The 58,259-nt window shown below is 35.4% G+C and overlaps 1 protein-coding gene and 10 long non-coding RNA genes across 26 annotated transcripts; 1 reads left to right on the top strand and 10 right to left on the bottom strand.

Annotated features, from left to right (window-relative positions):
- Positions 1-24,948: 24,948 nt before the first annotated feature.
- LOC130692775 (uncharacterized) lies at positions 24,949-26,911 on the bottom strand. 3 transcript variants are annotated; one of them, XR_009001568.2, is made up of 6 exons: positions 26,821-26,911; positions 26,644-26,752; positions 26,454-26,583; positions 26,336-26,373; positions 25,872-26,262; positions 24,949-25,788 (listed from the first exon to the last, which is right to left on the bottom strand). It is a non-coding gene; the product is annotated as an uncharacterized LOC130692775 (long non-coding RNA). The 3 variants fall into 3 exon arrangements; XR_009001569.2 differs by having other exon boundaries at positions 24,950-25,788; positions 26,336-26,352; XR_009001567.2 differs by having other exon boundaries at positions 24,950-25,788; positions 26,336-26,583.
- A 1,455-nt stretch (positions 26,912-28,366) lies between these two features.
- Positions 28,367-30,394, bottom strand: LOC130692772 (uncharacterized). 3 transcript variants are annotated; one of them, XR_009001559.1, is made up of 6 exons: positions 30,304-30,394; positions 30,128-30,236; positions 29,938-30,067; positions 29,820-29,857; positions 29,355-29,745; positions 28,367-29,271 (listed from the first exon to the last, which is right to left on the bottom strand). It is a non-coding gene; the product is annotated as an uncharacterized LOC130692772 (long non-coding RNA). The 3 variants fall into 3 exon arrangements; XR_009001560.1 differs by having other exon boundaries at positions 29,820-29,836; XR_009001558.1 differs by having other exon boundaries at positions 29,820-30,067.
- A 1,455-nt stretch (positions 30,395-31,849) lies between these two features.
- LOC130692771 (uncharacterized) lies at positions 31,850-33,876 on the bottom strand. Of its 3 annotated transcripts, none has more exons than XR_009001556.1 (6): positions 33,786-33,876; positions 33,610-33,718; positions 33,420-33,549; positions 33,302-33,339; positions 32,838-33,228; positions 31,850-32,754 (listed from the first exon to the last, which is right to left on the bottom strand). It is a non-coding gene; the product is annotated as an uncharacterized LOC130692771 (long non-coding RNA). The 3 variants fall into 3 exon arrangements; XR_009001557.1 differs by having other exon boundaries at positions 33,302-33,318; XR_009001555.1 differs by having other exon boundaries at positions 33,302-33,549.
- A 1,454-nt stretch (positions 33,877-35,330) lies between these two features.
- Positions 35,331-37,358, bottom strand: LOC130692776 (uncharacterized). The gene is made up of 6 exons (XR_009001570.1): positions 37,268-37,358; positions 37,092-37,200; positions 36,902-37,031; positions 36,783-36,799; positions 36,319-36,709; positions 35,331-36,235 (listed from the first exon to the last, which is right to left on the bottom strand). It is a non-coding gene; the product is annotated as an uncharacterized LOC130692776 (long non-coding RNA).
- Positions 37,359-38,812: 1,454 nt separating this feature from the next.
- LOC130692773 (uncharacterized) lies at positions 38,813-40,839 on the bottom strand. 3 transcript variants are annotated; one of them, XR_009001562.1, is made up of 6 exons: positions 40,749-40,839; positions 40,573-40,681; positions 40,383-40,512; positions 40,265-40,302; positions 39,801-40,191; positions 38,813-39,717 (listed from the first exon to the last, which is right to left on the bottom strand). It is a non-coding gene; the product is annotated as an uncharacterized LOC130692773 (long non-coding RNA). The 3 variants fall into 3 exon arrangements; XR_009001563.1 differs by having other exon boundaries at positions 40,265-40,281; XR_009001561.1 differs by having other exon boundaries at positions 40,265-40,512.
- A 1,453-nt stretch (positions 40,840-42,292) lies between these two features.
- Positions 42,293-44,319, bottom strand: LOC130692770 (uncharacterized). Of its 3 annotated transcripts, none has more exons than XR_009001553.1 (6): positions 44,229-44,319; positions 44,053-44,161; positions 43,863-43,992; positions 43,745-43,782; positions 43,281-43,671; positions 42,293-43,197 (listed from the first exon to the last, which is right to left on the bottom strand). It is a non-coding gene; the product is annotated as an uncharacterized LOC130692770 (long non-coding RNA). The 3 variants fall into 3 exon arrangements; XR_009001554.1 differs by having other exon boundaries at positions 43,745-43,761; XR_009001552.1 differs by having other exon boundaries at positions 43,745-43,992.
- A 1,455-nt stretch (positions 44,320-45,774) lies between these two features.
- Positions 45,775-47,801, bottom strand: LOC130692774 (uncharacterized). 3 transcript variants are annotated; one of them, XR_009001565.1, is made up of 6 exons: positions 47,711-47,801; positions 47,535-47,643; positions 47,345-47,474; positions 47,227-47,264; positions 46,763-47,153; positions 45,775-46,679 (listed from the first exon to the last, which is right to left on the bottom strand). It is a non-coding gene; the product is annotated as an uncharacterized LOC130692774 (long non-coding RNA). The 3 variants fall into 3 exon arrangements; XR_009001566.1 differs by having other exon boundaries at positions 47,227-47,243; XR_009001564.1 differs by having other exon boundaries at positions 47,227-47,474.
- A 1,681-nt stretch (positions 47,802-49,482) lies between these two features.
- LOC130692768 (uncharacterized) lies at positions 49,483-50,665 on the bottom strand. 4 transcript variants are annotated; one of them, XR_009001548.2, is made up of 4 exons: positions 50,537-50,665; positions 50,357-50,473; positions 50,159-50,293; positions 49,483-50,093 (listed from the first exon to the last, which is right to left on the bottom strand). It is a non-coding gene; the product is annotated as an uncharacterized LOC130692768 (long non-coding RNA). The 4 variants fall into 4 exon arrangements; XR_009001547.2 differs by having other exon boundaries at positions 50,375-50,473; XR_009001549.2 differs by having other exon boundaries at positions 50,357-50,478; positions 50,537-50,659.
- A 90-nt stretch (positions 50,666-50,755) lies between these two features.
- LOC130692767 (uncharacterized) lies at positions 50,756-52,519 on the bottom strand. Its single transcript, XR_009001546.2, has 6 exons — positions 51,769-52,519; positions 51,580-51,706; positions 51,418-51,502; positions 51,133-51,331; positions 50,967-51,073; positions 50,756-50,900 (listed from the first exon to the last, which is right to left on the bottom strand). It is a non-coding gene; the product is annotated as an uncharacterized LOC130692767 (long non-coding RNA).
- Positions 52,520-52,971: 452 nt separating this feature from the next.
- LOC130692766 (putative ankyrin repeat protein RF_0381) lies at positions 52,972-56,480 on the top strand. The gene is made up of 5 exons (XM_057515841.2): positions 52,972-53,261; positions 53,325-53,830; positions 53,903-54,018; positions 54,091-55,937; positions 56,384-56,480. The coding sequence occupies exons 1-5, from the start codon at positions 53,029-53,031 to the stop codon at positions 56,478-56,480; spliced, it is 2,799 nt and encodes a 932-aa protein (XP_057371824.1). The 5' UTR covers positions 52,972-53,028.
- Positions 56,481-57,466: 986 nt separating this feature from the next.
- Positions 57,467-58,258, bottom strand: LOC130692769 (uncharacterized). The gene is made up of 2 exons (XR_009001551.1): positions 58,202-58,258; positions 57,467-58,026 (listed from the first exon to the last, which is right to left on the bottom strand). It is a non-coding gene; the product is annotated as an uncharacterized LOC130692769 (long non-coding RNA).
- Between the last annotated feature and the right edge of the window lies 1 nt (position 58,259).

The raw sequence follows: 58,259 nt of genomic DNA, 5'->3' as shown, positions 1-58,259 counted from the left end.
CAACCTAACCTAACCTAACCTAACCTAACCTAACCTAACCTAACCTAACCTAACCTAACCTAACCTAACCTAACCTAACCTAACCTAACCTAACCTAACCTAACCTAACCTAACCTAACCTAACCTAACCTAACCTAACCTAACCTAACCTAACCTAACCTAACCTAACCTAACCTAACCTAACCTAACCTAACCTAACCTAACCTAACCTAACCTAACCTAACCTAACCTAACCTAACCTAACCTAACCTAACCTAACCTAACCTAACCTAACCTAACCTAACCTAACCTAACCTAACCTAACCTAACCTAACCTAACCTAACCTAACCTAACCTAACCTAACCTAACCTAACCTAACCTAACCTAACCTAACCTAACCTAACCTAACCTAACCTAACCTAACCTAACCTAACCTAACCTAACCTAACCTAACCTAACCTAACCTAACCTAACCTAACCTAACCTAACCTAACCTAACCTAACCTAACCTAACCTAACCTAACCTAACCTAACCTAACCTAACCTAACCTAACCTAACCTAACCTAACCTAACCTAACCTAACCTAACCTAACCTAACCTAACCTAACCTAACCTAACCTAACCTAACCTAACCTAACCTAACCTAACCTAACCTAACCTAACCTAACCTAACCTAACCTAACCTAACCTAACCTAACCTAACCTAACCTAACCTAACCTAACCTAACCTAACCTAACCTAACCTAACCTAACCTAACCTAACCTAACCTAACCTAACCTAACCTAACCTAACCTAACCTAACCTAACCTAACCTAACCTAACCTAACCTAACCTAACCTAACCTAACCTAACCTAACCTAACCTAACCTAACCTAACCTAACCTAACCTAACCTAACCTAACCTAACCTAACCTAACCTAACCTAACCTAACCTAACCTAACCTAACCTAACCTAACCTAACCTAACCTAACCTAACCTAACCTAACCTAACCTAACCTAACCTAACCTAACCTAACCTAACCTAACCTAACCTAACCTAACCTAACCTAACCTAACCTAACCTAACCTAACCTAACCTAACCTAACCTAAAATAACCTAACCTAACCCAACCTAACCTAACCTAACCTAACCTAACCTAACCTAACCTAACCTAACCTAACCTAACCTAACCTAACCTAACCTAACCTAACCTAACCTAACCTAACCTAACCTAACCTAACCCAACCTAACCTAACCTAACCTAACCTAACCTAACCTAACCTAACCTAACCTAACCTAACCTAACCTAACCTAACCTAACCTAACCTAACCTAACCTAACCTAACCTAACCTAACCTAACCTAACCTAACCTAACCTAACCTAACCTAACCTAACCTAACCTAACCTAACCTAACCTAACCTAACCTAACCTAACCTAACCTAACCTAACCTAACCTAACCTAACCTAACCCAACCTAACCTAACCTAACCTAACCTAACCTAACCTAACCTAACCTAACCTAACCTAACCTAACCTAACCTAACCTAACCTAACCTAACCTAACCTAACCTAACCTAACCTAACCTAACCTAACCTAACCTAACCTAACCCAACCTAACCTAACCTAACCTAACCTAACCTAACCTAACCTAACCTAACCTAACCTAACCTAACCTAACCTAACCTAACCTAACCTAACCTAACCTAACCTAACCTAACCTAACCTAACCTAACCTAACCTAACCTAACCTAACCTAACCTAACCCAACCTAACCTAACCTAACCTAACCTAACCTAACCTAACCTAACCTAACCTAACCTAACCTAACCTAACCTAACCTAACCTAACCTAACCTAACCTAACCTAACCTAACCTAACCTAACCTAACCTAACCTAACCTAACCTAACCTAACCTAACCTAACCTAACCTAACCTAACCTAACCTAACCTAACCTAACCTAACCTAACCTAACCTAACCTAACCTAACCTAACCTAACCTAACCTAACCTAACCTAACCTAACCTAACCTAACCTAACCTAACCTAACCTAACCTAACCTAACCTAACCTAACCTAACCTAACCTAACCTAACCTAACCTAACCTAACCTAACCTAACCTAACCTAACCTAACCTAACCTAACCTAACCTAACCTAACCTAACCTAACCTAACCTAACCTAACCTAACCTAACCTAACCTAACCTAACCTAACCTAACCTAACCTAACCTAACCTAACCTAACCTAACCTAACCTAACCTAACCTAACCTAACCTAACCTAACCTAACCTAACCTAACCTAACCTAACCTAACCTAACCTAACCTAACCTAACCTAACCCAACCTAACCTAACCTAACCTAACCTAACCTAACCTAACCTAACCTAACCTAACCTAACCTAACCTAACCTAACCTAACCTAACCTAACCTAACCTAACCTAACCTAACCTAACCTAACCTAACCTAACCTAACCTAACCTAACCTAACCTAACCTAACCTAACCTAACCTAACCTAACCTAACCTAACCTAACCTAACCTAACCTAACCTAACCTAACCTAACCTAACCTAACCTAACCTAACCTAACCTAACCTAACCTAACCTAACCTAACCTAACCTAACCTAACCTAACCTAACCTAACCTAACCTAACCTAACCTAACCTAACCTAACCTAACCTAACCTAACCTAACCTAACCTAACCTAACCTAACCTAACCTAACCTAACCTAACCTAACCTAACCTAACCTAACCTAACCTAACCTAACCTAACCTAACCTAACCTAACCTAACCTAACCTAACCTAACCTAACCTAACCTAACCTAACCCAACCTAACCTAACCTAACCTAACCTAACCTAACCTAACCTAACCTAACCCAACCTAACCTAACCTAACCTAACCTAACCTAACCTAACCTAACCTAACCCAACCTAACCTAACCTAACCTAACCTAACCTAACCTAACCTAACCTAACCTAACCTAACCTAACCTAACCTAACCTAACCTAACCTAACCTAACCTAACCTAACCTAACCTAACCTAACCTAACCTAACCTAACCTAACCTAACCTAACCTAACCTAACCTAACCTAACCTAACCTAACCTAACCTAACCTAACCTAACCTAACCTAACCTAACCTAACCTAACCTAACCTAACCTAACCTAACCTAACCTAACCTAACCTAACCTAACCTAACCTAACCTAACCTAACCTAACCTAACCTAACCTAACCTAACCTAACCTAACCTAACCTAACCTAACCTAACCTAACCTAACCTAACCCCAACCTAACCTAACCTAACCTAACCTAACCTAACCTAACCTAACCTAACCTAACCTAACCTAACCTAACCTAACCTAACCTAACCTAACCTAACCTAACCTAACCTAACCTAACCTAACCTAACCTAACCTAACCTAACCTAACCTAACCTAACCTAACCTAACCTAACCTAACCTAACCTAACCTAACCTAACCTAACCTAACCTAACCTAACCTAACCTAACCTAACCTAACCTAACCTAACCTAACCTAACCTAACCTAACCTAACCTAACCTAACCTAACCTAACCTAACCTAACCTAACCTAACCTAACCTAACCTAACCTAACCTAACCTAACCTAACCTAACCCAACCTAACCTAACCTAACCTAACCTAACCTAACCTAACCTAACCTAACCTAACCTAACCTAACCTAACCTAACCTAACCTAACCTAACCTAACCTAACCTAACCTAACCTAACCTAACCTAACCTAACCTAACCTAACCTAACCTAACCTAACCTAACCTAACCTAACCTAACCTAACCTAACCTAACCTAACCTAACCTAACCTAACCTAACCTAACCTAACCTAACCTAACCTAACCTAACCTAACCTAACCTAACCTAACCTAACCTAACCTAACCTAACCTAACCTAACCTAACCTAACCTAACCTAACCTAACCTAACCTAACCTAACCTAACCTAACCTAACCTAACCTAACCTAACCTAACCTAACCTAACCTAACCTAACCTAACCTAACCTAACCTAACCTAACCTAACCTAACCTAACCTAACCTAACCTAACCTAACCTAACCTAACCTAACCTAACCTAACCTAACCTAACCTAACCTAACCTAACCTAACCTAACCTAACCTAACCTAACCTAACCTAACCTAACCTAACCTAACCTAACCTAACCTAACCTAACCTAACCTAACCTAACCTAACCTAACCTAACCTAACCTAACCTAACCTAACCTAACCTAACCTAACCTAACCTAACCTAACCTAACCTAACCTAACCTAACCTAACCTAACCTAACCTAACCTAACCTAACCTAACCTAACCTAACCTAACCTAACCTAACCTAACCTAACCTAACCTAACCTAACCTAACCTAACCTAACCTAACCTAACCTAACCTAACCTAACCTAACCTAACCTAACCTAACCTAACCTAACCTAACCTAACCTAACCTAACCTAACCTAACCTAACCTAACCTAACCTAACCTAACCTAACCTAACCTAACCTAACCTAACCTAACCTAACCTAACCTAACCTAACCTAACCTAACCTAACCTAACCTAACCTAACCTAACCTAACCTAACCTAACCTAACCTAACCTAACCTAACCTAACCTAACCTAACCTAACCTAACCTAACCTAACCTAACCTAACCTAACCTAACCTAACCTAACCTAACCTAACCTAACCTAACCTAACCTAACCTAACCTAACCTAACCTAACCTAACCTAACCTAACCTAACCTAACCTAACCTAACCTAACCTAACCTAACCTAACCTAACCTAACCTAACCTAACCTAACCTAACCTAACCTAACCTAACCTAACCTAACCTAACCTAACCTAACCTAACCTAACCTAACCTAACCTAACCTAACCTAACCTAACCTAACCTAACCTAACCTAACCTAACCTAACCTAACCTAACCTAACCTAACCTAACCTAACCTAACCTAACCTAACCTAACCTAACCTAACCTAACCTAACCTAACCTAACCTAACCTAACCTAACCTAACCTAACCTAACCTAACCTAACCTAACCCAACCTAACCTAACCTAACCTAACCTAACCTAACCTAACCTAACCTAACCTAACCTAACCTAACCTAACCTAACCTAACCTAACCTAACCTAACCTAACCTAACCTAACCTAACCTAACCTAACCTAACCTAACCTAACCTAACCCAACCTAACCTAACCTAACCTAACCTAACCTAACCTAACCTAACCTAACCTAACCTAACCTAACCTAACCTAACCTAACCTAACCTAACCTAACCTAACCTAACCTAACCTAACCTAACCTAACCTAACCTAACCTAACCTAACCTAACCTAACCTAACCTAACCTAACCTAACCTAACCTAACCTAACCTAACCTAACCTAACCTAACCTAACCTAACCTAACCTAACCTAACCTAACCTAACCTAACCTAACCTAACCTAACCTAACCTAACCTAACCTAACCTAACCTAACCTAACCTAACCTAACCTAACCTAACCTAACCTAACCTAACCTAACCTAACCTAACCTAACCTAACCTAACCTAACCTAACCTAACCTAACCTAACCTAACCTAACCTAACCTAACCTAACCTAACCTAACCTAACCTAACCTAACCTAACCTAACCTAACCTAACCTAACCTAACCTAACCTAACCTAACCTAACCTAACCTAACCTAACCTAACCTAACCTAACCTAACCTAACCTAACCTAACCTAACCTAACCTAACCTAACCTAACCTAACCTAACCTAACCTAACCTAACCTAACCTAACCTAACCTAACCTAACCTAACCTAACCTAACCTAACCTAACCTAACCTAACCTAACCTAACCTAACCTAACCTAACCCAACCTAACCTAACCTAACCTAACCTAACCTAACCTAACCTAACCTAACCTAACCTAACCTAACCTAACCTAACCTAACCTAACCTAACCTAACCTAACCTAACCTAACCTAACCTAACCTAACCTAACCTAACATCCTAACCTAACCCAACCTAACCTAACCTAACCTAACCAAACCCCACCCCTGAGAATGGCAAATGTTATGTGAACAAATTTTGTACTGGAGAATTTCTAGGTAAATGAAAGCCATTCCACGATACAGCTGAATAGCTATGAAACGCAACCAATACAGGAACTGAGTTTGTTGAACAACCAAACTTATATTGAAGAGCTGCAGAAAAAGAATGGAACATTACCCTGCCAAACACCTGCTTCCAAATGGTAGTTCTAATAATTTGTTGTTACACGATATATTCAGTCAATTCTTCGTAAACTGTTCTTTTTCACAGGTCAATGGCAGGCCTCTTATTCACTGTTTGAAGAATGTAAGTTTTAAACAAGATATTGCTTTTGATTACTTTTGCTGGTAACTTTTATATTCCAAGTTATGATATGGTTTTTATCAAAAAGGGTTTAAACTAATATCTAACATTTTTTCTTCTTAAAAGAGCTGCTTAGGAAGTTAGCTGGAATCACGAAAATGTCATCACAGCAGGATAAGTGTAAAAAAATAATAATGCAATAAATGCAGTAAAATCATTGTTCCATCGCTATATATATTCAGCATTATAACTGCACTTATGTCACAAAACTTTGCTTGAATCATACCACCCTCAAGATATATTGTTTACAAATAACTCCCTCTGGTGCAGTATTAATCCCTTCAATATTGCCACTGATACTGTTGGCTACACCTTCTCTAAGGTTATACCTACCACAAAAATACAACTTACCTTTGTTAGCAGTCTTGCTAGGATGAAAAGCCAGGAAAGTTCCGTCATCACTTCTGAAACTGTTACTGCACACATTTTACTTCCTCCCTAGAAATTCAAACGGTATGAAAAGATGACTGTTGAATTATTACCAATCTAGGATGAACACCATTAAAAAGGTAGGTTGATTTTAATTTTCAGGTAGAATATATGACTATAAGGAAATAGAACTAATATTTTATTAAAAGTAATTACTCTTAATTCTGAAATACTTACTATACCTTTTAGATCATTTGTTAGAAAGTATTCTTCAGTCATACTTTCAAGTTTTATCAAAAATAGTATAGAGATGCTAACTCAGTGACGAAAGGTTTCTTTTTGATCTTTCATAATGTCTTAACATTGTCGAATGAGATACTTTGTGAATCTTGATGGTACCATTCCTCGCACTAGTCACAGCCACTGTTTTAAAATATAAAATCTATTGTTATCTAAGTAGTAATTAACAGGTTTTCAAATTACTTGAATCTAAAATTTGCTGGCATTTGAGCTTTGGCAGATTTACTAAACTTAATCTTTCAGGCAATTTTCTTTTTGTCTCATCATTGTGTTTAATTCGGATTGCATTTCACGTAAAGTCCATTGCATGTCTTTGTAAGCGTTCTCTCTAAATCTTTAAAGAAATTCGTAAATAATGATATGGAGTTACCTCACGGTGGAAGCTTTATTGTAAATCCAGAATCGTTCAATTTTGACTAAACGTATGGTACACCATTTGTACGAAAAGCCAAATAAACTCCCATTTTTAAGCGCTTAGAGTAGTAGTACCCTTTATATTATTTTTTGTAAGGAATAATCGTTCAAATGTAAAAGTAGGTACGCTAGAAATTTAGGGCCCGACAAAACGACAAGCCTGACTTTTACCAAAAAATTAATATCAGTAAAACTAGATAACTATATATGATTTAGATGCTAAATTAAACAAGAATCACGAATATGAAGTTTGTTTTCATGTAGCCTTAATGGTTATTGAGTTATTTCAAATGTAAAAGTAGGTACGCTAGAAATTTAAGGCCCGACAGAACGACAAGCCCGACTATTATCAAAAAAGTTAATATCAATAAAACTAGATAACTCTATATGATTTAGATGCTAAACTAAACAAGAATCACGAATATGAAAATGGTTTTTATGTAGACTTAATGGTTATTGAGCTATTTCAAATGGAAAAGTAGGTACGCTAGAAATGTAAGGCCCGACAAAACAACAAGCCCGATTTTTACCTAAAAAATTTATATTAATAAAATTAGATAACTTTATATGAGTTAGATGCTAAATTAACCAAGAATCACGAATATGAAATTTGTTTTAATGTAGACCTAATGGTTATTGAGTTATTACAAATGTAAAAGTAGGTAAGCTAGAAATTTAAGGCCGTACAAAACGACAAGCCCGACTATTATCAAAAAAAATAATACCAATAAAACTAGATAATTCTATATGATTTAGATGCTAAACTAAACAAGAATCACGAAAATGAAATTGGTTTTTATGTAGACTTAATGGTTATTGAGTTATTTGAAAAGTAAAAGTAGGTACGCTAGAAATTTAAGGCCCGACAAAACAACAAGCCCGATTTATACCTAAAAAATTTATATCAATAGAACTAGATAACTTTATATGATTAAGATGCTAAATTTAACAAGAATCACGAAAATGTAATTTGTTGTTCACCATGTTAAAATTATTAGATAAATAACGGTTAAGCATCCTCACTAGTAGTTCCCGCCAATTTTTTCTGCTATGTCAAAATTCAGACGAAGTCCGGCATCGAAGGTGTGTAGTCACGTATCTAAAACATCTGAAGTTCTAGAAAATGCTCTTGAGCAATGTTGTAATCATAACTTTTATTTCCCCTTTATTAAGTTGTTTGGCAAAGTGGTTTAAAAAACAATCTTTATCTTATGTTTTTTCTTTCAGGATTTTTGTTTTGGTTTACTGCTGTTCCTGGATGGACAATGAACGATGGAAACAACAACATAGTAATCTGGCAACTCATTTGGCGTGATAAAATGAACAGCCTGTCAATTCCAAACAAAAAGGAGTCATGGTAATTGTATGTTTTGTATACATTTCTGTATAAACTATCATTTATCTAGATTACCCAATTGACATGACACTTCATATGGCTGGTCTCGGAGTAGATAATGCTGGCCGGATGCAGAATATCTCACTGAGAAGGGGTTCTACTATGGAAGGAGTATCGTGTTTTACTACAGGCTGACCAGAATCAGAAGCACATTGATTGAAAACTATCATCAATATCAAGAATTGGTAAGTGAAATAATAAAAGTAATAATTCGAAATTGGAATAATATTCTAATGATAAGTAATTACTTTAGATTTATTGTTGGGAAAAGGTGACTTTCGATGCTTAATAATTTCTATTTACGTTATGAAGTAACAGGTTATTAATGTGACTTAAAGTACATGACTACATGATGAATACCAGCAGAGATGAAAGCTAAAAGTAGCAATGAACATAAAGTAGGGTATTATAAATGTTTTAAATAATTAGTGATACTTAACTTTCAATTTCTCATTTGATGCAGTTTGAAAGATGGTCCGAGTAATCACTACAGCACCTACTCACACAAGGACTTGAAGCAATGAACGTCAAGATATGGTCAGCAAATCTATAGTTTCCTCCATGTCATTATGGATGCCCAATCTTCCAACATGATTTGATCAAAATTTAGAGGTGGAGACAATTTTAGGAGTAAGTGATGACTGTGAAGAAATTATTAAGGTAACTGTTTTGTTTTGTGTTTTATTAAAGCTTCCCCATGTCATTTTCAAGAGATATTTCTTTTGTTTTTAGATAGTTCTACGGATGTGTAAAGAATGGTGGTTGCAGGGCAGGAGGGTATAACCTATCATTTATCTAGATCTACTGATTGAGGAGTTTTATTATGGTAGCAGTATTGTTTTAGTACAGCCTGACCAGAATAACAAACTCATTGTCGAAGCTTTGTACATTTTACTTTGCAGTACCATACTTTTTCCTTTTTATTGTTATAAATTTTGTCTTTTTAGCTGCGGAATGGAGCTGGAATAGGGAATATTGAAATTGTAGTGACAGGACATCTGCCCGGTCTTGGACAAAGATATTTATTTCTGGGTAATTGTATCCATTCCACTTTTATTAAAAATTGTCTTTTTAGCTGCTGAATGTAGCTGGAACATGAAATATTGGAATCATAGTGTTAGGACATTTGGCTTGCTATATCTAGTTGTATTTAAATTTTATATATTCATTCCTATATTTAGTTGTAATATTATAAGTAAATTGTTATGTTTTGTTACAGGCTGACCAGAATTACAAACACATTTTCGCAGCAGTTTTTCAGCGATCATTGTTGTTCAATGCTCATAATAATTTGGCTTAGCATAACATTACTTCGGAAGTACAGGGCTGTTTTAAATTCTTCACAAGAAACAATGGACATCAAAGGTCAGTAAATTTATAGTTTTCTACAAGTCCTTATAGCTGCCCAGTTTTCCAATAGGATATGATCGAAATGTAGAAAATGAAAATGAAGAAATGTAGGTGGGGACTTCTCTATTTTTATTGTTATAAATCTTGAATTTGTCAGGAAATATTGCATATTTAATAAATATTCTACAGGAAATATTGCAATGCTGTTAACTGGTTGGACAATTATCCTGTTTGTGACAGTGAACGGGGCTTAACTGTCTAGTTTTATCTGTAAATTATTTCTGGCTAATTATGATTTATTTACTTTTCTGTATAATTTATTAACATTGTATTTATTTTTCCAGTAATATTGATTGTGTTGATGCTGACCAGATGTACAAACACATTTGGATACTTGGTAGTGGTCTTTCAATGATCAAATTAATTTTGCTTGTATAATATTTGATCGAAGTCGGAGCATTCAAATTGTCAGGTAGATTCACATGTGCAGAGCTTACTTTTTAATAGTGTTTTGCAGGTTGTTAAGATAAGATTGAAACATTTTTTAATGCTCAATAATTTCTATTTACATTCAGGAGTAGCAGGTCGGTAGTGTAAATTAACGTATATGATTTCGGGATGAATACCAGCAATGATGAAAACTAGCAGACAAAATTAACACAGTATGGTACTATAATATTTTTTAATAATTAGTGATACTTAATTTTCAATTCCTCATTTTATGCAGTTTGAAAGGCAGCCAGAGTATACATTTGAGCACCTACCCCACACAGGGATTGGAAAACAGTCATTCCTTATAGTATTGGAATACTAGTGGTAACAGTTTTATTTAATTAAGAATTAGTCTGGTACTATAGATTTAGAACTAATTTAATCAAAGTTGATATCCTCTTAGTTTCAACAATTAAAGAACACAATGAAGCAATTTAGTATAAATTCAACTTACCTGACAGGAGAATCGATCGACGACGGTGTTATAGTTGTGTTACATGTGTGGAGGTAAGACTCTGTACGAATGTGAATATTTTGCTTCTTCTACCATAGTACAACGAATATTGAACTAATATAGGTAACCCATAACCCCCCTGCAGTCTGACGGCCAAGTCTATTTGGATATTAATGAAATAGGCCCGCAAACAAGGACTAGCAACACTAGTCTAGATTGGGAGTTTCGTGATGATGAATGGCGACTCACCTATGGTAAGAAGTATTGTTGTATTTGACTTCATTAAATCTTCGTTTTAGTCTTGATTTAAATTGGGAACTCCTTAGTGGTATTCTTTTATGGTTAAACGGCTCTTTTAAACAAGTACTCGTGATTATTATGTTTTATTGATTTCTCTAAATTATTATTTTGCAGGGGAATGTGAGGAGACGAGTCTGGTCTATGCCAAATACGAGGTGAGCTTTAAAAATGTCGAATATGGAAAAAAAAACAATTAAAATTTAAAAGTATATTTTTATTTTGTTGCAGAACTTACCGTTAAAACGGGTATAACCAGTTTAAACGGGTGCGCAAAAAAGTGACATCTAGCGGGGGCAAAGTGAGTTAAATGGTACGCCACACAGTGGCATCTATCGGGGGAAAACTGAGGTAAATAGTACGCTAAGCAGTGGCATCTAACGGGGAAAAGTGATGTAAATGTTACGCCATCTAGTGGTCAACAACACAGTTTAATGAATTACGTCACATAACATTGTGATAGAAAAAATAAGGATGTTAAATCACGGAACAAAACCTTTTTGTTTCACGGTTTGCAAGGAAATGACTCGAAAATGAAAATTATGTCACTGTCTATGTTCAACAACCATAGTTAGCAGCAGTAGGTAGGGAAAATTTAATTTGCGTTTTGTAATTTTTATGCTAGGGTTTTGCTGAGTCAACTTGCAGTTTTGTAAATTTATTCAAGATAACTGCAAATGGTAGTCCCAAAATCAGAAGAATTTTGTCTGACATCTTTACTACGTGAAATTTAAAAGGCCTTGTTATACCAAAGGGTGGCTAATGGAGAAATTGGGCTTCAGTAACGATTCAAGTAGTTAACATTTACAACTAAATTGTTCATGTTTAAATTTGATTGTATTTTCTTTTATTCAGACTAATTGATTCTAACAACTTCATCTCCGCTCAGTGACATGGACGATGAAGAAAACATTGTTGGGAAATTCTCGGTCTGAGGTTAGTTTGGAAATTTATCTAAATTTCATATGTTAATATAAATTGACTGTCTTGTGGTAATAATAGAACCTGAAATATCATATATCTAATATCAAGAAGAACTAAAGCACAGGTTTGTTTCAAATTCTTAACTAGATGCAATGAACATCAATATGGTCAGTAAATCTATAGTTTTCTACAAGTCATTATGGATGCCCAGTCTTACAACAGGATTTGTTCGCAATGTAGACGTGGAGACAATTTTTGGAGTGAGTGATTACGGTAAAGAAACTATATAGGTAACCATTTTGTTTTGTTAAAACTTCACCATATTATTTTCAAGTGAGATTTTTCTTTTTGTTTTCAGATAGTTGTAGGGATGTATAAGGAATGGTGGTTGCTGGGCAGGAGAGTCATTCTTTTATACGATACCCTTACATTTTTATTATAAATAGTCTCTTTAGCCGCTGAATGTAGCTGGGACATGAAATATTGGAATTCTAGTGTCAGGACATTTGGCATGCTATGTCTAGTTTTATTTATATTCTACATATTCATTTCTATATTTAGTTGTAATATTATAAGTAAATTATTATGTTTTATTACAGGCTGACCAGAATTACAAACACATTGTTGCAGAAGTTTTCAGCTATCATTGTTTTTCAGTGCTCAGAATAATTTGGCTTAGCATAACAGGACTTCGGTAGCTCAGGTATGTTTTAAATTCTTAACTAGGAACAATGAACATCAAAGGTCAGTAAATTTATAGTTATCTACATGTCATTATAGATGCCCAGTCTTCCAACAGGATTTGATTAAAATGGAAGTTTGAACCTGTTCATTTTTATTGTTATAAATTTTGAATTTGACAGGAAATATTGCACCTTTAATTAATTTCAACAGGATATATTGCAACGTTGTTAGCTGGTAAGACAATGTTTCTGTTTGTGGACATAAATAATTACGAGTGAATTATTTTTGGGTAACTATAATTTAATTATTTATCTGTATAAATTATTATTGATGTATATAAATTTTATTAATCTATAAATATTTATTTGTTTCCAAGTGCCTTAAACAAATGAACCTCGGGCATGCACAACAAAGGAAGGGGGGGGGGGAGAAAGTAAAGAATCTAGAAGCTCAGTAGTTCGTTCACCGGCACGCGATGCACTAATGTAGAATTGTTGCTGGCACTCCTCGTCTAGTGATTCTTAGAACTTTGGCACGTGCTCTTAGCTTTCACAAATTGTAGATTCATCAATCACGCACTGCATCAGCACCTGGGTCAGCCTCTGCACTGGTTTTGTTTAGTTGGGTATTACGATTAGTCTAGATGAAATAATTTAAATGTAGATTAAGTTAAGGTTAAGTAGGTCTAAAGCTAAGTTAAGAGTAAGGCTACTGTAAGTACGGTGTAAGCATAGTCCACCTCAATTCCTTACCTTTGCACAACACTATCACAGCCTTCTTCCACAGTTTTATGCAATTGTGTACCATAGTCGTTGTTCGCAAACCATTTTTCTACTAACAATGGTACATTTCGACTTTTTTACGCAATTTACACATGTACAGCCCATCCAAACAACCTCTTCATAATTTACTAACGATTAATAACCCATTCTTTTTGCAGGAAATTTTTATACAATGGAACTGTAATTTGTAAACCTGATCCTGTTAGAATTAAGATGGAACTTATTGTTGTTCAATTATTTAAAAAATTTTGTGTTTTATTTTGTCTCTTACATTCAGGAGTGCATTCTCTGGGGCCGAAGAGGACATAGGGCAACAACTACGACCCGCCGCCACTGGAATATCGCCCAAGATTCTGAGATATATAATGAAAAATTTAGTATCTTAAATATATAATTTTTTAAAATCTTGTGTATCTAGGAGTGTTCATCACCGAAGGGGGACGTAGGGTAACGAAGTTTGCCGTCGAAGCCATCTGGATCGTCGCCGAAAATTGTTAAGCATTTCATTAAAAGTTTTAAGTTTTGAAGTTAGGTTTTATTTTGTTTTTTTGCATTTAGGAGGGCTGCAGCACCATTGAAGAGGATGGGGGACATCGAGGATTGGTGCTGTCATCGTCGCCATGGATATTCCAGGTATATGTTTTACACGTTTAATTGTCTAACCATGTTTTTCTTATGTATTTAGATGGGTTTCATCATAGAAGGAGAGGACCAGTGGACAACGAGGTTCGGAGGGACCATAATTGCCGCCCAAAATAGTACAGTATTTAATGAAAAGTTTCAAGTCTTACAATATGATTTGATTTTGTTTTCATGTTTTTAGGAGGGCGGTACCATTGAAAAGGATGTTGGACGCCGTCGGAGTTACAATAATCGCCGCCCAACATTGTCAAGTATTTATTAGTAAGTTTTAACTTACACTATGATCTTATTGTGGTTTTATGTATTTAGGAGGGTCCTACCACCATCGAAGGGGATACTGGACATCGGGGATAGTCGCTGGAGCAACGAGATCGGCGGCGTGGATGTTGCAGGTATATGTTTACACGTGTAAGTGTCTAATCATGTTTTTTTTATGTATTTAGGATGGTTCATATTACCACCGAAGAGGACGCTGTAGGAATGAGGGTCGCCGCTCAGCCCTAAGATTCATGTCCATTAAGAAGACGGAAATAAAGATGGTACGGTTGAGTATTGCCAAATTGGCTTTCACTTTATGTCGTATTGTGATTTGTGTGATTGATAAATGTGTTTGCTTCGTTCCATTTTCTTTCGTTCCATTTTCCCTCCCATTATTTTCCCTTTCACTGCACCTGCACCCCACGGTTCGTTTACGGCTTGTCTTAGACCTAATGCACCGGTTTGGGATTAGTGGTTTAGTTAGTTTCATAGGTTACACGCCAAGTAGTTGTGTGATGGAGGCTTGAAAAACACTAATTCATTTTGATTTACTTTTCTTGTATTAGCACTGGTGTATTATGAATATTGAATAGGGACTTGGAAAATAGGAAAACTAAAACAATTAGTTGCTTGTGATCGGGTTGTGTACAACGATTGACAACCCGATAGAATTATAATGGGGTAATAACCCGTTTAACCTGCCGCAAAAAAAAAAACAGGTATAAACAACCCGCTCAACAAAACCCGATCGAAGCGGGGCTGTGAATCTGACAAGCCCTTCTTTAACCAATTCGATGTTTTGCAACGCTGTATCATATGTCTGCAAAAGTGCATATGAAGCTCAGTGTATGCGCAGACAGTTTGTAAGCAAACCAGAAAAACCGGTGAATATTTGTTAATTTCATATTGGAGAAGTTATATTTGGCATTTAATCAGATTTGATAATTGTAGAATCTTGAGGACGTTTAGCGAACGCAAAGATATGGAAGTATAAACTGTAAAGCCTTGACCATAGAAGAGAGTTTAAACGAAGTCATAGAATTCTCCTTGATTTTGAAAAACAAACGAGACCTGTGAGTTGAATTTCTGTAACTTGTTTGTATCGTACTTGATTCTATGCTTAGCTTATAGGTAGATACCATTTCAGCAAGGTGCATCTTGGAACCAATCGTACAGATTAGTTTCGAAACTAAGTGTTGTATATCATGGCCAAACGCTATAGCCTTGTGGCGTTCAATGAATGGTTGTCTACCTTGACTATTTAGTCGAGGAAACAAGAAATTTATTCCAATTTGGTTTGGATAAGTATCTACTCTGTTAGATAATTATTGATTATTTTAAACCCTTTATTTGTACATATAAATAGGTTGGATGGTTCCTCGATTATGGAGCATCATTGCCAACTTAAGCAGGTATTGATTTCTAGGTTAAAGAGGATATAGTGTTATTTAAAGAAATTTATTCGGGTTTATAACATTCAGGTTTTATCCATAGGATAGTAACTTGACATTTGTGGTGAAAGGGGCTGAGGATTGGGAAGTATTGGATCGTACGCTTTATATTACATTTGCGTTGGTAAATTGTCACGTTATATTATTTCTATTTGTTTTAAGTGACTATGTAGCGATTCTGAATGTAGTTTAAGGATTGCTATGATATTTGAAAACACAAATGAGAAGCACTAATTTTAAACCTGGTTGGACAATGCAAATGAGATTGCATCGAATCTGGAATTCAGTTTCGTGTAATGGCATAAGTTATGGCTGATATTTATTTCTAAAAATATTTGGGTATGGGATGTATTGATATGATACTTTTTTTTTTTACAGATTAACCAGAATAACAATACTATCGAATAAACTGAGCATTGGAATGTGTAGGAGTGATATATTCTGCCAAGTATTTGAAAAAATGGAAAGTGAAGAAAAAAGGATCTAAAACCAATATCCGAGAAGGATACTAATTCAAGGTGAAATAAAATATGGAATGAATTGGGCGAGTCAATTTGTACTATGGTAAAAGCAGATCGATAAATATGGTAATGGTTAAGACATTTTACTTGTGATTAGTAAAATGTAAAAAATGATATTTACAGATGGTATAAATGCGCTTACATTAGCCATAAATTTAGGTACAGCACATTAGCAGGTGGGCAATATAATTGACTTAAACCTGTAGTTATTTCACTTTTTAACAGTAAAATAGTAAAAAACAGAATTTAAAAAAAGTGGTTTAATCTAATCTATATGGTCTTGGTCGTAAAAGTAACATGAGTTTGTGGCAAAGCTTGTAATAGGATTTTTCATTGCATAACTGTAACAATGTCTTGTTTTAATAACAATATATAAATTAAGCTTATCTTGCAAAAAATGACTTTGTCTTGAGCAAGATACTCTTTACAATATATACTCTGTTGTAAGTATCGGGCTGACCACAACCATTCGTTTGTGGACTCTAAGAAAAGATTTCATGAATGGTCAAAAACTTTGTATTTTTCTTTGTAGTTTTACTTTATGGTTTTATTGCTTCTTAAATTCATCATATATTTTATGTGTTATAATTCAATTCTTGCGTTTGAAGAGCGAGTATGTATTATTTATTGACTATTATATTGTGAATTAACACCGTATAGATTAGAAGAACCGATTCATATTTGATTGTTTAGTTTTCTGTATTTTCAATACCTGGAAAGAATGACATATCCATTTGACATTGACACATTTTATTATAACTCAAACACACATACAATTTACAATACACACATCACACATATACACTTTTACACAATTGAAATTTTTAGTAACTTTGGGGAATCGAACCTTAATCTTCGGCGTATCTTGACGATGTTCAACCACTGAGCTAAAGTCACTTACGATTTCAATGTCTTATACCTTGAGTCAACGCATGAATATATTGCGAGTTAATATTTTAATCTTGCTATACTATTTGTCAGTCTGTCCAGTGATTGTACATGTATCATAGCATATCTGTAGAGGGTCCGGCTACGGTGTGAGAAGACAGAGGTTCAAACCCAGTGAGCGGTAAAATTATCATAATATGATTGAAATGGAATATAAAATATCACATATTTTTACTGTCACTAAAACGTTTGAAAATGTGTGAAAGATGACGTTTCGCTATACCATTGGTTGGTCTTACCATACAATCCACAAGTGTTATAGCTAGTGTGTAGAGAATCCGGCTACGGTATCAGAAGCCTAGGTTTCAAATCAGACGCATTTCTAAAATAATGAGTAAGCATGCAATACACACATTTATGTTTATTGTATTATATTTATTGAAAATGTGTAATAGGTTATCTAAAAATCACTTGCAAAAATTGTTGTTGACAGAATGTAACTCATGGCTCAATGGTAGAGCATCGGCTTCGTAAGTCGAATGATTAGGGAACGATCCCCACAAGAGTTCAAACGTAAAACAAATGACACAATAGGACAAAATATACAATGTAGTATCATCGAAGGTTTCTAGAATTGCAATTGCTATGCATCAATCCTAAATGAGGAAACCATCATGATGTTTGGAATGATATTAAATGCAATATATATGCAGCAATTAAAATGCATAAGCTATTAAAAATTTTCCTTTCTGCACATCGAACATAGCAGAATTGCGTGGGTTCAAATCCCACATCAATATGTGGATGCTCTACCATTGAGATACTTGTGACACTTCAGGAAAGTTTAAGTCTTTAACACTCACATTACGTAACAGTGCGCGCAAGTCAATAAAAAACCTTATCCCAATGGGGGGATATAGGGGGGCAGATGCCAGAAACGCAAAGCGTTCGCTTCCCAACTCAAAGGTTCGTGGTTCGATTCCCAGGTCAGGTTCCCGATTCCACAGTCTTCCTACCTTCCCAGGTGTCACGATTCCACGTGGCCGCTCTAGTTGGGTAACTTCGTGCGAAGCACGTGAACGGATATTTTACAAAAAGTTATTCTCAAAAAAAAAAAAAAAAAATTCCAATAAATATGATAAGTTACTCTTTATTTAATATTTAGAAACTTGTATAATATACAACGGATTCTAACCGTAGCCATTATCCTCTGTCTAGACAGATGATAATAATGAAGCACATGTTCCAACATATGGAAACCATTCACATTGTGATAAATATATTTGATTATATGTGTATTCTATATTCCTCCTTATTTTCATTACATATTCCTTACTTTGAATAATATGTTGTTCACAACGAAAACTTCTTCTGGGGACAGACTCTTCTGGGGTTTGAACCCTGAACCTTCGGCGTACCAGGCCTATGCTCAACCAATGAGCCATGAGTCACACATACAATGTGTTTGTTTTTCTTAATGGATTAACGTCAACATTTTTATATGTCGAATAATTTTAGTTGCAATAAGTAAATGTCAACTCACTAATGTTCCGAAATACATTTAGTGAATTGAAAGACTAACTGCAATATTTCCTGTATGTGTATGCTGAGATATATATCAGCACGTCTATCAGTTTACTTCATTAGACTTTTCGGAGGTTTGAACCCTTATCCTTTAGTGTACCAAGCCGACGCTCAACCATTGAGCCATGAGTCACATAGACAACTTGTCTGTTTTTCTGAATGGATTAAGGTCAACATATATATATGTAGAATAATTTTTGTTGCAACAAGTAAAAGTTAAATTACTCTGTTCGAAATACATTCAGTTAATTGAAAGATGTAGAAACATTTTCCGTATTAATATGCTAGGATGTGTCTAGGATTTGAACCCCAGACCTTTGTATCCACAGGCCAATACTCTACCACAGAGCTACGATTCACATATTGTATCGCCTTACAACAATTCCTTCTCTTCTTTTTGTGAATTGCCCGAGGTTATTCATCCTGTCGACCTTCAGAATAATGCTTCTCTTCCTTACACTCTACTTCCGGGTTACGCAATAATGTGCCACGTGTCTGCGAGTATTTAAGGCTGCACACGAAGCTGAAATGTCACATTCGAACGAGATCCTTCCTCTGCACATGTACCACTACTTCAGCACCCTCGTCGGACGCTTCCACTGTTAGGTAAGTAGAACGTTGCTATTTTGTTAAGTTCATGCAGTAATTGTGATTTTATGTCAAATGTGTAAAAAATACCTTCAAGTCTGGCAGCAAAAACTTATTCTAACTCTAATTGAATTCCTACCAATAGATTTCAATTGTTAGTTAGAATGACAGTTTCTGCATTGTGCATGGCCGAAAGTTTTTTCCAAATGCCTTCCGAACTGCATCAAAAGAACTGAAAATTACAAGCATCCACTAAATAGTGAAATCATATGTACTAGTAGCATACTGACCATTAACTGTGTGAAAATGTATCACTGTTGTTCATCATCATTGTATAATGTTCTATCAAATCAAATTATCCTGTATGCAAATAAAATTGTTTAAATACTTACACAAGGTTGGCTTGGTTTATTTGATATAACAATTACCTTATTAATTTATTTACATTGATATTTACCTTGTACTATTCTGTTGCAAAACTTCCAAAATAATTTATTACATTGCCACAAGTAAAATCTCGTGGAAAGATACATCTCCCTAAAAACAAAAATATTTGTTGAAAATGACATAGAATATATAATATAATTGCTAACACAGCGATGACAATAGAAATCTTCTCGACTTATAAAATCTTCACCAAATTCACATGTAATAGAGCAGGAACTAACAGTCATTCTCTCACAATGCCTGCCATCTTAATGCTAGAATCTCCCATCCATAAATAGATACCAGCGTTGTCAAATATCAAATATGACACAAAAGGAAATAGAGCAAACCAATGTTCAAGCGAAAGCAGGTGGTGAATTATTAAAAGAACTATAATTAACATAAGAACAATGCATTAAAAATCCGTGATGAAAACTTAAATGAAAAATAAAATACATGTTTCGCGCCAAAACTAAAGTAATTTACTCCAAATAGTACAACAGAGGATAAAAGTGTCGTTTTCTGCCGCTGTAAGCGCCACTAGACGATTGACAGATGTTCACCTATGCTCGTCTGTAAGTACTAGCCGAGGATTGTCAATGATTTACTTACGGGTCAAAAACAGTTTGAAAATTTACTGTGACAATTGGTGATGGAGAAAATTACTAGACGAAAGAGTAAGTGCTCGATGGACTTTGATAACAATATCTCTACAAAAACGAATAACATGTTTGTCCAAATTGTCAGATGGAGACTCAGCTGGATATTATCAATCTGCTTATTAAACGTCACATGAACGATGTTGTAGCAGTCATTTTCTCTCTTCTTGATGTTGAAAGTTTACGCAACTGCGAATTGGTCTCAAAGACGTGGTATGTCTTTGTCAGGGACGAAAATGTATGGAAACGCCGTTATGAAAAAAAAGAAAAAAAAATCCACACTTCCACGAAGCCCTCTATCAGCGTGGCAAAGAACAACTAAAGAAATCTTTTCTCTATAAGAAATTATTTAAAGCCAAGCAAAATACCAAAATGAATTGGATACTGGGTAAATACTTGACATGTTCCGTTGAAATGGGGAAATTCAGCATCTATTTCCTTACGATGGATGCTAAACATATAGCCTTGGCCATCGATGGAAATTCGCCTTCCATAATGCTGTTGAACAGATGGACGTTGAAATTCGATTGTCTTTTAACGGAGGCAATTCTAGTTCCTATAAGGCAACTGCAGCTACAAGGTGATTTCATCTTTAGTTCACATCAAGATGGAACTATCTGTCAGAGGGATCTGATAAGCAAACAATTAGTTCAACACATTCAAGATAAAACTTAAGCAGACTGAAGGAAATGAAGATCGGATAGTACTATTTCACGCAGCACATAATCTGTTGATCTCCGTTAATAGGCCATACCTCCCGACTGCTGACTGTTTCCCAGATCGCTACGTCCAAGTTCCTATACATTTCGATACGCGGATAACGATCCGCCGATTTCTCAGTCCTATCGAATTGGCTGTCGAAAGGATAGAAGATCATTCCATTGCTCAAGTGATGCGCCTTGAATCTGATGCCAAATACTTTGCGATTTTTATGAGAAATCCAACAATATTAAAAATTCAAATACGTTCTACAGCGGATTTCCAAGTCATGCGTGAGCTACGTGTAGCATATCATCCTCATGCCCGTTATGCTTACAACTATGGATGGCTGGTGACGGTCGACTCTGAAAAATCAATCAGGTTTTGGGAAGTTGAGACATTGACCTGCAAATGTATTATCCCACGTCACTGTTTCAGGAATCAGGTCCTAGAAATTATGCTAAATTCAACTTATTTGATCATCATTGACATTTATCGAAATGTTTACCAGTTAACTCCTCCATACTTTTAAAAAGCCATGTCGAATTTTATTGCCTATTTAGAACAAGACAAGAAGAACATTACTGGAATTTTTGTTTTGATGAACTTCAAATTGTTACCCTTTGGATAAGTGGTTCAAATCATCTACATAAACTAGTTGTTAGAGATTTCATGGGATACAGGTTAGGTGACCTGGACTTGCTACACTGTTCATCTCCGCACTGAGGAAACCGTGGCATTTTGCATTTCTTTTCCTATGATAATTTCATAATGTTAGTTACAATTTTCTGATTAATTGAAGAATTTCTGAAGTTGACAAATTAAAGTTTTTATACAATTTGACAGTTGTATGAGATCAAATACTCAAGATGAACGGTTACCAGCCAGTCGCACAGCTCACCAGTTTCTGCAGATTTGCAGTAACAATAATAACACTTTCCTTAAAAAAAAAAACTACATTAATCATCAACCAAGTAGTTTGAATTAAATCATTTTACCTGTTGACATTAAATCACATCATGTTTCCAACAGAAAGATAATAGCATAAAAAATTAGGAGGAAAATTTCTTGTCGAGGAAGAATTCTTTCCTCATACACTGACACCGTGGCTGTAAACCAGGATCAGTTAGAGAACAAATACCCATCCATAATGTGAAGCGGGACTCAAGAAGTCCTCCAGCTTAGGAAGTGAAGTGGAATTTGGTTGGATAACACTTCAAATTGTTAAAGTAATACCTGGCAATGCTTGGCGACTCCGGCTGTGATCCCCGACGTCCAGTAATCCTCATCTGTAGTGTTGCCAGCCCTACTATGCACAGTTTAATACAAAATACAATACAAAATAAAATATATCACATGTGAATCTAGTTGATATTTCAAATATTCTGCAAAGTAAAATGCACAAAACTTTGACAATGAGTATGAAATTCTGGTCAACCTGTACTAAAACAATTCTGCTATCATAATAAAACTCCTTCTCTATCAATAAATCTAGACAAATGATAGGTTATACCTTTCTGCCCAGCAACCACCACTATTTACACATCCATACAACTATCTAAAAGCAAATAAATCTCGCTTGAAAATGACTTAGGGTAGTTTTCACAAAACACAAAACAAAACTGTTACCTATTTAGTTTCGTCACCAACATCACTCACTCCTAAAATTGTCTCCGATTCTACATTTCCATCAAAACCTGTAGGAAGACTGGGCATCTGTAATGACATGGAGAAAACTATAGATTTACTGACCACCTCTTGATGTTCATGGATTCTAGTTAAGAATTTGAAACAAACCTGGGCTTTAGTTCTTTTTTCTCCACAACTTTTTTCTCTTGGCTTAGCTTGTTTTCAAGATTCTCATTCAATGGTAGGCATTTGCTTTTGAATGCTGCAATCAAATTATTACAACAAACATTTCCTTGGGCTCCCAAGTATTTCTGTTGTTTGAAACACCAATCCCTATCAGCAAATACCCAACTTCACCATCCTTCTCCTAACATGATATTTCAGATTCAGTTACAATCACAAGACGATCAATTGATATTAACGTAGTAAAGTTAGATAAATTTCCAAACTAACCTCAGACCGAGAATTTTCCCAACAATGTATCCTTCATCGTCCATGTCACTGAGCAGAGATGAAGCCTGATTTGACACCTTTTTTCCTTCATTATTTCAGGCAAGACAAAAATCACTTGGATTAGGAAGGCTACGGCGGAAGTTAACTCTTTTTCGTAATATCCTTCCACGCAACCTGAAAGGTTTAAGTAAGATTAGATGTGCGTGACTAATTCCCTGATTCTAGGCGTCATCTGAAGACCCTGGAACAAGCATGGGAAACACAGTAGAAAATGTTTTCAATTACGTTTCATCTTGCATACCAACAGTTCAAAAACGTGGTAAAAGATAAAAATCTATGCTCACCTACATAACGAAAAAAAAAAAAGGAAAGTGAGAAATTATTGTTACGACTTTTTTCAGCTCCAACAAGAGCACTTTCTTCGTTCCACACCAGATGGAATTTTGCACACGCCTGTAGTTCAGTACACAAAAGGTCGTTGATGATTGGCCGTTCACTGGCCATGAGAAGAGAGGATGCCCAATATGCGGAACTATTATAAACATCGCCCTGTTGCAAAATTTTTACATGTAAGCCCCAAATCAACGTTTAGTGAATTGAATTTAAGGCAATTAAATTAGTTCTGGTTGGAAATAAATAAAAAAAGAATAAGATGACCAAATGCAATGTGATGGACTGTAAGTTCTTTAAATTTAAGCAAAAAGTATACCAGCACAGGCAATTCAGTACTAAACCGCCATTACGCTTCAGTTATGAAATATACCAGTAGTAACGCCTGCAAATGCTACTCATGTTACTCCAGAGATGGCGTTGGCAAATCAATGTTACCTGTGTGAAGAATAACTATCAATATTTGTCGTATTATTCTGGTCCTCTAACATGTAAACAATTTTTTTTGGAAATGGCGTTAATTTGGTACAAAGCAAAATAACTTAAAAATTAAATGAATTAACTTGTTACTAGGTAATAATAATAATACTAAACAATTCCGTAACCTAAATTACCTATAACATAACAATGTCATCGCACTATGTATTATTTTAGAAATATATAATTTTTAAATACAATATCACAAGACATAAAGTAACTTTATCATTACTTGTTCAACATTTAATCAAAATTATGTTCAATACTATTAGCAAAGTGAGGATCAATATAATATGAATGTGGTAAGAACTGAAGGTGAACATCTTACAGATCAGCAGGTGCCTTTTTCTATACCCCCTCAACTCCTGCGCAACAGATGAGATAAAATTAAACTATCATCAGGTAACAAGCCAAGTATTCGAGCTAGAAAAATATGAAGGAATTCCAATCAAAATCTGTTAAACTTACCTAAGTGCAAGACAGTAAGACGCGATTGTACGTTTTGTTTTACATTAATTCATTCCTGCCATTTTACCTAATCCGTTTTTATACACATTGATGAAGTGCACTAACCCCAAAGTCTTACCAACTTACCAAAATTTGTTAATTTCCAACACAACCTGAATATATAATTATCTTCCTATCATAATAATTGAGTTATTCTTTTACCTGCACATGGTGTATGGTTTCTTTTCGTTTAAATTTCGCAATACTTACACACATTTACCTATTGCAAGAAAGAAACATGTGGTAGATGCGTCAGGGTAAATGATGTTAACGTTCGTTATCCTTGAATCTACCCTACCTCACCTTCAGCCTACAAAAGTTGGAAACTTTACTAAATCAACCAACTCCCTAATCAAACATTGCCACCACGCAAGTTACGGTTTGATTGGCACCACCTACCCCAATCTACCGAACAAATTATTTTCATATTTACATCATACTACCCTGCCCCACCCCCTCAACACTGATCTCTGTGTAATTTTTTCGAGAACTTAAAAGCTAATAACTTCACACATTTACGAAGAAAAGCAAATACTAAGACAGATAAGTAACACAAAGCAAAATGGCTGAGAAACGTGCTCAACCATCCTGTTGCGACAACACAATCCGGAATTGGAAGCGTTAGATGCATATTGCACCATTCGGAAGTTGGGCAGCTGTACTATTCCGTCGTCCACTCTTTCCAATCCATTTCGCAAAGACTAATTAAATAAAACATCGCTTGCATGAATAGCGGTACATCGGCGTTGGACTAAAAAGAATAAGTAGGATTAATAAGTACGAAAACAAGTGCAGAGAAATATAATTAGATGCCAAACTGGAGTAGGTTTTTACCCAAGTTAACAAAGACACAAACTTTCCAGCGTTAGGCCCATCTCTTTCTTCGTCAAAGAACCTTATTGATTTTCCAACATTTCCCACGCGGCCCGTTCGACCAACACGATGAACATACTCTTCAATTTCAGTTGGCAAATCATAATTTACGACATAGTTGACGCCAGCAGTATCTAGGAAAAACAATACAAACATCAAATACGTAAAAAACGAACGAAGAACCCATAAAGCATAACCTAAACCAAGGGCAGGAACATCAGTCGCCATGGTGTAGCAGTGACTTAGAATGGCCAATTCACGAGTGGGTAACTTCTGGCTTTTGCTCCATGGCATGAGACGCAGCAGCAACACCTTGTTCTAACAATGTTCAAAACCGTTCCAAGTACACCACCTGCATGAAAAAAAAATGTTAAATTTTAGATGACTTGAGCAACGAATAGCACAAAGTGGAATACATGGAATACCTTAGATGCAATTGGACCTTGTAGTGGTTTCAAAATTACTGAGCGTTAATTAATTGGATTACTGTTTTGCCAGAGCCCGTGACAGCACAACCCATTAAATCTCTTTTGGCAAGAATACCTGCAACTGAAGCTTTCTTAACAGGTGTTGGTTTTACGTAGCCAGAATTTTTAATGCTTTGAAGTAGTGGATGGCGCAGACAGGTTTCTTCGAATGGTGTTACGTATTGAGGTACATCTTTTTCTGTCACCTAAAGATGACCCAATAGATATTTTAAAATCACGAAATACGGTTTCGAGAAATGGCTTACCTGAAGGACGAATTTATCAAAATTGTTAAAGCGTTCCCCACAGCCGGTGCCACTAAAATTTTTTTTTATTTTCTCAAAAGTGGGATAATCAAATCTGCCAAAAAGAATTCTGAAAAAAAAGACAATTAGCCAAGCAAGTAGGAGTAGGATAATGAAGAATTATCGCAAACCTATTACCAGAATGTTTTAAGGTGCGACGCAACATCTGCACAACAGTCTCTTACAGTGACGATTTTCAGAATGGCGGCAAACAATATCTAGCAAATGCATCGACCACAATGACGGCGAAAAATGCGGGAATAAGTCCGGTACTTCAGAAGCAAGCGACCCCCTCCCCCCTCCTGCAACGTTGCCTATCGGAAAACGGAAAACATTTAAAAAAAGTAATGTAATTAAACGTTGTATTATTCAAAATTTTTATTTTCATTTTCAAGAATCATGAATGTGAAATTTGTTTTTTTGTAGACTTCATGGTTTTTGAGTTATTTCAAATACAAAAGTAGGTACAATAGACATTTTAGGCCCCAGTCCACAACTTTTACTTCAAAATAATAATGTCAATAAAACAAGATAACTATACATGATTTAGATTGGCAATTTAATAAGAATCACGAATATGAAATTTGTTTTTACGTAGACTTCGTGGTTTTTGAGTTATTTCAAAAATAAACGTTGGTACGATAGAAATTTAAGGCCCGACAAAACACCAAGCCCGACTTTTACCTAAAAAGTTAATATCAATTAAACTAGATAGCTATATATGATTTAGATGCTAAATTTAACAAGAATCACGAATGTGCAATTTGTTTTTATGTAGACTTCGTAGTTTTTTAGTAATTTCAATTATAAAAGTAGGTATGCTAAAAATATAAGGCCCGACAAAACACCAAGCCCGACTTTTACTTAAAAAGTGAATATAAATAAAACTAGATAACTATTTACGATTTAGATGCTAAATTTAATAAGAATCATGAATATGAAATTTGTTTTTATGTAGACTTGATGGTTTTTGAGTTATTTAAAATATAAAAGTTGGTGCAGTGGCCCGTTCCAGAACTTTTACTTAAAATCATAATATCAATAAAACTAGATAACTATATATGATTTAGATTGGAAATTTAATGAGAATCACGGATATGAAATTTGTTTTTACGTAGACTTCGTGGTTTTTGAGTTATTTCAAAAATAAAAGTAGGTACGATAGAAATTTAAGGCCCGACAAAACACCAAGCCCGACTTTTACCTAAAAAGTGAATATAAATAAAACTAGATAACTGTATACGATTAAGATGCTAAGTTTAATAAGAATCATGAATATGAAATTTGTTTTTATGTAGACTTGATGGTTTTTGAGTTATTTAAAATATAAAAGTTGGTGCAGTGGCCCGTTCCAGAACTTTTACTTAAAATCATAATATCAATAAAACTAGATAACTATATATGATTTAGATTGGAAATTTAATAAGAATCACGAATATGAAATTTTTTGTTAGTAAACAGTAACGAAACCTTACTTGAAACATGCTTCGTCCTTAGCCGAGACTAAAATGGTTCACCTGAATGTCGTAACAATAGATGGCGATACTGTTTGTGGACGCTTTCTAAAAAAAATTCTTGAAGTTTAATTGTTAATCTCACGCGAGATCAAAAAATGGCAATATAACCTCACTGATTAAAAAATAAAAACATGAATCGTTCCGATAGTGCATTTATCTTTTGGCTATCAAGTTGTCCATTTAAAGATGATTCAATTCAATCCTAAGTAAAATGGTAGTCATACATGCTTTTAGGGTTAAATACAAAACGAAAGTTTGAAGGGTTGCTCGGGCAATTATAGCACTTATATTATGCTTGGATCTAACCTGGAAAAGATAAGGTAATAAATAAAATTGGCTTTACATATTTAAGTGTTACATAATAGAACTATGCGTTTTTATACACATGAATGGAAAACTACCAACGTCAGTGTATTTAACTTACCAACATTTGGTTAGATTTCAACATAAGCTGCTTTTATTATAATTTAATTATACTTTTACCTGCACATGGTGTATGGTTTCTTTTCGTTTAAATTTCGCAATACTTACACACATTTACCTATTGCAAGAAAGAAACATGTGGTAGATGCGTCAGGGTAAATGATGTTAACGTTCGTTATCCTTGAATCTACCCTACCTCACCTTCAGCCTACAAAAGTTGGAAACTTTACTAAATCAACCAACTCCCTAATCAAACATTGCCACCACGCAAGTTACGGTTTGATTGGCACCACCTACCCCAATCTACCGAACAAATTATTTTCATATTTACATCATACTACCCTGCCCCACCCCCTCAACACTGATCTCTGTGTAATTTTTTCGAGAACTTAAAAGCTAATAACTTCACACATTTACGAAGAAAAGCAAATACTAAGACAGATAAGTAACACAAAGCAAAATGGCTGAGAAACGTGCTCAACCATCCTGTTGCGACAACACAATCCGGAATTGGAAGCGTTAGATGCATATTGCACCATTCGGAAGTTGGGCAGCTGTACTATTCCGTCGTCCACTCTTTCCAATCCATTTCGCAAAGACTAATTAAATAAAACATCGCTTGCATGAATAGCGGTACATCGGCGTTGGACTAAAAAGAATAAGTAGGATTAATAAGTACGAAAACAAGTGCAGAGAAATATAATTAGATGCCAAACTGGAGTAGGTTTTTACCCAAGTTAACAAAGACACAAACTTTCCAGCGTTAGGCCCATCTCTTTCTTCGTCAAAGAACCTTATTGATTTTCCAACATTTCCCACGCGGCCCGTTCGACCAACACGATGAACATACTCTTCAATTTCAGTTGGCAAATCATAATTTACGACATAGTTGACGCCAGCAGTATCTAGGAAAAACAATACAAACATCAAATACGTAAAAAACGAACGAAGAACCCATAAAGCATAACCTAAACCAAGGGCAGGAACATCAGTCGCCATGGTGTAGCAGTGACTTAGAATGGCCAATTCACGAGTGGGTAACTTCTGGCTTTTGCTCCATGGCATGAGACGCAGCAGCAACACCTTGTTCTAACAATGTTCAAAACCGTTCCAAGTACACCACCTGCATGAAAAAAAAAATGTTAAATTTTAGATGACTTGAGCAACGAATAGCACAAAGTGGAATACATGGAATACCTTAGATGCAATTGGACCTTGTAGTGGTTTCAAAATTACTGAGCGTTAATTAATTGGATTACTGTTTTGCCAGAGCCCGTGACAGCACAACCCATTAAATCTCTTTTGGCAAGAATACCTGCAACTGAAGCTTTCTTAACAGGTGTTGGTTTTACGTAGCCAGAATTTTTAATGCTTTGAAGTAGTGGATGGCGCAGACAGGTTTCTTCGAATGGTGTTACGTATTGAGGTACATCTTTTTCTGTCACCTAAAGATGACCCAATAGATATTTTAAAATCACGAAATACGGTTTCGAGAAATGGCTTACCTGAAGGACGAATTTATCAAAATTGTTAAAGCGTTCCCCACAGCCGGTGCCACTAAAATTTTTTTTTATTTTCTCAAAAGTGGGATAATCAAATCTGCCAAAAAGAATTCTGAAAAAAAGACAATTAGCCAAGCAAGTAGGAGTAGGATAATGAAGAATTATCGCAAACCTATTACCAGAATGTTTTAAGGTGCGACGCAACATCTGCACAACAGTCTCTTACAGTGACGATTTTCAGAATGGCGGCAAACAATATCTAGCAAATGCATCGACCACAATGACGGCGAAAAATGCGGGAATAAGTCCGGTACTTCAGAAGCAAGCGACCCCCTCCCCCCTCCTGCAACGTTGCCTATTGGAAAACGGAAAACATTTAAAAAAAGTAATGTAATTAAACGTTGTATTATTCAAAATTTTTATTTTCATTTTCAAGAATCATGAATGTGAAATTTGTTTTTTTGTAGACTTCATGGTTTTTGAGTTATTTCAAATACAAAAGTAGGTACAATAGACATTTTAGGCCCCGGTCCACAACTTTTACTTCAAAATAATAATGTCAATAAAACAAGATAACTATACATGATTTAGATTGGCAATTTAATAAGAATCACGAATATGAAATTTGTTTTTACGTAGACTTCGTGGTTTTTGAGTTATTTCAAAAATAAACGTTGGTACGATAGAAATTTAAGGCCCGACAAAACACCAAGCCCGACTTTTACCTAAAAAGTTAATATCAATTAAACTAGATAGCTATATATGATTTAGATGCTAAATTTAACAAGAATCACGAATGTGCAATTTGTTTTTATGTAGACTTCGTAGTTTTTTAGTAATTTCAATTATAAAAGTAGGTATGCTAAAAATATAAGGCCCGACAAAACACCAAGCCCGACTTTTACTTAAAAAGTGAATATAAATAAAACTAGATAACTATTTACGATTTAGATGCTAAATTTAATAAGAATCATGAATATGAAATTTGTTTTTATGTAGACTTGATGGTTTTTGAGTTATTTAAAATATAAAAGTTGGTGCAGTGGCCCGTTCCAGAACTTTTACTTAAAATCATAATATCAATAAAACTAGATAACTATATATGATTTAGATTGGAAATTTAATGAGAATCACGGATATGAAATTTGTTTTTACGTAGACTTCGTGGTTTTTGAGTTATTTCAAAAATAAAAGTAGGTACGATAGAAATTTAAGGCCCGACAAAACACCAAGCCCGACTTTTACCTAAAAAGTGAATATAAATAAAACTAGATAACTGTATACGATTAAGATGCTAAGTTTAATAAGAATCATGAATATGAAATTTGTTTTTATGTAGACTTGATGGTTTTTGAGTTATTTAAAATATAAAAGTTGGTGCAGTGGCCCGTTCCAGAACTTTTACTTAAAATCATAATATCAATAAAACTAGATAACTATATATGATTTAGATTGGAAATTTAATAAGAATCACGAATATGAAATTTTTTGTTAGTAAACAGTAACGAAACCTTACTTGAAACATGCTTCGTCCTTAGCCGAGACTAAAATGGTTCACCTGAATGTCGTAACAATAGATGGCGATACTGTTTGTGGACGCTTTCTAAAAAAAATTCTTGAAGTTTAATTGTTAATCTCACGCGAGATCAAAAAATGGCAATATAACCTCACTGATTAAAAAATAAAAACATGAATCGTTCCGATAGTGCATTTATCTTTTGGCTATCAAGTTGTCCATTTAAAGATGATTCAATTCAATCCTAAGTAAAATGGTAGTCATACATGCTTTTAGGGTTAAATACAAAACGAAAGTTTGAAGGGTTGCTCGGGCAATTATAGCACTTATATTATGCTTGGATCTAACCTGGAAAAGATAAGGTAATAAATAAAATTGGCTTTACATATTTAAGTGTTACATAATAGAACTATGCGTTTTTATACACATGAATGGAAAACTACCAACGTCAGTGTATTTAACTTACCAACATTTGGTTAGATTTCAACATAAGCTGCTTTTATTATAATTTAATTATACTTTTACCTGCACATGGTGTATGGTTTCTTTTCGTTTAAATTTCGCAATACTTACACACATTTACCTATTGCAAGAAAGAAACATGTGGTAGATGCGTCAGGGTAAATGATGTTAACGTTCGTTATCCTTGAATCTACCCTACCTCACCTTCAGCCTACAAAAGTTGGAAACTTTACTAAATCAACCAACTCCCTAATCAAACATTGCCACCACGCAAGTTACGGTTTGATTGGCACCACCTACCCCAATCTACCGAACAAATTATTTTCATATTTACATCATACTACCCTGCCCCACCCCCTCAACACTGATCTCTGTGTAATTTTTTCGAGAACTTAAAAGCTAATAACTTCACACATTTACGAAGAAAAGCAAATACTAAGACAGATAAGTAACACAAAGCAAAATGGCTGAGAAACGTGCTCAACCATCCTGTTGCGACAACACAATCCGGAATTGGAAGCGTTAGATGCATATTGCACCATTCGGAAGTTGGGCAGCTGTACTATTCCGTCGTCCACTCTTTCCAATCCATTTCGCAAAGACTAATTAAATAAAACATCGCTTGCATGAATAGCGGTACATCGGCGTTGGACTAAAAAGAATAAGTAGGATTAATAAGTACGAAAACAAGTGCAGAGAAATATAATTAGATGCCAAACTGGAGTAGGTTTTTACCCAAGTTAACAAAGACACAAACTTTCCAGCGTTAGGCCCATCTCTTTCTTCGTCAAAGAACCTTATTGATTTTCCAACATTTCCCACGCGGCCCGTTCGACCAACACGATGAACATACTCTTCAATTTCAGTTGGCAAATCATAATTTACGACATAGTTGACGCCAGCAGTATCTAGGAAAAACAATACAAACATCAAATACGTAAAAAACGAACGAAGAACCCATAAAGCATAACCTAAACCAAGGGCAGGAACATCAGTCGCCATGGTGTAGCAGTGACTTAGAATGGCCAATTCACGAGTGGGTAACTTCTGGCTTTTGCTCCATGGCATGAGACGCAGCAGCAACACCTTGTTCTAACAATGTTCAAAACCGTTCCAAGTACACCACCTGCATGAAAAAAAAATGTTAAATTTTAGATGACTTGAGCAACGAATAGCACAAAGTGGAATACATGGAATACCTTAGATGCAATTGGACCTTGTAGTGGTTTCAAAATTACTGAGCGTTAATTAATTGGATTACTGTTTTGCCAGAGCCCGTGACAGCACAACCCATTAAATCTCTTTTGGCAAGAATACCTGCAACTGAAGCTTTCTTAACAGGTGTTGGTTTTACGTAGCCAGAATTTTTAATGCTTTGAAGTAGTGGATGGCGCAGACAGGTTTCTTCGAATGGTGTTACGTATTGAGGTACATCTTTTTCTGTCACCTAAAGATGACCCAATAGATATTTTAAAATCACGAAATACGGTTTCGAGAAATGGCTTACCTGAAGGACGAATTTATCAAAATTGTTAAAGCGTTCCCCACAGCCGGTGCCACTAAAATTTTTTTTTATTTTCTCAAAAGTGGGATAATCAAATCTGCCAAAAAGAATTCTGAAAAAAAGACAATTAGCCAAGCAAGTAGGAGTAGGATAATGAAGAATTATCGCAAACCTATTACCAGAATGTTTTAAGGTGCGACGCAACATCTGCACAACAGTCTCTTACAGTGACGATTTTCAGAATGGCGGCAAACAATATCTAGCAAATGCATCGACCACAATGACGGCGAAAAATGCGGGAATAAGTCCGGTACTTCAGAAGCAAGCGACCCCCTCCCCCCTCCTGCAACGTTGCCTATTGGAAAACGGAAAACATTTAAAAAAAGTAATGTAATTAAACGTTGTATTATTCAAAATTTTTATTTTCATTTTCAAGAATCATGAATGTGAAATTTGTTTTTTTGTAGACTTCATGGTTTTTGAGTTATTTCAAATACAAAAGTAGGTACAATAGACATTTTAGGCTCCGGTCCACAACTTTTACTTCAAAATAATAATGTCAATAAAACAAGATAACTATACATGATTTAGATTGGCAATTTAATAAGAATCACGAATATGAAATTTGTTTTTACGTAGACTTCGTGGTTTTTGAGTTATTTCAAAAATAAACGTTGGTACGATAGAAATTTAAGGCCCGACAAAACACCAAGCCCGACTTTTACCTAAAAAGTTAATATCAATTAAACTAGATAGCTATATATGATTTAGATGCTAAATTTAACAAGAATCACGAATGTGCAATTTGTTTTTATGTAGACTTCGTAGTTTTTTAGTAATTTCAATTATAAAAGTAGGTATGCTAAAAATATAAGGCCCGACAAAACACCAAGCCCGACTTTTACTTAAAAAGTGAATATAAATAAAACTAGATAACTATTTACGATTTAGATGCTAAATTTAATAAGAATCATGAATATGAAATTTGTTTTTATGTAGACTTGATGGTTTTTGAGTTATTTAAAATATAAAAGTTGGTGCAGTGGCCCGTTCCAGAACTTTTACTTAAAATCATAATATCAATAAAACTAGATAACTATATATGATTTAGATTGGAAATTTAATGAGAATCACGGATATGAAATTTGTTTTTACGTAGACTTCGTGGTTTTTGAGTTATTTCAAAAATAAAAGTAGGTACGATAGAAATTTAAGGCCCGACAAAACACCAAGCCCGACTTTTACCTAAAAAGTGAATATAAATAAAACTAGATAACTGTATACGATTAAGATGCTAAGTTTAATAAGAATCATGAATATGAAATTTGTTTTTATGTAGACTTGATGGTTTTTGAGTTATTTAAAATATAAAAGTTGGTGCAGTGGCCCGTTCCAGAACTTTTACTTAAAATCATAATATCAATAAAACTAGATAACTATATATGATTTAGATTGGAAATTTAATAAGAATCACGAATATGAAATTTTTTGTTAGTAAACAGTAACGAAACCTTACTTGAAACATGCTTCGTCCTTAGCCGAGACTAAAATGGTTCACCTGAATGTCGTAACAATAGATGGCGATACTGTTTGTGGACGCTTTCTAAAAAAATTCTTGAAGTTTAATTGTTAATCTCACGCGAGATCAAAAAATGGCAATATAACCTCACTGATTAAAAAATAAAAACATGAATCGTTCCGATAGTGCATTTATCTTTTGGCTATCAAGTTGTCCATTTAAAGATGATTCAATTCAATCCTAAGTAAAATGGTAGTCATACATGCTTTTAGGGTTAAATACAAAACGAAAGTTTGAAGGGTTGCTCGGGCAATTATAGCACTTATATTATGCTTGGATCTAACCTGGAAAAGATAAGGTAATAAATAAAATTGGCTTTACATATTTAAGTGTTACATAATAGAACTATGCGTTTTTATACACATGAATGGAAAACTACCAACGTCAGTGTATTTAACTTACCAACATTTGGTTAGATTTCAACATAAGCTGCTTTTATTATAATTTAATTATACTTTTACCTGCACATGGTGTATGGTTTCTTTTCGTTTAAATTTCGCAATACTTACACACATTTACCTATTGCAAGAAAGAAACATGTGGTAGATGCGTCAGGGTAAATGATGTTAACGTTCGTTATCCTTGAATCTACCCTACCTCACCTTCAGCCTACAAAAGTTGGAAACTTTACTAAATCAACCAACTCCCTAATCAAACATTGCCACCACGCAAGTTACGGTTTGATTGGCACCACCTACCCCAATCTACCGAACAAATTATTTTCATATTTACATCATACTACCCTGCCCCACCCCCTCAACACTGATCTCTGTGTAATTTTTTCGAGAACTTAAAAGCTAATAACTTCACACATTTACGAAGAAAAGCAAATACTAAGACAGATAAGTAACACAAAGCAAAATGGCTGAGAAACGTGCTCAACCATCCTGTTGCGACAACACAATCCGGAATTGGAAGCGTTAGATGCATATTGCACCATTCGGAAGTTGGGCAGCTGTACTATTCCGTCGTCCACTCTTTCCAATCCATTTCGCAAAGACTAATTAAATAAAACATCGCTTGCATGAATAGCGGTACATCGGCGTTGGACTAAAAAGAATAAGTAGGATTAATAAGTACGAAAACAAGTGCAGAGAAATATAATTAGATGCCAAACTGGAGTAGGTTTTTACCCAAGTTAACAAAGACACAAACTTTCCAGCGTTAGGCCCATCTCTTTCTTCGTCAAAGAACCTTATTGATTTTCCAACATTTCCCACGCGGCCCGTTCGACCAACACGATGAACATACTCTTCAATTTCAGTTGGCAAATCATAATTTACGACATAGTTGACGCCAGCAGTATCTAGGAAAAACAATACAAACATCAAATACGTAAAAAACGAACGAAGAACCCATAAAGCATAACCTAAACCAAGGGCAGGAACATCAGTCGCCATGGTGTAGCAGTGACTTAGAATGGCCAATTCACGAGTGGGTAACTTCTGGCTTTTGCTCCATGGCATGAGACGCAGCAGCAACACCTTGTTCTAACAATGTTCAAAACCGTTCCAAGTACACCACCTGCATGAAAAAAAAATGTTAAATTTTAGATGACTTGAGCAACGAATAGCACAAAGTGGAATACATGGAATACCTTAGATGCAATTGGACCTTGTAGTAGTTTTCAAAATTACTGAGCGTTAATTAATTGGATTACTGTTTTGCCAGAGCCCGTGACAGCACAACCCATTAAATCTCTTTTGGCAAGAATACCTGCAACTGAAGCTTTCTTAACAGGTGTTGGTTTTACGTAGCCAGAATTTTTAATGCTTTGAAGTAGTGGATGGCGCAGACAGGTTTCTTCGAATGGTGTTACGTATTGAGGTACATCTTTTTCTGTCACCTAAAGATGACCCAATAGATATTTTAAAATCACGAAATACGGTTTCGAGAAATGGCTTACCTGAAGGACGAATTTATCAAAATTGTTAAAGCGTTCCCCACAGCCGGTGCCACTAAAATTTTTTTTTATTTTCTCAAAAGTGGGATAATCAAATCTGCCAAAAAGAATTCTGAAAAAAAGACAATTAGCCAAGCAAGTAGGAGTAGGATAATGAAGAATTATCGCAAACCTATTACCAGAATGTTTTAAGGTGCGACGCAACATCTGCACAACAGTCTCTTACAGTGACGATTTTCAGAATGGCGGCAAACAATATCTAGCAAATGCATCGACCACAATGACGGCGAAAAATGCGGGAATAAGTCCGGTACTTCAGAAGCAAGCGACCCCCTCCCCCCTCCTGCAACGTTGCCTATTGGAAAACGGAAAACATTTAAAAAAAGTAATGTAATTAAACGTTGTATTATTCAAAATTTTTATTTTCATTTTCAAGAATCATGAATGTGAAATTTGTTTTTTTGTAGACTTCATGGTTTTTGAGTTATTTCAAATACAAAAGTAGGTACAATAGACATTTTAGGCCCCAGTCCACAACTTTTACTTCAAAATAATAATGTCAATAAAACAAGATAACTATACATGATTTAGATTGGCAATTTAATAAGAATCACGAATATGAAATTTGTTTTTACGTAGACTTCGTGGTTTTTGAGTTATTTCAAAAATAAACGTTGGTACGATAGAAATTTAAGGCCCGACAAAACACCAAGCCCGACTTTTACCTAAAAAGTTAATATCAATTAAACTAGATAGCTATATATGATTTAGATGCTAAATTTAACAAGAATCACGAATGTGCAATTTGTTTTTATGTAGACTTCGTAGTTTTTTAGTAATTTCAATTATAAAAGTAGGTATGCTAAAAATATAAGGCCCGACAAAACACCAAGCCCGACTTTTACTTAAAAAGTGAATATAAATAAAACTAGATAACTATTTACGATTTAGATGCTAAATTTAATAAGAATCATGAATATGAAATTTGTTTTTATGTAGACTTGATGGTTTTTGAGTTATTTAAAATATAAAAGTTGGTGCAGTGGCCCGTTCCAGAACTTTTACTTAAAATCATAATATCAATAAAACTAGATAACTATATATGATTTAGATTGGAAATTTAATGAGAATCACGGATATGAAATTTGTTTTTACGTAGACTTCGTGGTTTTTGAGTTATTTCAAAAATAAAAGTAGGTACGATAGAAATTTAAGGCCCGACAAAACACCAAGCCCGACTTTTACCTAAAAAGTGAATATAAATAAAACTAGATAACTGTATACGATTAAGATGCTAAGTTTAATAAGAATCATGAATATGAAATTTGTTTTTATGTAGACTTGATGGTTTTTGAGTTATTTAAAATATAAAAGTTGGTGCAGTGGCCCGTTCCAGAACTTTTACTTAAAATCATAATATCAATAAAACTAGATAACTATATATGATTTAGATTGGAAATTTAATAAGAATCACGAATATGAAATTTTTTGTTAGTAAACAGTAACGAAACCTTACTTGAAACATGCTTCGTCCTTAGCCGAGACTAAAATGGTTCACCTGAATGTCGTAACAATAGATGGCGATACTGTTTGTGGACGCTTTCTAAAAAAATTCTTGAAGTTTAATTGTTAATCTCACGCGAGATCAAAAAATGGCAATATAACCTCACTGATTAAAAAATAAAAACATGAATCGTTCCGATAGTGCATTTATCTTTTGGCTATCAAGTTGTCCATTTAAAGATGATTCAATTCAATCCTAAGTAAAATGGTAGTCATACATGCTTTTAGGGTTAAATACAAAACGAAAGTTTGAAGGGTTGCTCGGGCAATTATAGCACTTATATTATGCTTGGATCTAACCTGGAAAAGATAAGGTAATAAATAAAATTGGCTTTACATATTTAAGTGTTACATAATAGAACTATGCGTTTTTATACACATGAATGGAAAACTACCAACGTCAGTGTATTTAACTTACCAACATTTGGTTAGATTTCAACATAAGCTGCTTTTATTATAATTTAATTATACTTTTACCTGCACATGGTGTATGGTTTCTTTTCGTTTAAATTTCGCAATACTTACACACATTTACCTATTGCAAGAAAGAAACATGTGGTAGATGCGTCAGGGTAAATGATGTTAACGTTCGTTATCCTTGAATCTACCCTACCTCACCTTCAGCCTACAAAAGTTGGAAACTTTACTAAATCAACCAACTCCCTAATCAAACATTGCCACCACGCAAGTTACGGTTTGATTGGCACCACCTACCCCAATCTACCGAACAAATTATTTTCATATTTACATCATACTACCCTGCCCCACCCCCTCAACACTGATCTCTGTGTAATTTTTTCGAGAACTTAAAAGCTAATAACTTCACACATTTACGAAGAAAAGCAAATACTAAGACAGATAAGTAACACAAAGCAAAATGGCTGAGAAACGTGCTCAACCATCCTGTTGCGACAACACAATCCGGAATTGGAAGCGTTAGATGCATATTGCACCATTCGGAAGTTGGGCAGCTGTACTATTCCGTCGTCCACTCTTTCCAATCCATTTCGCAAAGACTAATTAAATAAAACATCGCTTGCATGAATAGCGGTACATCGGCGTTGGACTAAAAAGAATAAGTAGGATTAATAAGTACGAAAACAAGTGCAGAGAAATATAATTAGATGCCAAACTGGAGTAGGTTTTTACCCAAGTTAACAAAGACACAAACTTTCCAGCGTTAGGCCCATCTCTTTCTTCGTCAAAGAACCTTATTGATTTTCCAACATTTCCCACGCGGCCCGTTCGACCAACACGATGAACATACTCTTCAATTTCAGTTGGCAAATCATAATTTACGACATAGTTGACGCCAGCAGTATCTAGGAAAAACAATACAAACATCAAATACGTAAAAAACGAACGAAGAACCCATAAAGCATAACCTAAACCAAGGGCAGGAACATCAGTCGCCATGGTGTAGCAGTGACTTAGAATGGCCAATTCACGAGTGGGTAACTTCTGGCTTTTGCTCCATGGCATGAGACGCAGCAGCAACACCTTGTTCTAACAATGTTCAAAACCGTTCCAAGTACACCACCTGCATGAAAAAAAAATGTTAAATTTTAGATGACTTGAGCAACGAATAGCACAAAGTGGAATACATGGAATACCTTAGATGCAATTGGACCTTGTAGTGGTTTCAAAATTACTGAGCGTTAATTAATTGGATTACTGTTTTGCCAGAGCCCGTGACAGCACAACCCATTAAATCTCTTTTGGCAAGAATACCTGCAACTGAAGCTTTCTTAACAGGTGTTGGTTTTACGTAGCCAGAATTTTTAATGCTTTGAAGTAGTGGATGGCGCAGACAGGTTTCTTCGAATGGTGTTACGTATTGAGGTACATCTTTTTCTGTCACCTAAAGATGACCCAATAGATATTTTAAAATCACGAAATACGGTTTCGAGAAATGGCTTACCTGAAGGACGAATTTATCAAAATTGTTAAAGCGTTCCCCACAGCCGGTGCCACTAAAATTTTTTTTTATTTTCTCAAAAGTGGGATAATCAAATCTGCCAAAAAGAATTCTGAAAAAAAGACAATTAGCCAAGCAAGTAGGAGTAGGATAATGAAGAATTATCGCAAACCTATTACCAGAATGTTTTAAGGTGCGACGCAACATCTGCACAACAGTCTCTTACAGTGACGATTTTCAGAATGGCGGCAAACAATATCTAGCAAATGCATCGACCACAATGACGGCGAAAAATGCGGGAATAAGTCCGGTACTTCAGAAGCAAGCGACCCCCTCCCCCCTCCTGCAACGTTGCCTATTGGAAAACGGAAAACATTTAAAAAAAGTAATGTAATTAAACGTTGTATTATTCAAAATTTTTATTTTCATTTTCAAGAATCATGAATGTGAAATTTGTTTTTTTGTAGACTTCATGGTTTTTGAGTTATTTCAAATACAAAAGTAGGTACAATAGACACTTTAGGCCCCAGTCCACAACTTTTACTTCAAAATAATAATGTCAATAAAACAAGATAACTATACATGATTTAGATTGGCAATTTAATAAGAATCACGAATATGAAATTTGTTTTTACGTAGACTTCGTGGTTTTTGAGTTATTTCAAAAATAAACGTTGGTACGATAGAAATTTAAGGCCCGACAAAACACCAAGCCCGACTTTTACCTAAAAAGTTAATATCAATTAAACTAGATAGCTATATATGATTTAGATGCTAAATTTAACAAGAATCACGAATGTGCAATTTGTTTTTATGTAGACTTCGTAGTTTTTTAGTAATTTCAATTATAAAAGTAGGTATGCTAAAAATATAAGGCCCGACAAAACACCAAGCCCGACTTTTACTTAAAAAGTGAATATAAATAAAACTAGATAACTATTTACGATTTAGATGCTAAATTTAATAAGAATCATGAATATGAAATTTGTTTTTATGTAGACTTGATGGTTTTTGAGTTATTTAAAATATAAAAGTTGGTGCAGTGGCCCGTTCCAGAACTTTTACTTAAAATCATAATATCAATAAAACTAGATAACTATATATGATTTAGATTGGAAATTTAATGAGAATCACGGATATGAAATTTGTTTTTACGTAGACTTCGTGGTTTTTGAGTTATTTCAAAAATAAAAGTAGGTACGATAGAAATTTAAGGCCCGACAAAACACCAAGCCCGACTTTACCTAAAAAGTGAATATAAATAAAACTAGATAACTGTATACGATTAAGATGCTAAGTTTAATAAGAATCATGAATATGAAATTTGTTTTTATGTAGACTTGATGGTTTTTGAGTTATTTAAAATATAAAAGTTGGTGCAGTGGCCCGTTCCAGAACTTTTACTTAAAATCATAATATCAATAAAACTAGATAACTATATATGATTTAGATTGGAAATTTAATAAGAATCACGAATATGAAATTTTTTGTTAGTAAACAGTAACGAAACCTTACTTGAAACATGCTTCGTCCTTAGCCGAGACTAAAATGGTTCACCTGAATGTCGTAACAATAGATGGCGATACTGTTTGTGGACGCTTTCTAAAAAAATTCTTGAAGTTTAATTGTTAATCTCACGCGAGATCAAAAAATGGCAATATAACCTCACTGATTAAAAAATAAAAACATGAATCGTTCCGATAGTGCATTTATCTTTTGGCTATCAAGTTGTCCATTTAAAGATGATTCAATTCAATCCTAAGTAAAATGGTAGTCATACATGCTTTTAGGGTTAAATACAAAACGAAAGTTTGAAGGGTTGCTCGGGCAATTATAGCACTTATATTATGCTTGGATCTAACCTGGAAAAGATAAGGTAATAAATAAAATTGGCTTTACATATTTAAGTGTTACATAATAGAACTATGCGTTTTTATACACATGAATGGAAAACTACCAACGTCAGTGTATTTAACTTACCAACATTTGGTTAGATTTCAACATAAGCTGCTTTTATTATAATTTAATTATACTTTTACCTGCACATGGTGTATGGTTTCTTTTCGTTTAAATTTCGCAATACTTACACACATTTACCTATTGCAAGAAAGAAACATGTGGTAGATGCGTCAGGGTAAATGATGTTAACGTTCGTTATCCTTGAATCTACCCTACCTCACCTTCAGCCTACAAAAGTTGGAAACTTTACTAAATCAACCAACTCCCTAATCAAACATTGCCACCACGCAAGTTACGGTTTGATTGGCACCACCTACCCCAATCTACCGAACAAATTATTTTCATATTTACATCATACTACCCTGCCCCACCCCCTCAACACTGATCTCTGTGTAATTTTTTCGAGAACTTAAAAGCTAATAACTTCACACATTTACGAAGAAAAGCAAATACTAAGACAGATAAGTAACACAAAGCAAAATGGCTGAGAAACGTGCTCAACCATCCTGTTGCGACAACACAATCCGGAATTGGAAGCGTTAGATGCATATTGCACCATTCGGAAGTTGGGCAGCTGTACTATTCCGTCGTCCACTCTTTCCAATCCATTTCGCAAAGACTAATTAAATAAAACATCGCTTGCATGAATAGCGGTACATCGGCGTTGGACTAAAAAGAATAAGTAGGATTAATAAGTACGAAAACAAGTGCAGAGAAATATAATTAGATGCCAAACTGGAGTAGGTTTTTACCCAAGTTAACAAAGACACAAACTTTCCAGCGTTAGGCCCATCTCTTTCTTCGTCAAAGAACCTTATTGATTTTCCAACATTTCCCACGCGGCCCGTTCGACCAACACGATGAACATACTCTTCAATTTCAGTTGGCAAATCATAATTTACGACATAGTTGACGCCAGCAGTATCTAGGAAAAACAATACAAACATCAAATACGTAAAAAACGAACGAAGAACCCATAAAGCATAACCTAAACCAAGGGCAGGAACATCAGTCGCCATGGTGTAGCAGTGACTTAGAATGGCCAATTCACGAGTGGGTAACTTCTGGCTTTTGCTCCATGGCATGAGACGCAGCAGCAACACCTTGTTCTAACAATGTTCAAAACCGTTCCAAGTACACCACCTGCATGAAAAAAAAATGTTAAATTTTAGATGACTTGAGCAACGAATAGCACAAAGTGGAATACATGGAATACCTTAGATGCAATTGGACCTTGTAGTGGTTTCAAAATTACTGAGCGTTAATTAATTGGATTACTGTTTTGCCAGAGCCCGTGACAGCACAACCCATTAAATCTCTTTTGGCAAGAATACCTGCAACTGAAGCTTTCTTAACAGGTGTTGGTTTTACGTAGCCAGAATTTTTAATGCTTTGAAGTAGTGGATGGCGCAGACAGGTTTCTTCGAATGGTGTTACGTATTGAGGTACATCTTTTTCTGTCACCTAAAGATGACCCAATAGATATTTTAAAATCACGAAATACGGTTTCGAGAAATGGCTTACCTGAAGGACGAATTTATCAAAATTGTTAAAGCGTTCCCCACAGCCGGTGCCACTAAAATTTTTTTTTATTTTCTCAAAAGTGGGATAATCAAATCTGCCAAAAAGAATTCTGAAAAAAAGACAATTAGCCAAGCAAGTAGGAGTAGGATAATGAAGAATTATCGCAAACCTATTACCAGAATGTTTTAAGGTGCGACGCAACATCTGCACAACAGTCTCTTACAGTGACGATTTTCAGAATGGCGGCAAACAATATCTAGCAAATGCATCGACCACAATGACGGCGAAAAATGCGGGAATAAGTCCGGTACTTCAGAAGCAAGCGACCCCCTCCCCCCTCCTGCAACGTTGCCTATTGGAAAACGGAAAACATTTAAAAAAAGTAATGTAATTAAACGTTGTATTATTCAAAATTTTTATTTTCATTTTCAAGAATCATGAATGTGAAATTTGTTTTTTTGTAGACTTCATGGTTTTTGAGTTATTTCAAATACAAAAGTAGGTACAATAGACATTTTAGGCCCCGGCCCACAACTTTTACTTCAAAATAATAATGTCAATAAAACAAGATAACTATACATGATTTAGATTGGCAATTTAATAAGAATCACGAATATGAAATTTGTTTTTACGTAGACTTCGTGGTTTTTGAGTTATTTCAAAAATAAACGTTGGTACGATAGAAATTTAAGGCCCGACAAAACACCAAGCCCGACTTTTACCTAAAAAGTTAATATCAATTAAACTAGATAGCTATATATGATTTAGATGCTAAATTTAACAAGAATCACGAATGTGCAATTTGTTTTTATGTAGACTTCGTAGTTTTTTAGTAATTTCAATTATAAAAGTAGGTATGCTAAAAATATAAGGCCCGACAAAACACCAAGCCCGACTTTTACTTAAAAAGTGAATATAAATAAAACTAGATAACTATTTACGATTTAGATGCTAAATTTAATAAGAATCATGAATATGAAATTTGTTTTTATGTAGACTTGATGGTTTTTGAGTTATTTAAAATATAAAAGTTGGTGCAGTGGCCCGTTCCAGAACTTTTACTTAAAATCATAATATCAATAAAACTAGATAACTATATATGATTTAGATTGGAAATTTAATGAGAATCACGGATATGAAATTTGTTTTTACGTAGACTTCGTGGTTTTTGAGTTATTTCAAAAATAAAAGTAGGTACGATAGAAATTTAAGGCCCGACAAAACACCAAGCCCGACTTTTACCTAAAAAGTGAATATAAATAAAACTAGATAACTGTATACGATTAAGATGCTAAGTTTAATAAGAATCATGAATATGAAATTTGTTTTTATGTAGACTTGATGGTTTTTGAGTTATTTAAAATATAAAAGTTGGTGCAGTGGCCCGTTCCAGAACTTTTACTTAAAATCATAATATCAATAAAACTAGATAACTATATATGATTTAGATTGGAAATTTAATAAGAATCACGAATATGAAATTTTTTGTTAGTAAACAGTAACGAAACCTTACTTGAAACATGCTTCGTCCTTAGCCGAGACTAAAATGGTTCACCTGAATGTCGTAACAATAGATGGCGATACTGTTTGTGGACGCTTTCTAAAAAAAATTCTTGAAGTTTAATTGTTAATCTCACGCGAGATCAAAAAATGGCAATATAACCTCACTGATTAAAAAATAAAAACATGAATCGTTCCGATAGTGCATTTATCTTTTGGCTATCAAGTTGTCCATTTAAAGATGATTCAATTCAATCCTAAGTAAAATGGTAGTCATACATGCTTTTAGGGTTAAATACAAAACGAAAGTTTGAAGGGTTGCTCGGGCAATTATAGCACTTATATTATGCTTGGATCTAACCTGGAAAAGATAAGGTAATAAATAAAATTGGCTTTACATATTTAAGTGTTACATAATAGAACTATGCGTTTTTATACACATGAATGGAAAACTACCAACGTCAGTGTATTTAACTTACCAACATTTGGTTAGATTTCAACATAAGCTGCTTTTATTATAATTTAATTATACTTTTACCTGCACATGGTGTATGGTTTCTTTTCGTTTAAATTTCGCAATACTTACACACATTTACCTATTGCAAGAAAGAAACATGTGGTAGATGCGTCAGGGTAAATGATGTTAACGTTCGTTATCCTTGAATCTACCCTACCTCACCTTCAGCCTACAAAAGTTGGAAACTTTACTAAATCAACCAACTCCCTAATCAAACATTGCCACCACGCAAGTTACGGTTTGATTGGCACCACCTACCCCAATCTACCGAACAAATTATTTTCATATTTACATCATACTACCCTGCCCCACCCCCTCAACACTGATCTCTGTGTAATTTTTTCGAGAACTTAAAAGCTAATAACTTCACACATTTACGAAGAAAAGCAAATACTAAGACAGATAAGTAACACAAAGCAAAATGGCTGAGAAACGTGCTCAACCATCCTGTTGCGACAACACAATCCGGAATTGGAAGCGTTAGATGCATATTGCACCATTCGGAAGTTGGGCAGCTGTACTATTCCGTCGTCCACTCTTTCCAATCCATTTCGCAAAGACTAATTAAATAAAACATCGCTTGCATGAATAGCGGTACATCGGCGTTGGACTAAAAAGAATAAGTAGGATTAATAAGTACGAAAACAAGTGCAGAGAAATATAATTAGATGCCAAACTGGAGTAGGTTTTTACCCAAGTTAACAAAGACACAAACTTTCCAGCGTTAGGCCCATCTCTTTCTTCGTCAAAGAACCTTATTGATTTTCCAACATTTCCCACGCGGCCCGTTCGACCAACACGATGAACATACTCTTCAATTTCAGTTGGCAAATCATAATTTACGACATAGTTGACGCCAGCAGTATCTAGGAAAAACAATACAAACATCAAATACGTAAAAAACGAACGAAGAACCCATAAAGCATAACCTAAACCAAGGGCAGGAACATCAGTCGCCATGGTGTAGCAGTGACTTAGAATGGCCAATTCACGAGTGGGTAACTTCTGGCTTTTGCTCCATGGCATGAGACGCAGCAGCAACACCTTGTTCTAACAATGTTCAAAACCGTTCCAAGTACACCACCTGCATGAAAAAAAAATGTTAAATTTTAGATGACTTGAGCAACGAATAGCACAAAGTGGAATACATGGAATACCTTAGATGCAATTGGACCTTGTAGTGGTTTCAAAATTACTGAGCGTTAATTAATTGGATTACTGTTTTGCCAGAGCCCGTGACAGCACAACCCATTAAATCTCTTTTGGCAAGAATACCTGCAACTGAAGCTTTCTTAACAGGTGTTGGTTTTACGTAGCCAGAATTTTTAATGCTTTGAAGTAGTGGATGGCGCAGACAGGTTTCTTCGAATGGTGTTACGTATTGAGGTACATCTTTTTCTGTCACCTAAAGATGACCCAATAGATATTTTAAAATCACGAAATACGGTTTCGAGAAATGGCTTACCTGAAGGACGAATTTATCAAAATTGTTAAAGCGTTCCCCACAGCCGGTGCCACTAAAATTTTTTTTTATTTTCTCAAAAGTGGGATAATCAAATCTGCCAAAAAGAATTCTGAAAAAAAGACAATTAGCCAAGCAAGTAGGAGTAGGATAATGAAGAATTATCGCAAACCTATTACCAGAATGTTTTAAGGTGCGACGCAACATCTGCACAACAGTCTCTTACAGTGACGATTTTCAGAATGGCGGCAAACAATATCTAGCAAATGCATCGACCACAATGACGGCGAAAAATGCGGGAATAAGTCCGGTACTTCAGAAGCAAGCGACCCCCTCCCCCCTCCTGCAACGTTGCCTATTGGAAAACGGAAAACATTTAAAAAAAGTAATGTAATTAAACGTTGTATTATTCAAAATTTTTATTTTCATTTTCAAGAATCATGAATGTGAAATTTGTTTTTTTGTAGACTTCATGGTTTTTGAGTTATTTCAAATACAAAAGTAGGTACAATAGACATTTTAGGCCCCGGTCCACAACTTTTACTTCAAAATAATAATGTCAATAAAACAAGATAACTATACATGATTTAGATTGGCAATTTAATAAGAATCACGAATATGAAATTTGTTTTTACGTAGACTTCGTGGTTTTTGAGTTATTTCAAAAATAAACGTTGGTACGATAGAAATTTAAGGCCCGACAAAACACCAAGCCCGACTTTTACCTAAAAAGTTAATATCAATTAAACTAGATAGCTATATATGATTTAGATGCTAAATTTAACAAGAATCACGAATGTGCAATTTGTTTTTATGTAGACTTCGTAGTTTTTTAGTAATTTCAATTATAAAAGTAGGTATGCTAAAAATATAAGGCCCGACAAAACACCAAGCCCGACTTTTACTTAAAAAGTGAATATAAATAAAACTAGATAACTATTTACGATTTAGATGCTAAATTTAATAAGAATCATGAATATGAAATTTGTTTTTATGTAGACTTGATGGTTTTTGAGTTATTTAAAATATAAAAGTTGGTGCAGTGGCCCGTTCCAGAACTTTTACTTAAAATCATAATATCAATAAAACTAGATAACTATATATGATTTAGATTGGAAATTTAATGAGAATCACGGATATGAAATTTGTTTTTACGTAGACTTCGTGGTTTTTGAGTTATTTCAAAAATAAAAGTAGGTACGATAGAAATTTAAGGCCCGACAAAACACCAAGCCCGACTTTTACCTAAAAAGTGAATATAAATAAAACTAGATAACTGTATACGATTAAGATGCTAAGTTTAATAAGAATCATGAATATGAAATTTGTTTTTATGTAGACTTGATGGTTTTTGAGTTATTTAAAATATAAAAGTTGGTGCAGTGGCCCGTTCCAGAACTTTTACTTAAAATCATAATATCAATAAAACTAGATAACTATATATGATTTAGATTGGAAATTTAATAAGAATCACGAATATGAAATTTTTTGTTAGTAAACAGTAACGAAACCTTACTTGAAACATGCTTCGTCCTTAGCCGAGACTAAAATGGTTCACCTGAATGTCGTAACAATAGATGGCGATACTGTTTGTGGACGCTTTCTAAAAAAAATTCTTGAAGTTTTAATTGTTAATCTCACGCGAGATCAAAAAATGGCAATATAACCTCACTGATTAAAAAATAAAAACATGAATCGTTCCGATAGTGCATTTATCTTTTGGCTATCAAGTTGTCAATTTAAAGATGATTCAATTCAATCCTAAGTAAAATGGTAGTCATACATGCTTTTAGGGTTAAATACAAAACGAAAGTTTGAAGGGTTGCTCGGGCAATTATAGCACTTATATTATGCTTGGATCTAACCTGGAAAAGATAAGGTAATAAATAAAATTGGCTATACATATTTAAGTGTTACATAATAGAACTATGCGTTTTTATACACATGAATGGAAAACTACCAACGTCAGTGTATTTAACTTACCAACATTTGGTTAGATTTCAACATAAGCTGCATATACGCTGCTTTTATTATAATTTAATTATACTTTTACCTGCACATGTTATATGGTTTTTTTTCGTTTAAATTTCGCACTTACACACATTTACCTATTGCAAGAAAGAAACATGTGGTAGATGCGTCAGGGTAAATGATGTTAACGTTCGTTATCCTTGAATCTACCCTACCTCACCTTCAGCCTACAAAAGTTGGAAACTTTACTAAATCAACCAACTCCCTAATCAAACATTGCCACCACGCAAGTTACGGTTTGATTGGCACCACCTACCCCAATCTACCGAACAAATTATTTTCATATTTACATCATACTACCCTCCCCCACCCCTCAACACTGATCTCTGTGTAATTTTTTCTAGAACTTAAAAGCTAATAAAACCACACATTTACAAAGAAAAGTAAATATTAAAACAGATAAGAAGTAACATAAAGCAAAATCACTGAGAAACGTGCTCAACCATCCTGTTGCGGGAACACAATCCGGAATTGGAAGCGTAAGATGCATATTGCAACATATTTTTAAAAAGCCATGTCGATTTTTATTGCCTATTTAGAACAAGTCAAGAAGAACATTATTGAAATTTTTGTTTCAATGAACTTCAAATTATTACCCTTTGGTTAAATGGTTCAAATCATCTACGTAAACTGGTCGTTAGAGATTTCATGGGATGCAGGTTAGGTGACCTGGATTTGCTACACTGTTCATCTCCATACTGAGGAAACTTTAGCATTCTGCACTTCTTTTCCTATGATAATTTCGTAAAGTTAGTAAAAATTTTCTGAACAACTGAAGGATTTCTGAAGCTGACAAAATAAATTTTTTGTACAATCTGACAGTTGTATGAGATCAAATACTCAAGACGAGTAGTTAGCAGCCTGTCGGACAGCTCACCAGTTTCTGCAGATTTGCAGTAACAATCATCACACTTTCCTTACACAAAAAAAATATATTAATCGTCAAACAAGTAATTTAAATTAAATCATTTTACCTGTTGACATGAGATCACTTCTCATGTTTCCAACAGAAAGATAATAGCATAAAAACTTAGGGGAAAAAATTTTTCAACAATGATTGTTGCAAGACTGCTGCGACAATGTGTTTGTAATTCTGGTCAGCCTGTAATAAAACACCATACTATTATAATATTACCACTAAATATAGAAATGAATATATAGAATATCAATAAAACTAGGAATAGCTTGCCAAATGTCGACACTACAATTCCAATATTTCATGTCCCAGCAACATTCAGCGGCTAAAAAGACTATTTATAATAAAAATGGAAATGGTTTGTATAAAAGAATGACTCTCCTGCTCTACAACCACCATTCCTTACACATCCCTACAACTACCTAAAAACAAAAAAAAATCTCACTTGAAAATGATATGGTAAAGTTTTAACAAAACAAAATGGTTACCTATATAGTTTCTTCACCGTCATCGCTCACTCCAAAAATTGTCTCCACCTCTACATTTCTATCAAATCCTGCTGTAAGACTGGGCATCCATTAAGACATGTAGAAAACTATAAATTTAATCACCATATTGATGTTCATTGTGTCTAGTTAAGAATTTGAAACAAACCTGTGCTTTAGTTCTTCTTTCTTCACAATTTTCTTCTCTTGACTTAGCTTGTTTTCAGGATTCTCATTCAACGGTAGAAATTTGATTCAGAATGCTGCAATGAAATTATTACAATGAAGATTTTCTTGGGTTCCCAAGTATCTCCATCGTTTGAAACACCAATCCCTATCAGCAAATACCCAAATTCACCATCCTTCTCCTAATATGACATTTCAGATTCAGTTATAATCACAAGACGGTCAATTTATATTACCAAATTAAAGTAAGATAAATATCCAAACTAACCTCAGACCAAGAGTATTCCCAACAATGCATTCTTCATCGTCCAAGTCACTGAGCGGAGATGAAGCCTGATTTGAAACCTTTTTTCCTTCATTATTTCAGGCATGACAAAAAACACTTGGATTAGGAAGGCTACGGCGAACGGACCCACATTTTTAAGCTCACATTGCTTATGCTGGATGTTTACTCAGAGAAGAAAACTGCCCTTTTGAGTACCATGCTTCATTTTTGTCTGACAAGACATAAACAGCATTTTTCAGACAGGCCAATGAACGGAAATTACTGTAGGAATCTACGAGTTAAGTTATACGTTAATCCTAACCTATGTTAAGGTACCAGATATTTTTTTCTTACCTCTTGCCTAAAAATTTTGCGACCAAATGAAGAAAGGCTTTTTCTTTCTTGTCAGTTGTGCGCCAGAAAATACCTCATGCTTTGTTGCCATACTTTTCCAAATAAGCCGTAATGCGAAACGAAAGCAGTAGTCGGGTCTAAACACCAGATGGGCTGTGATCCGGGGCTCACCACTCTGCCCCATGCCTGGAATGGGCCAATCACGGGATGACGGGGACATTTTCTACACCGGGGCGGTGGCGAGGCTCGGTTCCTGGGACACACCGATCACCCTGTTGTCGATTTAGAAGATGGCGGATTCAATGAAACCACATTATAAAAAAAAAGCCAAGGAAACATATTCATTTTCTCGCCACTTCAGCTGTTGCTGTAACAAACGAAGAAAATGACCGTGGAAATTTGTTCGTCTTTTCCTTGCTTGCTGCGTTGAAGAAATAAGCCAAATTACATTTATTTGAAATGCAATTATGGCTCAAACTGTGGTGCGATACGCAGTGAGCAATCCTATCAAGAGAATAACAACTGGCTGATACGCCCGAGCTTATCTTGAAACGAAACAAACAAATGTACGGGAAACAAATCCAAACCAAACAGAAATGCTATTATCTGGCCGAACTTGAGTTGAGGTAAACAACTTGTCAATAAAAATTGCGAAACGTGCATTAAAATTACAGAGCCAACCCGTCCTATCTTGAGGCAACGTCGAGTTTGTTTGCTTCAGCTAAACACATCCACTCTACCTGTGAGATGGGAAAAGTTATATAAATCACCTTCTGACATTTAGGATTTGGTGATAATGTTCGGCGTGGCAAATAGGCTGGGAAAATTCGAGAATTGAATTAAGCATTTACAGGGCAAATGATTTGGCTTGAGGTGGCACTCCTGTACATGGCTTACGTCTTGCGCATTTTTTCTCAATTCGAATGCGGCAGAAAAGAAGAATTGCATGCCGTTTGCAAGAAGAGTTCAATTATTAGCGACGAGCAAAAAGGCCCGTAAAAATGATTTGATGCGTAATTTTAGGGAGCAAATGAAAACATCTTGCTGTCATTTCACAGGGATCAACAGGTAGACGACGCGATAGCACATCATTATCTGCACTGGACTCGTAAGTTTTACTTTATGCTTTCAGACAGATAAAGTGATTGATAAACTCAAAGCAATTTCGGATTGCAAGTGAGGGTTGTCCAGTGTTAAACGGTATTTTCCAATAGTAGCTCGTACAAGTTCTTGTCTCGCTAGTTTCGGTGCAAGTCTAACATGTCATTGACTACTGCCGTAAGTGTAGATGGCATCCAATTCGATCGCAATGATTTTTTATGGGAAGGTAAATATGGTAAAGTGTATCAAGGTACTTATAAAGGTCAAAGTATAGCAGTCAAACGAATAGAGAAGAGTGTTCAACAACAAGACAGGGAGTTAAAAATTCTGCAGGAATTAGACCACCCCAATGTAATAAAATTTGTTCACTCCGCAAGCGATGCCGACTTCAAGTAAGATTGTCACGTAATAACTTTGATATAAAAAGAGATTCCCCTATGCTTTCTGTGATTTAGTTACTTTGCTTTGGAATTATGCGACGCGTCCTTGGATCAGGTGTTTCTAAATGAGAACGATCCTCGGAAATATAAAGGACCTGCATTACCAAATAATTTCGAGGTTTTCTCCCAGCTAGCCACTGGTCTCAAATACATTCATTCGAAGCAACTAATCCATCGGGACATTAAACCGGAAAACATTCTCATTTCAGTGAAACATACTGACAAAGGTAAAAACATAACGATCAAGTGGGCTGATTTTGGATTGTCACGAGAAGTGAGTGAAAGGGGAACATTCATAATGAGTGGAGTCAAAGGGACTCTACTTTGGTTCTCTCCAGAAGAGATAGAAATTATGGGCAGAAACCTACTAACTGGAAAGAATAAAGGCTCCATCAAAAGCGACGTATTTGCAGAAGGCCTCGTCTTCGGTTATATTCTCTTGAAAGGAAGACATATCTACGGTGAAAATGATATAGAAATTGTAACGAACATGCAAAACACCAACTTAGTTAATATGGGTGGTAAGTGACCTCTTAAGGCACAGCACAAAAAATAAGCAAAATAATTAAATGTATAAAACTTTTGAAAAATAGAAATTCACCAGAAACATTTAGCACGTAACTTGATAGAACGAATGTTGACCATGGCACCTGATACAAGAATTACATCTGAAGAAGTGTTTAATGAACTTCAATGCATCAAAATTAAAGTAATCAAGTCACAAAACTTTAACACATTCGTCAAAGAAATTTGAACTTTCTAAAAACGATTTTCCATTTAGCATAGCGAAGAAGAAATACACCTGCATCAGCTGTGTAGACGTCCAACAACAGATAATAGGAATAAAATCGAATCTTTAATGCAACTCGGTGTCGACTTAAACGCTAAGGATAACAATGGATGGAATGCGCTTCATCTTTTATGTCAAAACAATTCAAGCCAACACTTGGTCGATGCGATTAAACTGTTGATCGAACTCGGCATCGACAAGGACGCAAAAACCAATACTGGATTGAACGCGCTTCATCTTTTGTGTCGATACGATTCAAGTCCACACTTAATCGATGCGATTAAACTCTTGATCCAACTCGGCATCGACAAAAACGCAAAAACCAACCATGGATCGAATGCGCTTCATCTTTGGTGTTCTAACAATTCAGCTTCCAGCCCACACTTAATCGATGCGATTACATTCTTGACCGAACTTGGCATCGACAAGGAAGCAAAAACCAACGATGAATGGAATGTGCTTCATCTTTTGTGTTCTGACAATTCAGCTTCCAGGCCACACTTAATCAATGCGATTACATTCTTGACCAAACTTAGCATCGACATAAACGCAAAAACGAACGATGGATGGAATGTGCTTCATCTTTTGTGTTCTGACAATTCAAACCCACATTTAATCGATACGATTAAACTCTTGATCGAAATCGGCTTCGATAAAAAGGTAACGAATAACTATGGAGGAAATGCGCTTTATTTTTTGTGTCGATACAATTCGAGCCCACATTTAATCGATGCGATTACATTCTTGATCAAACTTGGCATCGATATAAACGCAAAAACGAATGATGGATGGAATGCGTTTCATATTTTGTGTTCTAACAATTCAAGCCCACATTTAATAGATGCGATTAGATTTTTGATCTGGTACGGCATCGACAAAAACGCAAAAACCAACGCTGGATGGAATGCGCTTCATATTTTGTGTTATAACAATTCAAGCCCACATTTAATCGAAGCGATTAAACTCTTGATCGAACTCGGCATCGACAAAAACGCAAAAATCAACAAGGGATCGAATGCGCTTCATCTTTTGTGTCAAAACAATTCAAGCCCACGTTTAACTGATGCGATTAAACACTTGATTAATCTTGGCATCAACAAATACGCAAAGAGTAACAATGAAGGGAATGCACTTCATTTTTTGTGTTCTAACAATTCCAGCCCACACCTAATCGATGCGATTAAACTCTTGATCGAACTCGGCATCGACAAGGACGCAAAGAACAACAGGGGAGGGAATGCGCTTCATGTTTTGTGTTCTAACAATTCCAGCCCACACTTAATCGATGCGATTAAACTCTTGATCAAACTCGGCATCGACATAAACGCAAAAACCAACGCTGGATCCAATGTGCTTCATCTTTTGTGTCGAAACAATTCAAGCCCACACTTAACCGATACGATTGAGCTCTTGATCGAACGCGGCATAGACAAGGACGCAAAGAACAACGATGGATTGAGTGCGCTTCATCTTTTGTGTTCTAACAATTCAAGCCCAAAATTAACCGATGCGATTAAACTTTTGGTCGAACTCGACATAGACATAAACGCAAAAACGAAAGATGGGTGGAATGCGCTTCATTGTTTGTGTCATAACAGTTCAACCCCACATTTAATCGATGCGATTAAACTCTTGATCGATCTCGGCATCGACAAAAACGCAAAAACCAACTATGAATCGAATGCGCTTCATGATTTGTGTTATAACAATTCAAGCCCACATTTAATCGATGCGATTAAACTCTTGATCGAACTCGGCATCGACAAAAACGCAAAAACCAACGAAGGAGCGAATGCGCTTCATGATTTGTGTTATAACAATTCAAGCCCACATTTAACCGATGCGATTAAACTCTTGATCGCGATTGGATGGAATGCGCTAACAATTCAACCCCACATTTAATCGATGCGATTAAACTCTTGATCGAACTCGGCATCGACAAAAACGCAAAAACCAACGAAGGAGCGAATGCGCTTCATCATTTGTGTTGCAACAATTCAAGCCCACATTTAATCGATGCGATTAAACTCTTGATCGAACTCGGCATCGATAAAAACGCAAAAACTAACGCTGGATCGAATGCGCTTCATCTTTTGTGTCAAAACAATTTAAGCCCACATTTAATCGATGCGATTAAACTCTTGATCGAACTCGGCATCGACAAAAACGCAAAAACCAACGATGGATGGAATGCGCTTCATCATTTGTGTTCTAAAAATTCAAGCCCACACTTAATCGATGCCATTAAACTCTTGATCGAACTCGGTATTGACAAAAACGCAAGAACCATCCCCTTCTTTGGATGGAATGCATACGATCTGAGTCAGCGCAATCCAAATCTTAGAAACTGCAACCTGTACGAAATCTTTAAATCCGGATGAGGTGAATTTTCGAAGATATTATTTATGGTATTTACAAGGATGTCAAGGTTGTTTGGAAAGTCACAAAACGCGCTACGTTGCAATAAATGATATTCTCGAAAAAACGAAAAATTGATCCCTTTCTTTAAGTAATTATGTCCTTGATAAGGAAAAAACTAGTTGCTTTCGTCCTCTCCTATCGATCATTACCTTGCCTATCATTGCAACCATGCTAAGAAATATCTTGCTTTGCACAATTAAACGGAATCGTCAAACATAAGCATTAAACTGTCTAACTTGTCTGCGGAAAACCGCTTTCTCCGTTTGCTCAGCCAACTGCAAAAAGAACGACCACACGTCCACCAACACAGCTCTGTTATGGTTGGAGACCGCTAGTTTAGGAGAAACATGAGTCATTTGGTGAGACTGGTGTTATGCATATGGGAACTAAAGGGCGATCCATTTCTATATCAACAACACGAAGCCAAACGGTATGTAATGTGGCATTCTGAAACGCGAACAGTTACTCGCAATAGTTAATGAAGTCGAAGCAAACATATTAGGGGCGTAAAATTATCGAGGAATGCAGCCTTAACAGGGAGGATGAGCGTGAAATTTCAACAACAAACACATAGCCACAATTCTAATTGAAATTTGCGAAAGTCAAATAAGTAGTGTCTCAAAGGAAACCGACTCAACTTTGTTCTTAATCTATTTACATAATACAGAGTGCAACGAAGGATGGAAAGCGCTCCTCATTTCGTGGCAAACCGATCAAGCGGCTTGAGAAGTGCCGTCAAAATGTTAATACTGTATGAATGTGGAATGAAATTTCAAAAAAAGCTCAAACCATATTTTTGACAAGCTTTGAAAAGACAGCCATTAATTAGTGTTGCGCGCTTTGCTATGAAGTTAAGATGGAAGTGTAAATAGATAAAAATTGAGTTCCATAATGAAACGTTTCACTCGCCCCCCTTATTGAAAACCACAGATTCCGCACAACACCATTTGAGTAGCCTAATTTATTGTCTCTTGAAATATCAACTAAAGCAAATCGTTGCCAGCGTCAAGTGAGTATTAACTGCTAGACGTGCTTGATTGTGGAGGGTAATGAAAAGGACTCTATAGATGATAGATCTGTGCTTTGTCACCATTGAATAAGCCTTCACTTAAACAATTTGTTTGTAAAATTCCAAGGAAAACACACACAAATCAAAAAAGGTAATTTGATACTTCATACAATCTAATGCGCGAGCACAGCTCTAAAACTTTGTAAATGTAAAACCCCAATACGAAAACTAACCTGGAAATGCTCCACATAGTCTTTGTCGAATGACAGCAATCTGCTAGACACCACACACATTTGAGAAGTAGTGCAACATGGTCACCAATGAGCTGGTTTGTTATTCATCGTAAGCTGGCGTGTAAGCAGGCAACCACTGATGGCCAATCAGCTTTTGGTGTGATGGTTTCCAACACTTAAACCGTTGGCCAGGTTCAATCTCTTGGAGTTTTAAAACCAAGTTTTCCAGTTTCATCACCAGGATTCATTACATTCAGCACCAAACTATGCAAAAACAAAATAAGCTTATTAAAATCAATGTTTAGTGAAAAAGAACCGTATTATAAACATTCAGCTCAATACTAGAGGCTAAAAATTATTTGCAGGTGATTGCTTAGATGCAACTGTTTTTAGGACAGAAATGTAAAATTTTGCTTTTGTGTCAATACTCCAATATTACCTAAACAAATTTAAGTCAGTGGCTGTATGACAAATGAACCAATCTGCTTCTACAAACT

This window comes from Daphnia carinata, unplaced genomic scaffold (assembly GCF_022539665.2).
Source record: "Daphnia carinata strain CSIRO-1 unplaced genomic scaffold, CSIRO_AGI_Dcar_HiC_V3 NW_026453012.1, whole genome shotgun sequence".
NCBI lineage: Eukaryota > Metazoa > Arthropoda > Branchiopoda > Diplostraca > Daphniidae > Daphnia > Daphnia carinata.
The sequence above is the reverse complement of the archived record's forward strand: the minus strand, read 5'-3'. Positions and strand labels throughout refer to the sequence as shown.

Coding starts and splice junctions, on each gene's coding strand:
- LOC130692766 (XM_057515841.2), top strand. CDS start 53,029: ATGTCATTGACTACTGCCGTAAGTGTAGATGGCATCCAATTCGATCGC. Junction 53,262..53,324: donor GCAAGCGATGCCGACTTCAA/GTAAGATTGTCA, acceptor TCTGTGATTTAG/TTACTTTGCTTTGGAATTAT. Junction 55,938..56,383: donor AATTCAAGCCCACATTTAAC/CGATGCGATTAA, acceptor CAAAAACGCAAG/AACCATCCCCTTCTTTGGAT.